The sequence below is a fragment of the Bufo gargarizans genome, chromosome 2 (genome assembly GCF_014858855.1).
Source record: "Bufo gargarizans isolate SCDJY-AF-19 chromosome 2, ASM1485885v1, whole genome shotgun sequence".
NCBI lineage: Eukaryota > Metazoa > Chordata > Amphibia > Anura > Bufonidae > Bufo > Bufo gargarizans.
In genome coordinates, this window is record NC_058081.1 from 613,531,191 (window position 1) to 613,603,279 (window position 72,089).

Sequence of the window (72,089 nt, forward strand, 5' to 3'; positions counted from 1 at the left end):
CATGGGGGCATAATGGCTGACATGGGGGCATGATGGCTTACATGGGGGGCTGATGTCTGACATGGGGGTCTGATCTGAGGTCTGATTAACATTGGGGGTCTGATCGCTGGTCTGACCTGAGGTGTAATGGAAAATATTTTTTTCTTATTATCCTCCTCTAAAACCTAGATGTGTCTTAGAGGGCGAAAAATACGGTCCTCAAACTAGCGTTTTTATGAAGCAGAGAGAAGATACCAGGACCACACAGAGGAGAAGCCAGCTGCTGCAGACGGGACCAGGGCCTGGTGAGCTGAGGGGGGGGGGGGGGGGCGCCAAAATGTAGCTTCGCTTGTGTTGTCAAAAATCCTTGCACCGGCCCTGCATATCTGCTATCGCTCTCTGTTATCACCTTGTCCCATGAAGCGTCCTCTGATTACTTGTTTCTTATAGTTTCCATAGCCGATAGGAATCCGCAGACTAGAAGGGATTTCTCACAGCACTGGAAACATTAGGTAGATGTTTAAATGAAAATAAAAAGATCTCCAGGGGGCGCCATAACCAGTATATAAGTACGCTATCAAGATTACACATGCGTCTAAAAGAGTAAATGAATATTTGTGAGACAACCCTTTGCTAATTATCAATCAGGTAAAAGTGCTGCAGTAACAGCGTTTCAGTTTCATCTGCTTTTATTAAACAAAGACCAGATGTGGGATCAAACCGTGTACCATGTTCTTGTCTGTAATTATTATTAGCGTGCGGGTTATTTTATATGATAATGATATGTACCTGTAGAAGATTCTGGGATGGGGTCCAATCTGCTCCTCCAAAAAGGAAAGGAACAAGAAGGGGCAGGAGACAAGACACATAGAAGAGCTCTGAAAGAAATACAAAGTGGTCACCGACTGTAAAACCTAGATAGATAGATAATAGATGGAGAATAAATAGATAGATAAATAGGTAGATATGAGATAGATAGAGATAGATAATAGATAGATAATGGGTAGATAAATAATAGATAGAAAATAGATATGAGATAGATCGATAAATAGATAGATGATAATAGATAGAAAATAGATAGATGATAGATATGAGATAGATAGATGGATCATATAATCAAAAAAAGATAGATACATCAGATAGATAATAGAATAGATAGATATTAGATAGTTAAGTTATTCTAGTGGTTCAGTCATCTTACCCTATGATAATATGGAGAGTCTTCATCCTTTCTACCTGGGAGTTATAGTCCAGATACTTCTTTGGCTCCGCACGGCCTGCAGATAAATACTCCCTGTGTCCCAGCATGAAGTGATAATTAGCGTCTTACATTGTGTCCTACCAGGTCTGTGTAAACGGCACCTGAATCTGTGTCCTGGAGGCCCTGCGTACATGAGCAAATACGAAACTTGCCACAGAGCTGCTGACAGATACTGGTCAGAGCTGTGCACACTGACAGCACTTACAGGCCCTGCACATCAAAGCCTGAATAAAGACCCCAGTGCCCCCCACACAGGAACCGGTCTCCTGTAGAGCTGATTAGGAACAAACATTCACTGTGTCACCTCTCATGCACAGAGCTGTTTCTAAAGCTGAATAAACTCTAGTAGACTTCTTTAACCAGTTCAAGACCGGGCCACTCATCCTTCTTTCTGACCAGGTACATGTTTGTTCATTTTTGAAAGCCATAACTTTTTTTTATCCCGTCCCGTTATGTAAATCAATTGTGCACCTTTTTTGGTGATACGTGGGGGTTTATTTTTACATCATTATTTTATCTTTTTTTTTTTTGCTTTTAGTTTTATGACCTCGAAAATGTAAAAAGGGAAAAAATTGTTATTCACTTTTTTTTCTCATTTTTAATAGCACAAAGTGCAACTCAAATACCTAATTTAATTATGTCTCCTATCCGTTAGTCTTTTTTATATAGGGGGACATATACAAGGGGGATATATAGTTTACAATCTCTAAAGGCAGGGCTTCCTTCCTGTCAAAAAGACAAACACCACATTAGGACCCATGATGGATGATTATTACTATTTAAATTACATTGTGCACTAGCAAACATACAGGAGAATACAGCACTACATACCTCTTACACAGGGGCTAGCTGGCAAATTTTAACCTGGGGGAAAGCATACAGCACTGGCCCATGTGTGGGATCATACACACATGTGCAATCCAAGATACAGGACATGAGTGAGTTCATAGCAACAGCATGGTCATTAAAGGGACAAAATACAGTGCTGCCCATAATTATTCATACCCCTGGCAAATTGTGACTTAAAGTTACTTTTTTTCAACCAGCAAGTAATTTTTTGATGGGAAATGACATAGGTGTCTCCCAAAAGATAATAAGACGATGTATAAGAGGCATTATTGTGGGGAAAAAAAACATTTCTCAGCTTTTATTTACATTTGAGCAAAAAATACAAGATGTTCCGCACTGTGGAAAATCTCAGAGGACGTGGTCGGAAGCCAAAAGTGACACCTGTGCTGGCCAGGAGGATAGTTAGAAAGGTGAATCCAAGGATCACCACCAAGGCCATCCTGGTGAATCTGGGCTCTGCTGGTGGCAATGTTTCAAGGCAGACAATCCAACGGACACTGCACACTGCTGGGTTCCACTTCTCCAGATAAGGCACACAAAAGCTCACTTAGCCTTTGCAAAAGCTCATCTGGACAAAGAAGAAGACTTCTGGTCTTCTGTGTTATGGTCAGATGAAACAAAAATTTAATTGTTTGGTCACAATTATGTTTCCTTCATTTGGCGTAAAAAAGGAGAAGCCTTCAACCCAAAAAACACCATCCCCACTGTCAAACATGGTGGTGGGAACCTAATGCTTTGGGGGTGTTTTTCAGCCAATGGACCAGGGAACCTAATCACAGTAAACGGCACCATGAAAAAAGAGCAATACATGAGGATTCTCAATGACAACATCAGGCAGTCTGCAGAGAAACTTGGCCTTGGGCACCAGTGGACATTTCAGCATGACAATGACCCAAAACACACAGCAAAAGTGGTGAAGAAATGGTTAGCAGACAACAACATTAACGTTTTGGAGTGGCCCAGCCAGAGTCCAGACTTGAATCCAATTGAGAATCTGTGGAGGGAGCTAAAGATCAGGGTGATGGCAAGAAGACCCTCCAACCTGAAAGATTTGGAGCTCATTGCTAAAGATGAATGGGCAAAAATACCTGTGGAGACATGCAAAAAGCAGGTCTGCAATTATAGGAAACATTTGATTGCTGTAATATCCAATAAAGGCTTTTCTATTGATTATTGAGAAGGGTATGAATAATTTTGGACTGGACACTTTTTGCTCAAATGTAAATAAAAGCTGAGAAATGTTTTTTACACAATAATGCCTTTTTTCCACAATAGTACATCGTCATTATCTTTTGGGAGACACCTATAACATTTCCCGTCAAAAAATTACTTGCTGGTTGAATAAAAGTAACTTTAAGTCAAAATTTGCCAGGGGTATGAATAATTATGGGCAGCACTGTATACCAACTCCTGAGCTGAATAGACTCTATTGACTATAATAGAATCTGATGAGGACGCAGCTCCTTTACTGGTCAAAAAAGTCTAGCATGCAGGACAGAATCTGTGACAGTGTCTTGGAAGCATATATGAATGGATAGTATTAGATCGAAGCATAACATCAGCTGCATGTTTAACACACAAATACAGCACAAGAACCAAGCCTATAAGTCAAACACAGCACCAGAACCAAGTGCACTGTATGAATACAGCACCAGTACCAAGTTCACTACATTAATACAGCACCAGTACCAAGTTCACTACATTAATACAGCACCAGAACCAAGTTCACTACATAAATATAGCACCAGAACCATGTCCAGTACATATATACATCACTAGATTTTAAAATTTCAGTACAGATACTATTTGAGTAGTCAGGTCAAACCTCGCCATATAACCTTGTACAATGATCCCTCAAGATACAATGGCCTCGGGATACAATATTTTCAGCATACAATGCTCTTTTCTGACCCATCGTATGTTAAAACCAGACTCAACATACAATGCCTGAGACTCAGCTCCAACCAATCAAGGTCACTTCTCTGGTAAAATAGCTGTATTATTGCTAGTTATCAGCTGCTCCTGACTTATATGTAAGGACCTGTTTTATTTGTCTTATTTATCTGCTTATTGTTCTTAAATCTTCATTTTCTCTTATCTTGGATGACATTTTTGGGGCTTTGGAACCAATTACTTTACCAATTACTTACAATGGTCATCCCTGAACCAATTAATATTGTATCTTGAGGGACCACTGTACAGTGTGAAACTACAGCTCCCAGTATGGCTTGAACAGTAGTAAAGTGATGCTGGGAGTTGTTTCATAAAACAGCATGCTACCACCCATCATCAGCTGTAGATCATCCAGGTGACTACAGCACTCATCATACAAGGTCAGTAGCAGAATAGCTATTTCTAGTTAGTGACTTACAGTTGACATCTTCTCCTGGTTCTTCTCCATCTGGTTCAGGCCACCATGATGACCTCTCCCGGCCACAATTCAGCTCTGCAGATTTTGCTGAGAAGATGTCTTCAGCTTCTCTCTTTACCAACAGATTGGCAACCTGTATGCTAAGACAAACTCCTCTTACTGCCACATGCTGTGCCCTGAATATAATAGCAGCATTAGTGCTACACACAGCAACCCCAATAGTAGTGCCACATGCTCTGTGCCCTCTGTGTATAGTGCCACACACAGTGCCCCTAATGCTAGTTCCACATGCTCTTGGAATGGAATTTTTCTTTTACATAGCCCAGTATCGATAAATTCTGTTAAACACCTGTGGGGTCAAAATGATCACTACACCCCTAGATAAGTTCCTTGAGGGGGTCACTTTTTGGGGCTTTTCACAGTACAGGTACTTCTGGGTTTCTGTAAATGCGACATGGTATCCCAAAAGCATTACAGTAAAATCTGTCCTCCAAAAGCCCAATAGCTCTCCTTCTCTCCTGAGCCCTGCTGTGTGCCCATACAGCAGTTTATGACCACATATGGGGTATTGCCGTATTCTGGAGAAAATGCGTAACAAAGTATGATGTGCATTTTGTCTTGTTACCCCTTGTGAAACAGCAAAATATGAGGCTAAAAGCAACATTTCATTGGAAAATTTTTTTTTTTCCTTTTTACGGCCCAGTGTTGATAAATTCTGTGAAACACCTGTGGAGTCAGAACAATTACTACACCCCTAGGTAAATTTCTTTGAGGGGTATAGTTTCCAAAATGAGATCACTTTTTGGTGGTTTTCATAGTACATGTGCCTCTGGGTGCAAATGTGACATGGGGTCCCAAAAGCATTCCAGCAAAATCTGCCCTTCAAAAACCATATGGTGCTCCTTCCTTTCAGAATCCTGGAATGTAGCTATAAGGCCTCATGCACACGACCGTATGTATTTTGTGGTGCGCAAAAAAAACTAATCCGCAAAAAATACGGATGACGTCCGTGTGCATTCCGTATTTTGCGGAACGGAAAAGCTGGCCCCTGATAGAACAGTCCTGTCTTTGTCCGTAATGCGGACAATAATAAGACATGCTCAATTTTTTGCGGAACGGAAATATGGACATAAGGAAACAGAATGCACAGGGAGTAACTTCAGTTTTTTTGCAGACCCATTGAAATGAATGGTTCCGTATACGGTCCGCAAAAAAAAACCCTAACGGACACGGAAAGAAAATACGTTCGTGTGCATGAGGCCTAAAGAAGATGATGACCACATATAAGGTTTTTGTGTAAACTGCAGAATCAGGGTAGTCAATCTTAAGGTTTGTTTTGCTGTTAACCCTTGCTATGTTACAGGAACAGATGGGCTACAATGGAAAATCTGGAAAAATTTTACATTTCACCTCCATTTTTCTTCAGTTCTTGTGGAATATCCAGGGGCGGACTGGGAACTTAAAGTGGCCCTGGGGAAAAAAAACTAAAAGTGGCCCCATTTTGTAGGCAGGTCCAAATGAACAGAAGGTGGGGAAATACAAGGAAGCAGGGTCAACAATACCATAGTGCAAAATACCATTCCAGCAGAACCAAATCACACAGTGTAGCACAATATATTGCCCCAAAAGCTGGCCCTCTCTAGTGGCCATTAAGGGGGCTTAGAAGTGAGGTGCGGGCCACAGCAGTTGAGTTCAGGAGGGCATGTGCGGTCGCTGGCCGGGTACATGAGTGCCTGATTCTCACAGCATTAATTATTGTTGAGAGCTCATTATGGGCATCGGCCCACTGGGAAATTTACCTGTAAGGTCTATGGCCAATCCGCCCGTGGGAACATCTAAAGGGTTAACAAAGTTTGTAAAATCATATTTGAATAACTTGACGGGTTTAGTTTCTAAAATGTGGTCATTTATAGGTGGTTTCTACTACAAAAGCCCCTTAAAGTAATTTCAGAACTGAATTGGTCCTTAAAAAAAGACGGTTTTGAAACTTTTCTTGAAAAATTCTAAGCATTCTAATGTCCTAACAAATTAAAATGACATTTACAAAATGATGGCAACATAAAGTTAACATATGGTAAATGTTACTTAACCCCTTCCTGACTGCCCACTTACTATATATGTCCTATCTGCACATGCTCCATGCAGATAGCACATATATAAAAAAAAATCTGTGTCTTCCAAAGGTCTTTTAATGACTTCCTGGGAGACATAATATGTGCCAAAAATAAATGAGCATATAAGTAAAAAAATATATATATATATAAAAAATACAAATAAAAAAAATTAAAAATGTCTTCGCTAAATGAAACTGTCACCATAGTCGCCCTGTTCACTCAAACCTATACATGTTATATATCAAAGTTTATCCAAGTGTTCTGTAAATTTGGGATTTTTTCATACATAAAAGTAAAACATATTGATTTCAAATTCACCACCAACATGAAGTACAATCTCAGAATCACTTGGATAAGTAAAAGTGTTCCAAAGTTATTACCACATAAAGTGACATAAGGCAGATTTGAAAAATAGGAGATCGGCATTTGGTCCAAACTGGCTTTTCTGGAAGGGGTTAAAAAGTATATGCTGTATATACTCTATATATACATATGCTGGATAATCTCTTTATTCCCTTGGCAACCTCCTCTGTACATGTACGGTGGAAGTTGTCACTTTTAAGATGGCGCCCACTTGCGCGTGCAGTGGGCGCCATAGCCACCAGATTTTTGCTGTTTCAAACAGCAGAGACCCGCAGCGGATGTATGCGATCAGTTCTATGGCTGATTGCATACATTTAACCCCTCAGATGCCATGGTCACTTATGACCACAGCATCTGGGCTGTCCTGAAGAAGGGAGTGAAAAAGAAAAACTAAAAAAAATTGAAAATCACAAGGTCTTCTAAGAATTGAATAAAAAAATTTGAATAATCATGATATTAGAAAAACGTGGCTGCTTTGTACTATAAAGAGCACCACTCTTATCTGTGGACAGCACTTGGTATTACAAGTCCACATTCATTAGAATACTTGATGCAGCCTGTGGAGGAGAGTGGTGCTATTCCTGGAAGAAAGTAGCCATGTTTTTCTGTGCGCACAGACAAAAACCCATAATGTGCTATTGCAATGAGCAGGACCGTGGTACGATTAGGCGGACGACAAAATAATGCAGTGGGTCCGGATATGGATATAGAAGTCTATTGTTTTTGTTTGTGACGCCAATTGCAGCGTGCGCAGGGTACAGTCTCAGGGCCCTTCAAGGTGTTGCAACTCACGTACCAGGTGAGGAATGCCAGAGTGGGGTAATGTCTCTGTGTGGTAGTAATGGTGTCAACGGTGTCTCCTACCTTGGTACGTGTGGGGTTCAGGGGTCTTTAGGACCAAAGCGTGGCTTGGTAGCACCTCTCTGACTGTATTATTTTTTTTATAAAACATACATTTTATTTATTCCATTTAAAAAAATCTCTGGGACTCTAACTGAAAGGATTAAAATTCCTCAGACTTAGAGAGTTGGGAATGTGTGATCCTTCATTTCAATTGTATCCCTTTACCGGATACACTTTATTCAGGTGAGGTGCCTGATACTTTCTCAGGTCAAACCCTCTTCCCTCTATCGATTATTCTTCTCTATACACCAGCTGTATATTTAGCTGTGTATCGTTTCCCCCTCTGGGGTCCCTGCCTCTCTAGGTCTGAACTAAAAGCTATGCCTGAATCCCTACATGTTTTGCCGTCAGCCGGCGTCTTCAGGGGATGACCTTGGTACGGCTGGACTCCTGGATCCTGGCTCACTTGCAATAAATGAGTGAGTTGCTAGTAGGAGTAATTGAGGGTTTTGGTAGCAATAATTGAGATCCAGACTTGGGATATAATTCAACTTGTCTTTACTGGTTGCAGCATTAATCCACATGAGATACAGCAATAGTCTGAAGGTCCTAGCAGGTATTGGCGATGTATGGCAGGGATCAATATCTCTTCTGCTTCTATCATGTGCCTGGAGAATATGGCAGGAATCGGTCTTCTGCTCTGTCTATCTTCTGCTTGGTATGGGACTGACTAGCTAAGGAGGAATTTGGCTTCTCCTGGTCTCTGGATGTTACTCACAGTTAGCTCCCAGGGAATGGCTATTCCTGGAGGTCTGAAGGTGGCTGCTTGCTTCCTACCAGCTGAGGCTGAAGGCTCAGACTGGGGATGAAGATCTTTGGTCGCAACTGACTCCGAGACACGATCCTGGCTTGGGATCCCTAGAACTGGGAGCTCCTACCAGCACAACCTTCCCCTAGCAGGGGTAGCTGGCACACTCACTTTAACTTCCTTTCCTCCCCATGAGGCAGGACATGGGCCAGCCCACTTCTGCTCAAAGAGGGGAGCTAAACTGGAATGAACTATTCCAGTCTAGATATACTAAACTGAACTAAGGTCCTGCTGACACATTGCTGCCACCTGCTGGTGTACATGAAAATTACAGCAAAGTACATTCAAACAAGGCTTTCAATGCACATTTGTGAGGAATATTAAATAAAATCACATTAGATGACAAGGCACATGTTACCAACAAATAGTAGCGGGGGAAAAGAGTTTAGTAACATAACTCTGGGATGTTACACTATGTATTCAGTACAATCATTAAAAAAAAATGTTACATGATGTTTACGTTCTTTTCATTCTTTTGTTTTTTTTATTTATTGGTGAAATGACTCCTTTAATTTAAAAGCGGTAGAGTATTAGATTATTGGTACTTCTCTTATTCAATCAGTAACATGGACTTATACTGACCTCTAGTGGTTGAACAATAGAATTTGAAATAAAGACATTTTGAAAAACTAAAGTACTATCAGGAAGCAATGACGGTGAAAGCTCAGGAGCTGTGACTGCGCAATACCTTGCAGGTGCCCATTCCAACAGTTGATATAAAAGATAACTCTGATCCTATTGTTTATCCCCATAGATGTTACCATCAATACAGATTGTGGCAGAGGGAAAGAAGATACTCTCTCTCTGGCCCCTCTGGCCCCATGCAACACGATTTTGTAGTACTGACGGGTTGCCATGGCAGCCTAGGGCATAACTATGTCTTCTAGACCTATCTTTCGGAGGGCCTAATAGGTGCAATATCAAATTTACTGTAACTGACATATTACACTGCAATACATTACATTGTAAGGATAAAATAAATATATGATAGGGTGGCACAACTAACCCAAGAGGTAATGGTAGATGCTCAAATCGAAATGACACTCCAATCATGTGTAGCAAAAATAGTAACAATAGACTATCAGCACTCCCTATCTTTCATTCACGCTGGAAGCACTTTTAATGAATTAAAATCATAAAACAATAATAACGATTAAAATCAATGTAAACAAATCACAGACGTTCGAATATAATCCGGAAAATCCAAGGTCACGGCCGTTGCTGTACTGAAACGATGTTGTTATAAAAGTAATACCGTTAAAATAACTTGTCCAAAAGTGCAAACAACCAAGTGTGGTCCCACATAGAATAAATTACTAGCGGTAATATAGATGATTGTATCTGCCCACTGTTAGAATGTTCATCCGTAAAGGATCAATTGACAATGTTCACAACAGTTTGTGATCATATGGATGGGAGTAATTGCAGAATATCCAAAGTAAATTTGATATCGTCTATTCTGATTTTAAAGATATAACCACAAAAATCTCCTTTCTTTAACCGCCACAAACTTTAAGCGGTACTCCCTTTTGATGGGGTTTCTCTGGGTGTCAGCACATGCTGCGTGGCGTCCCACATGTGTAGCAGCTAATATTTGTCTTCCTGCCTGCAAACGGAATAGCCGCCCTGATAAGGGCGATCCCGTGTCTCGTACCCCCTGGTGACCCCTGGAAGACCCTGACACGGGGATGATTGTGAACTGCTGGTTCTAAGATAAGACCTAGGCTAAATATCCAAAAAATAAACAATATATACTTATGGAACCCCCCGTGGAGTGACAAGAGAGCCACCCAATGACATATAATAGAGAGAAATATAAGTGACACAACAGTAGTCAAGTGTCAATCAGACGCTTGTTTTTGTCCCTACGCGTTTCGCCTAGTTGGTTACAGGCTCCTCAAGGGACTTAACACATATACACATACAAGAGGGTATCCACCACCAAAAGTATAACATCAGAGTGTGGGGGGGCCCGATTGTGGCTCCTCCCATAGATAAATTTGTAGCCACCACTATATAGATTATAGAGTAGCTTTTTAAGTGACTAGACTCAAAACCTAAATGGAAAAAGTCAAGATATTACTCGTCCCATTGGTTAGTGTTCATTAATATGACACAACATTGCTGTAGAAATTATTAGATAAAGATTCAAGTATAGGTATTCAACCCCGATAAATCGTCATGGCCAGGTCAAGATTATTATAATAAGCCCCCGCTATATCACTCAATGATGTTGGTGACAGAGTCGAGGACAAACAATTTCATCGCACAGGACAATCAACAAGTATAGAAATCAATAGTGAACCCCATCTATACCTATTTCTAGATACACGAGTGGAGGAAGGATCACTTTAAACACAAAATAAGTGTATAAATTGATGGTGACCGTTACGATTTATCGGGGTTAAATACCTATACTTGAACCTTTATCTAATAGTTTCTACAGCAATGTTGTGTCATATTAATGAACACTAACCAATGGGACGAGTAATATCTCGACTTTTTCCATTTAGGTTTTGAGTCTACCTTTGTATTGCGGTATAATAACTTTTGTGATTTTCAAGATGATTGTTTATGCCGGCATAACATGGCCAATCTTCTGCTGTATATTCAGGATACTTAATGGCGACCAGACGCGTTTCTGAGCTATATTATGTCGGCTCCTTCTTCAGTGGTATAATGTTATTGCCAAAAGTACCCCTTAAATATCCCATGACTCCGCTTTTGGGGTCTGAGATAATCACAGGATTGGATTTTAGTGAATAAAACTTCAAAGTCACTTCTAACACATTCGAGCATGTCAAAGAATCAATATACATCATTCACTAATTGCCCTTGATGATCCATATATTAGTGAATAATCAAAAACTAAAAAAATGCATATGCTTTTTAGATGCGATTTCCATGCGTTTGTTTGTGAACTCATGTGTTTTTTTTGTCCAAATCTAGATAAAGGCACCCCCTATCTGTATATAATACTCAAACATAATTTCACAACTGCATGTCATATATAGAGACCTTTTCATTGTTGACCCATGCTGGAACTAGACTGAACATGTGAGTGATTACAATACATTGCATTGTATTTTATGGGTGATCAGAGGTTCACAGGTTCAAGTGCTGTACTGGTAGGGTAAAAAAAGAAATAATAAAAAGGACTTTGAAAAAATTCTAAGCAAAAATACCTAAAATAATGAGTATGGTTTGAATGCAGCGATACAAAAACAATCGTTTTATTGTGCATAGAAAAGCATTAAAGGGAGTCTGTCACCTCCATATGGCCATATACAGTGCTTACATGGCTCCAGCACACCTATACAGGATTGTAACGGTACCTTTGTTCTTTTCTTTAGACTTGCACAAGCAGGAAAAATTGAGTTTAATTCATATGCAAATGAGCACTTGCAAGTGCCCAGGGGTGGCGTTCAGTGTGTAGGTGCCCAGGGGCGGCGTTCAGTGTGTAGGTGCCCAGGCTGCTCTGCCTTCTTTTCACTTTACTCCTCCCCAGCCTCTGCCTTTGCCCGCCCTCCAAGTCCACCTGTGCACTGCTGCGCCAGGCTGGGGCATGCGCACGGTAGACCTATCGATGAGGCAAGAGACTTGGAGGGCGGGCAAAGGAAGACTGGGGAGGAGTAAAGTGAAATGAAGGCAGAGCAGCCTGGGCACCTACACACTGAACGCCGCCCCTGAGCACCTACACACTGAACGCTGCCACTGGGCACTTGCGAGTGCTCATTTGCATATGATTTAAACTCAGTTTTTCCTGCTTGTGCAAGTCTAAAGTACAGAACAAAGGTACTGTTACAATCCTGTATAGGTGTGCTGGAGCCATGTAAGCGCTGTGTATGGCCATATGGAGGTGACAGACTCCCTTTAAACAATATAATTTTTGTATCACTACTGAGCCACAGAAACAAGTTATCATGTCATGTATAACACATTCTAACCGGCATAAACACATTATCTAAAGAACAATGGTGGAATTGTGGTGTCTTTACATGCTGTCAGGACCAAATCTTAAAGGGATTATCCAGTTCTAAAAAAAGCCCCCCCCCATACACCAGGCCCCCCCCCCCACACTGAATATACTTACCTGGATCAAGTGTCAGACTGGGGTACCTAGGGCCCACCAGTGTAACTCCTGCACACAAACTTATTTTTTTCCGCATCCGTACCTTTTTTTTTTTTTTTTGTGTGGCCTGTATGTGAAACCATTCACTTCAATGGGGCCGCAAAAAACGAAAATTACTCAATGTGCATTCCGTGTCTGTATGTCCGCATGGCCGTTCTGCAAAATGATAGAACATGTCCTATTATTGTCGGCATTACAGACAAGGATAGGACTGTTCTATTAGAGGCCGGCTGTTCTGTTCCGCATAATGTGGAATGCACACACCTGGTATCCATGTTCTGTGGATCCGCAATTTGCAGACTGCAAAACATCCAACGGTCGTGTTCATGAGCACTTACAATGATAACAGAAATATTAAAGATGAAGTATGATGGTAGACACGCACAGCAAAATGCACAAACATACATGTGGCAGAATTTAGGCTACTTTCACACTTGCAGTAGCAGGGTCCATCAGGATGTTCCGGTGTAGTGTCCCACTAGGTAAATGTGGGCACTACACAAGGGTCAATTGGGCCACGTTGTCCCCCTACTCCTAAGGGACAGTGGCAGTGTGTTTAACAGTCCATTTTAATGTATTTTCATATGCTTTTATGTGTATTCTCCCCAGTTAGCTGTGCAGCAGGCCTATTAGGGTGCAGTTATTCATCCTAGACACTAGAGGGAGATAGGGAGCCCCTAGTATATATATTCAGGCCCAGACAGGGAGGAGAGGGTCTGTAGTCAGGAGTCTGTGAAGACAGAGGTGAGAGGGCACCAGCCAGAGACAAGCTGAGGGCTTCCTCCTGACATGCAGCTAGACAGCCCAGGCTTCTAGTTGCCACCAGGAGGCTAGTGCAGAAGTCTAGCCTGCATGAAGTTTTCCGGAGCCTATGTTTAGCTCAGAAGAGTCACCCCAAGAGAAGAGTTTGCCTCCTGGGAGAAACCTGCAGTTCCCACAAGCCAAGCAGAGCCAGTGTACTAGCTAATCATGTAAGCTGAAGAGCAGAAGGATTATAAGTGTAAAGCAAGGATAAATATGGGAGGAAGATTTCTACCAAGGATAAAGCCAGTATTAGGGCATCCGGGCCTTGGAATAATAGCAGACAGAAGTTAAAATGAACAGTGTACACTATTTCTGAGGAGAAGGTACAGCCTGATCTGAGTGTGTTGTTGTTGCCCTCCTGAGTATCTTGCAAGGAACAGTATACCTGCCATTATTGTGAAAGCCTGCTTGTGAAGTGAAACTGATATATGGAACTGTATTGACATCCAACTGTACAAAGTTGAACTGTTTCACCAGTAAAGCAAAGTTTGGTTCACCATACCATCGTGTTTCTCATTTACTACAACTATAAATCGGTGTGCCACCGTTACAGGCACTGGCGTCACGTTTCTAAAAGGGACCTTTCCCCAGGCACCATAAACACCTACAACACCCAGGGCACCTCATCCACCATCAGGCCTGGTCCCAAAACATAGAGTGTGCCCCAGAGGTCTCCTGTGCCAGCCTCTCCTTCACTGCCATATGTCTGCCCAGGGTTTTCCTACAAAACTGTGAGTAACCCTCGCTTGCCCGTTAACCGTGACCTCACAATCGCAATACCCTGCGGGTCTGGCTACTGCATAAATTGGCGTCACAAACAGGATGTGATCATTTCTGCGCCATTGTGGAATATAAAAACTGTGTGCCGTTAATTGCCCATAAAGTGACTAAGCCCTACTTGTTTATTCAAAAATCGCTAGGCCAAAGGACTGTAATAATCGCGGTGTGAAGATTTTATTGTATGGACTGTTTTCCGTTTGTTTAAGTCACCGCTTGCTGTCAGTGAATAGACAGCGATTTTTGCTCAAAGATGGCCGCTTAACCTGACTGGATTTATTTGCTGCGTCATCTTTGTACTTTGCTGGCAGGAAAAATTGTCGCCTTCTGCTAAAAGTGTGGGAAAGACTGTATGTCCGCGCCACCGCCCTCTGCAAATTAGCATGTCTGCTATAATGGACTCCGCCTCCCCTATGCTGGAGTACCTGGGGGGCGGCCTCCCGGAGCAAAGGGAGGTCTTGTCTACAATTATTGGTGCCGCCCTGTCGCTCTCCAGAGAAGGATCGAGCATGTTGACCAGTGAAGACTGCTCTGAAGGGATGTCAGCACCTGTTTGATTACAAATGAACCCCACGAATATGGAGCGAGAGGATGCTCCACCGGCCTACTCTCCGGGACCGGAGAGACCCACCTGCCTGTCGCCAGGGGCACAGCCTGAGCCCTACTTCGGCTCGTGGAAGGACTTTGTCAGGCCCTCTATGCAATGGTCGACACTGATGGCAGAAGTGCGAGAAGGCCGCGATTAAAAGGACTACTCGAACCAAAATTAACTTCGAGGAATTGGCGAAGAATGTATATGAACGCCACACCGACAACTAACCCCGCCTGGAAAGGAGAATGGGGTTGGTAGTGGCCTTCGACAAGAACCGAGGCTTCGGTTTCATCAAAGACTATGCGACCGGCAGGGATCTATATGTGAATCGCAGATCTGTCAAACGGAGCTACCTCCCCGAACATTTACATAACCTCCGCGAGGGAGAGGAGGTAGAGTTCACCCCTGCCGAGGGCCTGCGAGGCCCCTACGCTACAGCTGTGACCCGTCCCAAGCTGAAATCGGAGGATTGGGAAGAGGACGAGGAATTTTCCAGCCCGGGATGCGAACCGGAGCGTTCCCCAGAACCGGCCCACAACACCTTCCAAGAGAGGGGCTCTTATTGGCCCGAATGTATTCTGGGAGCCCACAGTCTTGGAGAAGTGGGTAAGCCCCTACCCATCGCCTGAGCTGCCCCGCCGGGAGAAAACTATCAGGGAACTTGAAAATTTGAAGCCGTTCCATACAGCCCTGGACAATATTCGCAAAGGAAAGAGTGCGGATGCGGCACCAGAACCTGCAGCGGCCGCGCAAGACAAGCCGGATCACTTACCTGCACCTGCGGTGATGACAGAGGATCCCAGCAACGACGCAGAGCCTGAAAGTTTGGACGACCAGATCATCCGACTTGAACTCCAATTGCGAGGCCTGCGCCGGCTTGCCACCTCAAGGATACCGTCTCCGCCGCTGGAAAGAAAGGGTGCACAGAACGACTCAGACGTCTCTGAGCCGGAGGTAAAGGTGCCTATCCCTACCAGCCGGCCCTCTATTGTAGCTGCAGCCACTATTGCGGCCCCAAGAAAACTCACGTATGCCAGGAGCTGCCGCGTACCGTCAGTAACACTTGAGCCCATGGAGCCTCCTGCTGCGGTCGCACCCAGAGACGGCGATCCTTTCATTGCATTAAGGCCTCCTGTGGCATATACCCCTAGGCCTATGGGGCCCATACCTATAAGGGGACCGTTCATGTTGCAATTGCCGCCAAATACAATTTTGTGGACCCAGCCATATGTGGATCCTCGATTCAGGCCCAATTTACAAGCAGAGCCAGGATGTGCCACTGATGCTCAAAGTGGAACTGATATACACCTGTGAGTAGGCCTGCCATGCCATTGTTATGATCTGTTTTGCTGAGGGACCCTAATTGCTGAAGATTTAACCCTTTCAGGACAGGAGTCCTCTGTTTTGGCACCATTGAGCTGCTGCCAGTTCCCCACGGCCCAGTGACAGTTGCAAGGCCATTGAGAATAATACTTGCTCTGCTGCCATACTGTTTACAGGACCTCCTGCCTGCTTCAATTATTCTGAAAGCCAAGTTGTGCCTATTTTTATTTGCACTTTAACCTTTTTAACCCCCTTTTCAGGTTGATTAAGGGACATTACAGCACTTCTTTTACATGCCATTTTAAATTATTTGGACTTTGTGTGCTGTGACTTTTTTATGTGCAACCTAGAACTTAAAGTGATGTGCCCAGAGATTACCCTAATTCATGTGGGCCTCTGAGATGCTGTTTTATGGGACTATTGTATTTTATTATGGACTATCCTGGTATCCTTGACACGCTGCACCAGGTCAGCGCCCCCTATTCCCTTATACTATCCTGAGAGAAGAGAACGACTCCCCTTTTCACCGGACTAGTTCCTTAGCCAGCGGAACTGCCTGATATATTTATGTGTATTTGCAAATGTAGATGTGTGTTCCTGCTTTGCATTATTTTTGTCTTTCAGGTGCAGTCTCCAGCTGGGCAGGGCCCCTTTATGTTGCGCCGAGGACGGGCAACGTCACAGCAACGGGGTAGGTAGTGTCCCACTAGGTAAATGTGGGCACTACACAAGGGTCAATTGGGCCATGTTGTCCCCCTACTCCTAAGGGACAGTGGCAGTGTGTTTAACAGTCCATTTTAATGTATTTTCATATGCTTTTATGTGTATTCTCCCCTGTTAGCTGTGCAACAGGCCTATTAGGGTGCAGTTATTCATCCTAGACACTAGAGGGAGATAGGGAGCCCCTAGTAATATCTATTCAAGCCCAGACAGGGAGGAGAGGGTCTGTAGTCAGGAGTCTGTGAAGACAGAGGTGAGAGGGTACCAGCCAGAGACATGCTGAGGGCCCCCTCCTGACATGCAGCTAGACAGCCCAGGCTTCTAGTTGCCACCAGGAGGCTAGTGCAGAAGTCTAGCCTGCCTGAAGTTTTCCTGAGCCTATGTTTAGCTCAGAAGAGTCACCCCAAGAGAAGAGTTTGCCTCCTGGGAGAAACCTGCAGTTCCCACAAGCCAAGCAGAGCCAGTGTACCAGCTAACCAAGTAAGCTGAAGGGCAGAAGGATTATAAGTGTAAAGCAAGGATAAATATGGGAGGAAGATTTCTACCAAGGATAAAGCCAGTATTAGGGCATCCGGGCCTTGGGATAAGAGCAGACAGGAGTTCAAATGAACAGTGTACACTATTTCTGAGGAGAAGGTACAGCCTGATCTGAGTGTGTTGTTGTTGCCCTCTGAGTATCTTGCAAGCAACATTATACCTGCCATTATTGTAAAAAGCCTGCTTGTGGAGTGAACCTGATATATGGAACTGTATTGACATCCAACTGTACAAAGTTGAACTGTTTCACCAGTAAAGCAAAGTTTGGTTCACCATACCATCGTGTTCCTCATTTAATACAACTATAAATCGGTGTGCCACCGTTAGACACTGGCGTCACGTTTCTAAAAGGGACCTTGCCCCAGGTACCATAAACACCTGCAACACCTAGGGCACCTCATCCACCATCAGGCCTGGTCCCAAAACATAGAGTGTGCCCCAGAGGTCTCCTGTGCCAGCCTCTCCTTCACTGCCGTATGCCTGCCCAGGGTTTTCCTACAAAACTGTGAGTAACCCTCGCTTGCCCATTAACCGTGACCTCACAATCGCAATACCCTGCGGGTCTGGCTACTGCACCGCAACAGCCTGCCGCATCTGTGCTAACGCTAGCCCACCGTGACGCAGGGAGTCCTGTCATTTTTGTCCGGCCGCCTCTCGGCATGTTTGCCATGCTGCGGCGGACCTCCGGCCCGCCCCCATTATAGTGAATGGGGCTGGAGCGGACCTCCGGCGGCATAGTGGGCTAGCGTAAGCAAGGATCTGCTACTGCAAGTGTGAAAGTAGCCTTACACATATATGGATATCCTGCTCTTTAGGCCTCATGCACACGACCGTTGTGTGCATCCGTGTCCGTTGTTCCGTGATTTTCTGCGGACCCATTGACTTTCAATGGGTCCGTTGAAAACTCGAAAAATGCACCGTTGTTCATCCGCGTCAGTGTTTCCTGTCCGTCCAAAAAATAAGACTTGTCCTATTTTTGGGACGGACAACGGTTCGCGGACCCATTCAAGTCAATGGGTCCGTGAAAAAACACGGATGCACACAAGATTGTCATCCGCGTCCGTAGGCTACTTTCACACAGACGGATCGCAGATCCGTCTGCATAAAAGCTTTTTCAGAGCATTCAGAAGATTCAACATTAGAGGTGCTTTTAGAATGGGGCATGGGGGGCATCTGGAGCTGGGGCACTTATGGGGGTGCACCTAAAGCAGAGGCATTGGGGGGACCTAGGACAGAGTCCCCCCAATGCCACTCTGAACTCTGCAGAGAGCAGCACACATTCATAGATCTGTGTCTGCTATAAACAAATCCCCTATTTCCCCCTTACAGTCTCCTACAGCTCACTACTGTCACACACCTGAGAAATCAGCCCAGCACCGCAGAGGAGTCCTTCTCTCCAGCAACCAGTTTTCTGACAGCAGGGAGGGCAGGAGGAGGCAGACACCTTCTCTCCTCCTTCACAGCCAGCAGCACCAGAAGTCTAGATGATACTGCGGCCTCCTGCACAATGTACACCAGTAGGAAGCTGCATCACTGTGCGATACTGCCACCTAGTGGTTACAATAATTATCTCTCTTGAGAAAGGAGTAATAATTACTCCTCCATCTTATCTCGGGCGCAGGAGACTGGGGGCCCACGGAGTAATCCCCCGCCTCACCGGTGGGCCAGTCCGAGCCTGCCTGGGTCCCCGCACCGCCGCTGGCTGCTGCTTCTCCCTGTGCTGTGATGAAAACATTTGGTGTCAGGAGGAAGGAGCCAATGGCAGGCAGGGGTTAAAAACCATGATTTCCTTTGGTTAGAGTCAGTGGCGTACTAAGAGGGGGGGGGGGGGGGGCTTCCTCCCAGGGTGCCGGCTCTCAGGTGGGTGCCAGAAGCAATGAGCGCTTCCATCAATACAGATGGAAGCGCTCATTGCTGTAGCGCAGGGACCTGTCACTCACCACTCAGCTCCCAGCCCTTCTCTCCTCCTTCAGGCCGGCGGCGCACAGAATGATGAGGCTGGGAAAACTTCTCCCAGCTTCACTATTCAGCCTGCAGGCACAGATCGCGCTGCCGGCCTGTATGGGCGGAGCCTGCAGCCTGGTAATCTGCATAAGCTCTGCCCACACAGTGCTGCAGAGAGATCTGTGCCTGCAGGGAAGAGAGGTATGTGAGCTTCAGGAGCGGGACAAGGTGGGTAGTTACTGTGTTTTATTTTTTTATACAGAGGGGCAGAGGGCTTTATTACTATGGAGGGGGCACAGAGGACTTTATTACTATAGAGGAGGCACACAGAGCATTACTACTATGGAGGGGGCACAGAGGGCATTACTAATGTGAAGGGGGCACAATGGGCATTTCTACTATGGAGGGGGCACAGAGCCAGAGGGCATTTCATTGTATTGTACATTGTATTGTACAGTGACAATAAATGCATCTTATCTTATCATTACTACAATGAAGTCATCCACCAGCGGTGAGGACAAACAGCTCCCCTATCTCAACTTTCATATATGATTTTTTTAGTTACAATTAGATCATGTCAGTTAAGCCAGAGACACCCATCTGCTGTTTGAAGAATAACTATACATACACACGGGGGTCTACGGCAGATCATCCAGCCAACCAGTACCCTGATCTGTACTGATGGGGGAGCAAGAACTCAAAGATTTACAGTCTAATGTATTGTACTTGGAGATGGCTATAATTTTTAGGGTGGCTAGCAGAAACCTGGGAGTGGCCAGAGAATGATCTCCTTGAGTATTTTGATATATTCAAACTGATCCATGTATTCCTTGGCAAATTTCAACTTATTCAGGATGTCTTATTTTCAACTATGGGAATTTGCAGGGAGTTCTTGGCTTCACCTAATTGTCTTCTGATTGTAGCAATACTCACTGGTAACTTTAGATCTTCTTCGATCTTTCTGGAGGTGATCATTGGCTGAACCTTTTGGGCAATTCTTCGATCCATTCGAACAGTAGTTTCCTTCTGCATCTTTCAAATTTTGGTTGCCACTTCAAGGCGTCTGAGATCAGTTTAGCTGAGAAGCCTAGAATTTACTGCACTTCCCTATATGTTTTTCCCTCACAGGAGCTCCAGTGCCTTCTCAAACAGCTGATCGGCAGGGATCCCGGGTGTCAGACCCCCAACGATCAGATACTGATGGATAGGTCATCAGATTTAAATCCCAGAAAACCTTCTAAGACATGCCCAGATTTATCCAGGTCCATCTCCAAGTTTACATGTGGCTCAATCTATGAGATCAGGTGTAACTCTCAATCACACACACAATAAATCACAGACAAAACAAGTCTTTTAATGTAAAAGTCCTAACAAACTGTACAAAACAGTAAAGGTTCTTGCAGAGACACTGTGGACGTGATGATTGTGACCAGAATATGGTTTACAGAAAGCAAAAGACCATTTAATCCTGAGATCCATCTGCTGCTTGCTACACAATATACAAATATCACAATCTCAGAAGCTCCGGGTCCCGAAAGCTCATACCCAGGAGCACAATAGTTGTTCGGTGGATCTCATGGTCACTGACCGGCTATACTGCGTAATGCAGAGCGAACATAGAGGAGACAAGTGCAACCATTTTCATTCTGATGTACAAGCTCCCTATTCTATGCTTTGTAGCCAATTCATTGTATCAGTAACGTTTTATATACTTTTACTATAATACAGATGATGCTGGCACACAGAGAACACCTGTAAGGGAAGGCAATAAATAAGCATCTCTCGCTGGTGATATAAAGACACTGCTAAAAAGCACAGAACAAAGTTGTTCAAAAACTAATTAACTCATGGTGGAAATCTCGCTTAAAGGGGTTTTCTGGGATTTACATATTTATGGCCTATCCTCAGGATAAGTCATCAATATGAGATCGTCGAGGGTCTCCCAGGAATCCTGCCAATCAGCTGTATAAAGGCCATGTGACGTCACGTTCATTGGTCGCATGGCCTAGGGGCAGCTCAGCCACATTCAAGTGAATGGGTCTGGGCTGCAATGCCAAGCAAAGCTGCTATATAATGGACGGCTTGGCAAGCTGCAAGGAGGCGTCCTCAGAAAGCTGATTGGGGATGCCTGAAGTTGGACCCCCACCAATCTCAGTATTGATGACCTACAGGACATCAATATGTAAAGTCCAGAGAACCCCTTTAACTAATGGCCTTTTTACAACTGCAGATGATCGGGCTAATTAGGAGAAACAAGGGTTCAAACGAATGCACATTTCCAATAACTGGCCCATGTACATGTGTTTGTCACGCATAAGGCACCATGAAACGGTATGTTCTGCTAACCATTTGCAAATTGAATGATAGCAATAATTATTGTTTGTTCCCCATTCACTTTGCTTTGGGCCATGTGAAAAGGCTCTTTAAACGAGAACCATATCGCCGATCCGTGCTTGTTTGGATCAGTATTGCCCCATGTAAAAAGGACCCTAATAAACGGACTCTCTGTTAGCAGCTGGTTATGCCTAGCTCGCATTACTAAATAAATGTGCACTATTATAGCACTTGTGTGAACAGTGACTACAGGCCCCGGGTAATGATGGATTTACTCTTGATTGTTCGTGGTTCCTGCTTCAGGCCATTGCTTGGAAACACCAAGGGGGTCATTTATCAACAGCTTTGCAGCAAGTTTTTGCACAAAAATTTATCTTGTGTTTGGCAAAATGAATATGGTTTACTGGGGTTGAGTTTTAAAACTTTTGGACAGATTTATTAATACTAAAGGAGGTAAATGGTGCAATTTTTGCTGCAAATCTATTCAATCTAACGCTAGAAAATTTCTTAAAAGATATGTGTCGTTTAATAAATTTGGCACAGTTCACTCCAATTATCAGTTTTTGGTCTGGCATATAAAATGTCAATCTTCAAAAGGGGCACTCCATCTCAGACTGTAGTCCGATAGATGGGGGCCCCACTTCTATCTCTCCATAGACTACAGCCACCAAACAGGACCCCATTCTTGAGATGGATACAGGTCCCAGAGGTGGAAGTTGGATCTGTTGGACTTTTATGCCATATCCTATGGATAGGCCATAAAAGTCTGAAGTAGGACCCCCCCCCTTTAATAAATCTCCCTCCAAGAGAAAGCATTGTATATCACCCAGCTTTACAGGCATATTGAATAGCATCAAGAATATGATGAACATTTGGTCATATAAAAATATCATTCAGGAATCAAACCGTGTGGAAGCTATAATGCTGGGCCACCTACCGTAGCTTGTAACCCACCATTCCTAAGAAATTGTATAGCCAAGAAATGGATGACTAGAACTTAAGAGGCATAAGAGGATGAAAAAAGGCTAAACATTTTTTTTTTTCAATGAAAAGGTACTTATTTACTCTTTTGGGGATGGAGGGGGATAGTTATTCAAGTTGACATATAAAATAGTTAAAACTAAATTTCCTTTATTATTAAAACAAAGCTGCTGCTACTATTCTGCCCCTTATTGTCACATTCTCAGGGTGCGCCCTTCCATAGTGAAATGTACAGGACTGACATTTTGTGAGATCCCCTATTTACCACAAAAACATGGTGTACACAGCACCACAAACTTTACATAAAACTCAACAGACATGGAATGATAACAAAAATTTATCTTAAATATACAGAAGGGAGATCTGGAACCTGAGGCTGATTTAAGACAAAGAGAGAGACAAATCATTCTTGTATTTGCCATTTGTTCGCTGCCAAGCCAGTGTGAGTCGCTCTGAACCGTTTCGAATTCACAGATTATAAAAGGTACTTATCCAAAAAGATAATGTTAATTGTGCCAACCGGTAATCTCTGTCCTGCTAATACAGCCTCAGCCTCCTAATACTTTATCAGTGTTACATTGTAACTTCTCCAAAGTTCTTGTAAGACAAGTACAGCTTAAGGATCCACAAAGGAGACTGCAATGTATCGGGTTCCTTTTGTGGTTGGGAGTCCCTCGTGGTAATGAGTCAGTCGTCCTGGGTGCATCAAGGCCCATCCTTTCCTCGGGGCTCTTATGGAACAGTTGTAGCGGATGAAATTGCAGCCACCTCCCTGCACAAGAACAGTGGTTAGAAACGACATATTCTTCCCATAGTGAGGTTATGTACCAAATTTAAAGGGGTCAGGACTACACTGCCCTTATTAAATGAGGACCTCGTTATTAGTATTTGCAGCCAGTGATGGCCAGTTCACATTGTTTGCCCACGAACATATGCGGGCTGCCATCTTTTTTCACAAGTCCGGCGAGGCACAGGTAAACCCTTACCTGTGCCTGTGCGGCGAGCCGGTCTGAAAACAAGTGCGGTCAGCGGGAGCAGGCAGTTCTGAGAACAGCCACCAGGGGCTTTCATCGGGCTGTTCTCGGAACTGCCTGCTCCCGGTGACCGCATTTGTTTTCAGACCGGCTCGCCGCACAGGTAAGGGCTTACCTGTACCTCGCCGGACTTGTGAAAAAAGATGGCAGCCCGCATATGTTTGCGGGCGATCAATGCGAACTGGCCATCACTGTTTGTAGCATTACTACGTAGATGGTGCAAAGGACAAACCGTACTACAACCCACACAAAATTATCAAAGCAACTTTGTAACTGACCTCATAATCCTGTCCCACGCTGTTCAGAGCTATATTAATAGTAAAGGTCGATGCATCGTGGTGCGGAACAAGGGATGGCTGTTCATCAGGTCTGTACCGTACGACAAAGGCCAATTCAAACTGAGCCTGCAGAAAGAAATACAGAGGTAAGGATGCAAAACCCTTGCAAATGGATTCTGAGTTAACAGGAGGGCTGAACCTCATCTATCAGCAAGAGAGTAGCTACCAAGAGTGTCTCTTACACAACCTATTCATTTCAGTGAGGATTGTGTAATACTTCATTCCCCCTGTTGAGGCGCTGCAGGAGAACTGAACCTTTGCATAGTTGCCTGGGTCCCGCATAGATTACAGCTGACTGCTGGGGGTGTCAACAGAGGGATATCCTGTGATCAGCTATCTCTGGGGAACAAAAACGAACTGTCCAAAGGGAACAATCCTTTTATCACAGAGGTGACCATGGCCTTATTGGTGAAATCTGAATCAACTGTAAAGACACTCCTCTACACCAGTGATACCTACCTGAGTATAATAACCTGGAAACATTTTCTCTGTAATGGGCGCAACAAAGTCCAGCAGCAATTTTTGCCATTCCTTCTCATAACTGATTTGGTTCATGTGAATATCAATTGTTGGAACATTTTCATATCCTCCTTGCAATCTCTCATCCTGTAATGATTCAAGAAGAAGGAACATGATGGTTTAGTATCAGATTCACATTATTTTATGCAGTACCCAGCAGCAGACTGTAGGTGGCGCTAAACTATGAAAACAGCACCTACTACTGACGAGTTATAAGGATAACATCACGAGTGGCGTGCATTCCACAGGCAATGACAGATGCTCTGGCCGCTTCGGACAGGTGAGACAGGTAATCAGGGGGGCGTACACCTACTGGGAGGTGGGGTAATATAAGGAGGTGCACAATAAGCACTAATTGCTCACCCAAATCACCACTGTTTGAGGTGAGACACACAGCTAACATGGGACACTTCCCATGATACGGCATGGATACGTTTTACCCACTATCCAGAGTGAAAGTACAAGGCTAAAATGATCTTCAACTTTTGAGTAAGTAATCTGAGTCCTTATTGAGCTTAAGACCTGGTACTCAGTAGTATATGTGACCTATACTCAGTGTATGTTTGTAACTTTATTTCTAGCTATCCCTGAATACTTTTGTGAAGTCCCCTGATGAGGTCTGAAAAGCAAGACTGAAACATGGCATGTAGGGCTTTGTAATTAGGGTCAAGTGCAGTACTAGGCCCATACTGAGGGAAAAGGTTCGGTATGGGGTCGCCCCTGTCTGGGCGGGTGCTCCATGTGTGCTAGGCAGGTGTTTAGAACAGCCCCTAGCCCTCTTATAGGTAGGAAAGCCATAATAGGGTGTAATAGGAGTGCCAACACTGCCACCAGACATCAGCACCTTGGTCACGCAGGTTCCGGTTACCACCCACTACCAGGACCGCCCTCCACAGGTTGTGGAATCCACAAGATGTGGTAAGATCCACCCATTTATTTACCTAATGTGATTTATAATAGTGGAGGTACATGTTATTTGTTGTCTCTCACCCAGTGGTACCTATTATATATTTTAAATGATCTAGTAAAGGTTATGTTTTAAGATACCCAGTTCACAAAATAATTCTGCTTTAATTTGGGTGTGAATATATACCGCCACGCATCTACCTTAGTGTGGTGGTATAACCAATATTATTGCACTGACAGTTCCCAAGAGCACAGTGGCCTCCATAATTCTTAAATGGAAGAAGTTTGGAACAACCAGGACTCTTCCTGGGGCTGGCTACCAAACTAAGTAATGGGTGGAAAAGGACCCTTGTAAATTAGGTGACCAAGAACCAATGGTCAATTTGACTAAGCAAAAAAGATCTTGTGTACAGATGGAAGAAACTTCCAGAAGGTGGAGTGCAAGGTGTCGGACCTGTGATATTGATGAATTATGATGAATTATCAATATCTAAGTACTGAAAACCCCACTTAAGTGGGTCTGTCAGCAACTTCAATAAGGTCTGTCAGCAGTTTTGCAGGGTTAAGCTTTTTTTTCCAGCAGGACTGGGATTACTGAACTTTTGCTCTACTATTCTAACATATTGTGCACCTATAAGGGGGCAGTTCCTCACTGTGAACAGAGCGGTTTGACAACCCCTCTGCTTTGAGTAACAATTATAGTGACAAACTTATCATAAATATACGCCAGTTTTTCTGGTGTGAAAAAGTTGCAAACTGCATGTTTGTGACTTTTCAACACCACTTGCACAATTTTTTTTTGCACAAATGGTATTTCTCGGCCGCCTTTGCCACTTTCTCCAAAAAGAGGGCGTGATGAGGGAGGGGAGGGGCCAACCATATTTATCATCTTTTACAACAGTTTTATGGTTTAAAAGAACACCGAAATCTATGCCACTGAAATATCAATATAGGTGCAGGGACCGCCAGTCTATGATAATCTGCCCCATTGAGTCTAACTAGGAGACCACTGCAGCACGCTACAGTGAGTGGCCATCTTAGGGGCACTTAAGGGAATGTGCCCAGTGGAATAAAATATTTGTTTCTTAGTCATGCAGATAATAAAAGCTCCAATAAAGATCTGATTATCCAGATCACTGTGGCCCCTACTTAACGCTGGGTCAAAACTGCTAACAGATTATCTTTAAAGGGAACCTGTCACCAGGATTTTGCGCATAGAGCTGGGGACATGGGCTGCTAGATGGCCACTAGCACATCTGCAATACCCAGTCCCCATAGCTCTGTGTGCTTTTATTGTGTTAAAAAACAGTTTTGATCCATATGCAAATGACCTGATATGAGTCCTCTGATATGATTCCTGTATCCGGAGATGAGTCAAGCGGAAAGGAGCCCAGCACCGCCCCGCGTCCTCCGAATCTCCTCCTTGCTGGCTGACGTCACAGAGCTGGAGTGACGAAATCTTGCGATGCGTGAGCTAGCGCATGCGCAGTGTCGGCATCATGTTCATTCCCTGTGCTGGCATCAGCACAGGGAACGAACTACGCATGCGCTAGCTCGCGCATCGCGAGATTTCGGCGCTCCAGCTCTGTGACGTCAGCCAGTAAGGAGGAGATTCGGAGGACGCGGGGCGGTGCTGGGCTCCTTTCCGCTTGACTCCTCTCCGGCTACAGGACTCATATCAGGTCATTTGCATATGGATCATAACTGTTTTTTAACACAATAAAAGCGCAGAGAGCTATGGGACCTGGGTACTGCAGATGTGCTAGTGGCCATCTAGCAGCCCATGTCCCCAGCTCTATGCGCAAAATCCTTGTGACAGGTTCCCTTTAAGGCAATTGACTACTCCTTACCTTGTTGTTTCCTTTTGACCACTGACCATTGTGTTCCATTTCTTCCACAATCTCATTACAAGCTGTTTCAGTAAATATTGGGAACCAGTACACGTCTGGACATGGCTGAGCAGTAGAGAAAACAATTTTTATGTTAAAATACACAAATCACAAAAAATAATGAATTTCCGAACTGTAATATTTAACCCCTTAAACACACTGCCTATTTCGGCCTTTAGCACACAGCCATTTTTTCATCTGCACCAAAATAATCTTTCTATTGACGTAGCTGTATGAGGGCTTGTTTTTGTAGGATGAGATCGAATTTGTAATGTCACTATTTTGGTGGGGGGGGGGGGGGGGACTTGAGAGAGAGAACATATTCATTTTTCTTAACTCTTTCAGGGAGAAATGGAACAAAATGCCATTGTAACACTGGTGGATATTTACTAATTAAAATACACCAGAAACAAAACCTAGCGAATATGATTTGCACCACATTTAGTAAATGTTTTAGACTTGTCAACTTGTCAGATAAGGGCCATGACTTAGAGGAACAGGGGCTTAAGAGGGAATGTCTTAAGATGTGACAATGTTCTCCAAAACTTTGGCACAAAATTCTGATGCAAACAAAGTAAGGCTACTTTCACACTTGCGGTAGCCTTTTCTGGCAGGCTGTTCTCGGCATGTTTGCCGTGCTGCAGTCGGAAACCCGGTCCGCCCCTATTATAGGGAATAGGGCTGGAGTGGACTTCCACCAGCACGTTGGACCTGCGGTAGCACGGATCCGGCAGGCTGTTCCCCCGCTAGAACAGCCTGCCGAAAAAAGGCTACCGCAAGTGTGGCGGTAGCCTTAGCCAACTAATGGTATTATATACCAAAGTAAAATGTTAAGCTGATACAAAATTTATTCTTTATGTTTTACTACTCATGCACAATTAAATAAAAAATGATTCTTTTATTTTGCCACATTCTGAGGACCATATCTTTTTTTTTTCCATTGATGGAGATGTTTTTTTAGACCTGTAATTTTCATTAATATGAGACTGCAATGCATTCAGAAAATCTTCGGACCCTTTCATCCCCCCCACATTTTCTTATGTTGCGACCTTGTGCTAAAAATAATAATAATAATCAAGTTTTCTCCCATCATTCTGCACTCAATACCAGATAATGAGAAAGTGAAAACAGAAAGTTTGGAATTAAAAATGTACTGAAAAGAAAAACTAAAATTTTGCATGGATATAACTATAAAGACCCTTTGCTATGACACTTGAAATTTAGCCCTGGAGGCCTCTCATTTCTCTTGATCATGTTTGAGATGTGTCTACACCTTGATTGTCCACCTGTGGTAAATTAAGTTGATTGCATATGATTTGGAAAGACACATCCCTGTCTATATAAGGTCTCACAGATGACAATGCATATCAGAGCAAAAACCAAACTATGTGGAGAAGAACTGCCTGTAGAGCTCAGAGACAGGATTGTGTGAAGGCACAGATCTGGAGAAGGATACAAAAATGTATCCTGCACTGAAAGTACCCAAGAGCATAGTGGCCTTGATATTTCTTAAATGGAAGAAGTTTGGAACAACCAGGACTCTTGCTTGAGCTGGCCTCCCAGCCAAACTAAGTAATCGGGGGAAATGGGTCTTGGTAAGAGAGGTGTCCAAGAACCCAATGGTCACTCTGACTGAGCTCCAAAGATCCTGTGTGCAGATTGGAGAAACTTCCACAAAGTCAACTATCACTACAGAATTCTACCAATCTGGTCAGAAAGAAGCCTCTTCTTAGTAAAAAAAAAAAAAAAAACACCTAGAGTTTTCAAAAATGCACCTAAAGGACTCTCAGACTGTGAGAAACAAGATTCTCCGATTCATCTGATGAAATCAAGACTGAACTTTTTTTGCCTCAATTCTAAGCGTCATGTTTGGAGGAAACCAGGTACTGCTTAATACCATACCTACAGTGTAGCATGGTGGTGGCAATATCATGTGGAGCTGTTTTCCAGCAGCTGGGACAGGGAGACTGGTCAGGGTTAAGGGAAAGATGAATGGTACAAAGTACAAAGATATTCCTAATGTAAACTTGATCCAGAGTGCTCTGGACCTCAAACTGGACTGAAGATTCATCCTGCAACAAGACAATGACCCTAAGCACACAGCCAAGACAACACAAGAGTGTCTTGGGGACAACTCTGTAAATGTCCTTGAGTGGCCAAGGCAGAGCCCTGACTTGAACCCAATCAGACATCTTTGGAGAGACCTGAAAATGGCTGTCTATCGACTGTCCCCATCCAACATGACAGAGGTTTAGAGAATCTGCAGAGAAGAATGGTAAAAAAAATCCCCAAATCCAGGTGTGCAAACCTTATGGCATCATACCCAAGAAGACTGGCGGCCATAATCACTGCCAAAGGTTCTTCAACTAAATCCTGAGTAAAGGGTGCGAATATTTATGTCAAAGCAAGATTTTAGTTTTTCCTTTTCAATAATTTCTAAAAAACATTGAACATTCTGTTTTCACTTTCTCAGTATGGGGTATTGAGTGCAGACTGATGGGTGAAAACTAGATTTTTTTTTATTTTAGCACAAAGTTGCAACATAAGAAGTGAAAGGGTCTGAAGACTTTCTGCATGCACTGTTAAATGTAGAAAATGAAAAAAAAAAAAACACCAAGAAAAACAATATATGATCACTTTTTATTCTGTGTTTTATTTTTTTGTTGGAGGAAGAGTATTTTTTTTTGTTTTTTTCATAATAAAGTGTATTTAATTTCTGAATTTGCGCAGCCGATACCCTCACCTACTGTGTTCTCACCTTACTTTATAGATTGTAAGCTCTTGCGGGCAGGGACCTCTCCCCCTCTGTACCAGTCTGTTTATAGTTTATTGTTTAGTGTATTTATATATTTGAGTAGCCCAGTCTGGATATACAGCGCTATAGAATTAAAGGGGTTGTCTCGTCACAGACAATGGGGGCATATCACTAGGATACACCTCTATTGTCATAGGTGCGGGTCCCACCGTTGGGACTCACACCTATATCGAGAACGGAGCCCTGAAAGTGTTGAAGGGCGCATTGCGCAGCCGCCCTCCATTCATTTTTTATGGGGCCACTGGAAAAACCCGAGTGCTGGCTCGGCTATTTCCGTCAGGCCCATAGAAGTGAATGGGAATGGTGGCCGGTCATGCGCGGTGTGCTCTTATCCACTTCTATGGGGAGCGCACTTGAGAGAAGGGAGACGGCATACACACACTGCGCGTGCTGTGTCCTCATACAGCTGATCGGCGGGGGTGGTGGGAATCAGACCCCTGCCGGTCTGATATTTATGACATATTCTGAGGATAGATCATCAATATTAAAAGCCTGGAGAACCCCATTAAGTCATAGGCTACCAGTAGAAGTTCCTACATTCTCATGTTTCATGGATAACTTTAATATTTTTGTAATTTATCATTGTTTCTAATAAACACTCACCGATTCTATCTGCTTGCCTTTCAGGGCCAACGTGTGATTGGGGTGAATGTATTTTTCTTTCCAATCCTATCAAAATCAGAAAAAATGTGTTTTAGAATGACAAGCATAACATGTCCATTGTGATTCCCACTGGATAATGTGTTCTGTGCTGAAGACCATACCTGGATGTTCTCAAATATCTGCCACAGGTCATTGTGAAGATTAGTCGTCTTGTAGTTTTCCAAGGAGAGGATGTGGCCAAATACTTGTCTGTTCGTCACAAACATGAAGACTCCCTACAGGTGAAACATTACAATTGTAATAGACCAGCACAAACCATCATATTCAAGGAAATGAGTCATCAGCGTGAAAAGTCTTCACTGCTATTAACAAAGCTTAAAGGGGTACTCCAGATTTTAAAGGGAATCTCTCACCAGTGACCTCCCTATAAAACGGGTTGTATAGCTTTGGTTCTCCTAATTCAGGGTTTCTCAACTCCGGTCCTCGGGACCCACCTACCAGTCATGTTTTCAGGATTTCCTTAGTATTGAGCAGGTGATATAATTATTGTCAATGCATCAGGACTTACCACAGGTATTCATTCTGTGGGATATTCTCAAATCCAGACTGGTAGGTGGGTCCCAAAGACCGGAGTTGAGAAACCCTGTCCTAATTAAACACAGATTTTTAGGCTGATCTGAGGCACCGGTTCCCGAGTTATGATACTTTTGTGGCATCACCATTGCTCTTATTGCACCTAAGCTCCACTCTGTGGTCAGCGCCTCCCTGACTGCTTTGGTGGATTGGGCCAGGCAATAGCAGATCAAAGTGATTCTGACACGCTGCACCCCTGCCGATCAGCTGTCACAGCTGGACGCTGGCACTGGAAATACACAGCTCTGTCCATTGTGTAGTGGGTGGACCTGATTCACTTCAGCGGGAGCACAGTTATCAGCTCCGTCCACTACACAATGGATGGAATAGTGTCAGTCAAGTGTCAGGGTGTCAGATGCTCGCCGATCTGATAATGAGGACTATCCTGATGTCAGGCGATCAATATCAAAATCCTGGACAAGGTGCTTTCTGGTTTTATGTAAATAAATATTAAAGAGGACCTTCCCTGGCTGTGCCGCGATCTAATTACAGCGGGGAGCGTCACAGCTAGGGAGAAAAAAAAAGCTCCCCTCCTCCCTGGCTGTGATGCTCTCCGCTGTGATTGGATCGCGGCACAGCCAGGTGTCATGGTCTTACCTTCTCACTGTTCTCCTTCGTTTGACATGTGCTGGCGGCCATCTTGGTTTCTGGGTTTCTTGTAGCCTCCCACCCTGCGGCTCCTCCTTCCCACTGGGAGGAGCTGGATGCCTAGCTCATATATATAGAAGGTCTGTGGCTTCAGTTCCTTGCTTGGTCCTCCTGTGTGCACATGCTTCAAAGACTGCTGCTGCTTCTGGTTCCTGATCCTGGCTACGTCTGACTACCCTCCTGGTTCCTGACCTCCGTCTACGCAAGACCCTGCTTCAGTTTAGCCATCCGTTTGGACTTTAGCTACGGCTTGATTTTCAATAAAGCCTTCTTATTCCACCTATCTCTGTTGTACGTCTGGTTCATGGTTCCATGACATTAGGACCAAGCCATGAATTCTGACGGTACAGGGCCATCCTCGCTACCTACGCTGGTTGCCAGACTTGATCAGCAGGATCACCTGTTGGGTCGGTTCGCTGTGGCGTTACAAACCCTGCTTGAACGCACGGCTCATTTAGCTTCCGTTGCCGATGGGTCGGTTGTCGCTCCTGGGCCCGCTCCTACTGCCGCTCCGGTTGTTGCGCCAGAGTCTACCCCGACACCTGTTGCTGCACCTGCGGTGTTTCGGGGTATGACCGGTTCTGCCCCCCTTCCACAGCGCTTTGGGGGAGAGCCAACTCAGTGCCGAGGTTTCCTTAACCAGGTGGCCATTTATTTCGAGTTGCTGCCACATGCCTTTCCTACTGAGAGATCAAAGGTGGGCTTCTTGATCTCGCTGCTCTCGGACAAGGCCTTGGCCTGGGCCAGCCCTTTATGGGAGAACAACAATCCGGTGGTTGCCGAGTTTTCCGGTTTTGTTGCTTCTCTTCGGAAGGTATTCGATGTGCCGGCTCGTGCTGCCTCTGCTGCGAAGCTCCTTATGTCCATCAGACAGGGTTCACGATCCGTAGCTGAATACGCCATTGAGTTTCGTACCCTGGCAGCAGAGGTGGGCTGGAATAATGAGGCTCTGGTCGCTGCTTTCTCTCATGGTCTCTCGGATGCCTTGAAGGATGAGATTGCAGCCAAGGACCTACCAGTGGAGCTTGAGTCCCTTATTTCTTTCCTGATTTTGATTGACACCAGACTCAGGGAGAGACCTTCCTTTAAGGAGAGCCTGCGGAGGCCTTCTAACAGATTGGCGCCTACGTTTGCTGTCCCACCCGTGCCTCCCTCTCCTCCCACGCCTCCTGGGGATGACTGGTCTGGGGGTCAACCCATGCAGCTGGGGGTTGCTCGCCTGTCCGAGGGGGAGAGGGTACTCCGGAGACGCGAGGGCCGATGCATGTACTGTGGTCTCGGTGGGCATTTTCGGTTGGCATGCCCGAACCGTCCGGGAAACGCTCGCACCTGAGATCCTGTCGGGGGCAGATCTTGGGTGGAGTCTCCTCGTCCCCGGTTTCCCGTGTTGACAAACCACTGATTACTGTTGTCCTCTCCTGGGTCGGGGGCTCGGTGACGACCCAGGCGTTGGTGGACTCTGGTGCTGGTGGCTTGTTCATTGATAGTGTGTTCGCCGCCGCCAATTCCATTCCTCTGCAGCCTCGAGGTTCCCCACTGGCTCTTGAGGCGATAGACGGCAGACCCCTTCTGCCGCCACACGTGACTCAGGAGACCCTTCCAGTGGGGATGGCCATTGGTGCCGTTCACAGAGAGTCGGTCTGTCTCCAGGTTATTTCGTCTCCACACTACTCGGTGGTCTTGGGGTACCCCTGGCTCCAGAAGCATAATCCGACTTTCGATTGGAGATCGGCCGAGATCCTCTCGTGGTCACCGCAGTGTGGGGCTAGTTGCATCCATGGGCCTGTCAAGTTGCTGTGTACTTCCTCGGACTCTCTGTTGCCTCCTGAATACGAGGAGTACCGGGATGTATTCGATAAGGTGCGTGCGGTTGCCCTACCTCCGCACCGCCCATACGATTGTGCCATAGAGTTACAATCTGGTGCCGTTCCTCCTCGTGGCAAAGTCTATCCACTGTCGGTAGCGGAGAATGAGGCCATGGAGGAGTACGTGAGGGAGGCGCTTTCACGCGGACACATTCGCAAATCCTCGTCCCCGGCAGGGGCTGGATTTTTCTTTGTGAAAAAGAAGGGCGGTGAGTTGAGGCCTTGCATCGACTACAGGGGTCTCAATCGCATCACGATCAAGAACGCTTACCCGATACCCTTGATTTCCGAGCTGTTCGATCGCCTCAAAGGGGCCACGGTCTTTACCAAACTCGACCTGAGGGCGGCATATAACCTGGTAAGGATCAAGGCGGGCGATGAGTGGAAGACCGCGTTTAACACCAGGACCGGTCATTATGAATCCTTGGTTATGCCCTTTGGGTTGTGCAATGCGCCCGCAGTCTTCCAGGAATTCATCAACGATGTTTTCCGTGACCTGTTGCAGCAGTGTGTGGTGGTCTATTTGGATGACATCTTGGTATATTCTGCATCCATGGAGGCCCACATTCTGGATGTCAGACGAGTGTTGCAACGCTTACGAGAGAACAAGCTGTTCGGTAAGCTTGAGAAATGCGAATTTCACCGATCCCAGGTAACCTTCTTAGGTTACATCATTTCCGCTGAGGGGTTCTCCATGGATCCTGAGAAGGTTTCGGCTGTCTTACAGTGGCCCCAGCCCAGTGGGCTTCGTGCCCTGCAGCGCTTTTTGGGCTTCGCCAATTATTATCGGAAGTTCATCAGGGACTTTTCCATGCTAGCCAAGCCTCTCACGGATCTGACCAGGAAGGGCAGTAATCCTCAGGTCTGGCCGCTCGAGGCCATCCGAGCTTTTGAGGCTCTAAAGTCCGCCTTTGTGTCGGCTCCGATTCTGTCGCATCCCAACCCTGGGTTGCCTTTTGTTCTCGAGGTGGACGCGTCTGAGACGGGAGTAGGCGCCCTCCTGTCTCAGCGTAGAACACCAGAGGGTCCTCTGCTTCCTTGTGGGTTTTACTCCCGGAAACTGTCTTCCGCGGAGTGCAACTATCAGATTGGTGACAGGGAGTTATTGGCCATCGTGCAGGCCCTTAAAGAATGGAGGCACTTGCTCGAGGGCTCGGTGGTTCCGGTTCTCATCCTGACGGACCACAAGAATCTGACCTACCTCTCTGAGGCCAAGAGATTGACACCACGTCAGGCCAGATGGGCTCTGTTCTTGTCACGTTTTAATTACGTGGTCTCCTACCTACCCGGCTCCAAGAACATCAGAGCGGATGCCTTATCACGGCAGTACTCCGAGCTGTCCGGGGAGGAGTCGATTCCGACTACGGTCATACCCCCGAATCAGATTCTGGCTGCTATTCGCACCAGCCTGACCTCTCCTCTGGGTGAGCAGATTTTGGCGGCTCAATCTGGTGCTCCCTCTGGGAGACCCAACGGCAGATGTTTTGTGCCTGAGGAGTTGCGCACTCGGTTGTTGCGAACCTACCATAACTCCAAGGCCGCGGGGCACCCTGGAAAGAATCAGCTGTCCTGGGCGGTTTCACGTCTGTTCTGGTGGCCTTCTCTACGTTCCGACATCGCCGCGTATGTAGCGGCATGCTCCGTTTGTGCCCAGAGTAAGTCCCCTCGGCACCTTCCGTTGGGCCTTTTGCAACCCATAGCCACCGGGGAGCGTCCATGGTCACACCTGGGGATGGATTTCATTGTGGACCTTCCTGCATCCCGAGGCCATACGGTCATTCTCATGATTGTGGATCGGTTTTCCAAAATGTGCCACTGTGTTCCTCTCAAGAAGTTACCCTCTGCACAAGAGTTGGCCTCGATTTTTGCCAGGGAGGTCTTCCGGTTGCACGGTTTGCCCAAGGAGATTGTGTCGGATCGGGGGAGTCAGTTTGTGTCCAGGTTCTGGCGCGCCTTTTGCTCCCAGTTGGGGATTCATCTCTCTTTCTCCTCGGCCTACCACCCTCAGTCCAATGGGGCCGCAGAACGATCCAATCAGGCCTTGGAGCAATTCCTTCGTTGCTATGTCTCCGATCACCAAGACAATTGGGTTGACCTCCTGCCTTGGGCTGAGTTTGCCAGGAACACGGCGGTGAACTCTTCCTCTGGGACGTCTCCCTTCATGGCCAATTATGGGTTCCAACCTGCCGTGTTACCGGAGGTATTCTCTCCCCAGGATACTCCGGCTGTGGAGGATCACCTTTCCGTCCTACGTACTTCTTGGGTACAGATCCAGAGGTCCCTTGAGGTCTCTGCGCAACGCCAGAGACTCCAGGCTAATCGCAGACGAGCGCCCGCTCCTTCCTACCAGGTCGGAGACCGTGTATGGTTGTCCACCCGCAACCTCAACCTTCGAGTGCCCACTCCCAAGCTGGCGCCTCGCTTTGTTGGTCCCTTCCGAGTGCTTCACAGGGTAAACCCGGTAGCCTATGCCCTTGCGCTTCCTCCTGGCATGCGGATCTCCAACGTGTTTCATGTCTCCCTGTTGAAGCCATTGGTGTGTAATCGTTTCACTTCCTCGGTTCCTCGGCCCCGTCCGGTCCAAGTGGGCAATCGTGAGGAATATGAGGTGAGCAATATCCTGGACTCACGCCTGGTCCGCGGTCGGTTGCAGTTTTTGGTCCATTGGCGTGGTTATGGTCCAGAGGAGCGTTCCTGGGTTCCCTCCACAGATGTCCATGCTCCTGCGTTGCTCCGAGCCTTCCACGCACGCTTCCCTCTGAAACCGTTCCTTACTCCGCGGAGGAGGGGCCCTTGAGGGGGAGGTACTGTCATGGTCTTACCTTCTCACTGTTCTCCTTCGTTTGACATGTGCTGGCGGCCATCTTGGTTTCTGGGTTTCTTGTAGCCTCCCACCCTGCGGCTCCTCCTTCCCACTGGGAGGAGCTGGATGCCTAGCTCATATATATAGAAGGTCTGTGGCTTCAGTTCCTTGCTTGGTCCTCCTGTGTGCACATGCTTCAAAGACTGCTGCTGCTTCTGGTTCCTGATCCTGGCTACGTCTGACTACCCTCCTGGTTCCTGACCTCCGTCTACGCAAGACCCTGCTTCAGTTTAGCCATCCGTTTGGACTTTAGCTACGGCTTGATTTTCAATAAAGCCTTCTTATTCCACCTATCTCTGTTGTACGTCTGGTTCATGGTTCCATGACACCAGGGAGAAGGAGACGCCCATAGAGAAACCCTGGCGTTTCCTCCTCCCTGTACCGATGCTCAGTATTAACATACTGAGCGGGAACATTTCTGGGGTGCACAGAGGGGCATACGAGTGGTATTTAAAAAACAACAACCAGGGTCTCAGCATCAGCGAAGGGTACCCCACAAGGAAAGGTATTTAATTAAACTAGAAAATTCCCATGAAAGGTCCTCTTTAATCAATATGTAAATTAAAAGTTCCACAATTTTCTTATAGACTTTTTGTTTCATTTTCTCCTTGTGTTCAAGATATGTTTGCAGTCAGTGAATAAAAGCTATTTTATTTATATTTAGAGGCTGTAAACCCCATATATACCTAGTCCCACTCTCGGGTGGATACAACTCTATTCAGTCCTGGACCCCAGCCTGATACACTGCAGCGAAGTACCAGAAAGCTCAGCACAGCTGCTGCGGGGGCATTGTCTAGACTGCATACAGCTGTATCATTGACTCTCCATGTATGGGTTTGTTCCTCTAAATCTAAGCATGAGGGTCTTTGTTCATTGACAGCAAGCAAATGTCTTGAAAATTCTGAAGAACTGAACAGTGGCGTACACAAATCTCATAGGGCACCCTTGCAATACTCAGTATAGGCCTCCCCACCCCACCCAGTTTCCCAGTCAAAAACACCCAGGCTACATGCAAATGTAAAACAAGACTCCCCAGATCTTCCTTTTTCTTTTTTAAAACGACACACTCTGCCTTACCCACTTTTCCGAATTGTATGTCATAAATAATGGAGCAGTTGCTTTATAACTACGATGCTCGTTCTGACCGCCGTACTTCTCAATGTATTTATATCAGAGAACTGGCATAATACACTACCACTAGGGGGAGCTCACTGCAGAATCTCTATGCACTGAGCTCCCCCTAGTGGCGGTTGAAAATGCAGTAAATCTACAGTATGTCTTGAGTGGGAGATACAGTTCAGGGCTGTGCATACCCCCTCCCCCAGGCTCCATAACAGTTGTGTGGTCAGCCTGGAACTAAAACAACACATATGAACTAAGTTTAATTTGCACATGCATTAAAAGTTATTTACATAAAACCAGAAACTTCCTTTAATCTTTGCACAAATTAACAATTCCAAAACTTTCTAACAGACCTCGTTTCAATCCCTTATTAGCTTCAAACTCCCGGCTTTCTGTCAGTGAATGGAAACTTGCTTGTATTAAGAGGATGAACTAGTACTCCTCACATTTCAAGTTCGTCACTGTGTATCAGTGTAAATTAGGGATGCCCAACCTGCGGCCCTCCAGCTGTTACAAAACTACAACTCCCAGCATGCCCATCCTACAGCTATCAGCCTACAGTAGGGCATGGTGGGAGTTGTAGTTTTACAACAGCTGTAGGGCTTCAGGTTGGGCATCCCTGGTGTAGATGATCCTCTATGAGCTAAACACAGCAGCACTGAAATTTCTCCTGGCCAACCTCTAGGCCGAGAGCTCTGGCCAGTTGTAACTACCCCTTCAGGGCTTTCTAACCACTGAATGGTCTATCCTTCGTGGCTTTCAATACCAATTTTCATAGATTCTCCAATGGATAAGTCAGCAATGTCCAATAATACAAGTGCTGGCAGATTTATCATTCAGGAGTATGGAAAAGCTAGGTGACAATCTGTGGTGGCTTTTCAATAGAAGACTCAAATTTGTAATACCCATCTCAGTTTGATTGTCTTACTGACCTTTCTGCGCACATTGTCACAGAATGCCATGTCTGGATCCAGACTTCCGCTGTGGAACAGATCATACTGGCTCAGTGGTTTCCTCAGGACACTGCCTTTCACCAAGTAGACGTTAGTGATGTAAGGGACATTCCAGATTCCACTGTAAAACACAGGATTTGTCAGTCAAACTGTACGAGCAAAAAATGTCTAAAGTATATAACGCTATTGGCACATGCCCTGTACCCCCCAATGTGCAGCAGATTATTGGCACATTTTGTTTAGTACCCATACCCCATAATGCATGCTTATCTACTGCTCGTGTCCTGACTTATTCCTCTAAAAAAATGTATCTACTGACGTACAGTTTTGCTCTTTTACTTACATTCTTTGTCTTTGAACAATGTCTATATAATCCTCTGACCGAGCATAAAACCCATCTGAACTCAAAGCACCCCAAAAGTTGGACCACAGATCCTGAAGGCGGCTGACCATGGGAACAATGAGTGACCTGAAGAAAGACCAGAGAAACATGTACAGTTACATCTCCTACCATCATTCAGCCACATTGTATTCATGACACCCACATGGTTCCTTACTTGTTCTGTTCAATGAGAGTCCGCAGCACACTGGCATTTTTTAGAACCACCTGGACATCAATGGAAAAGTAATATTCACACTCTGGGTTCTGGCGGCAGATGTCCCTAGAGAAAATCAGCTAAATATTAGTTTTGGAAATGAGGGATTTCAGTGGTTTATTAATACTATGTAGTTCACATGGTCACCACAATGAAGCTGGACTAAGACTTTTCTTAAAAGGGTTCTTCACTGATGATCTATCCTTTGGAGAGGTCATCAGTATCTGATTGGCGGGGGATCCAACACCCGGGACCCCCACCAATCAGCTGTTTGAGAACACAGCGGCACTTGCAGTAGTGTCACTGCCTTCTCGCAGGCCAGTGACGTCATGACTATGTCTAATGGTCTAGGTGCAGCTCAGCCCCATTGATCGGTGGGGGTCCAGGGGGGTTGGAACCCAACCAATCAGATACTGATAGATCATCAGTAAGAAAAAGATTTAAAAAAAACTTTAAGGAGCCTAAACATGACAGCCCTACCACTACTACCACGGAAAAAAAACAAAATGGCCATATTTACTGTACACTCACATTCCAGCATTACGAGCTTCAGCAAAGTTAGACGTTTCCTCAGGTCCTACATTTTTGATGTTGTTGTATCCTGAGCTGTGTTCCTGCAGAAATTTCTCCACATGTTTCTGGTGATGAAGTTCCTGGTGGCAAAGGACAGAGGTTGAAGGTTGAAAAAAAGCCAATACACTGGAGAACTTTTACCAGTTACCATTTGCCAATATCCATTTAACCAGTTAGCATTTACTAATCTCAACCCAACCACTTACCAAGCACAAACAAGTTTACCTCAAGCTGTTACAATTCACCAAGATGAACCCAGTCACTCACCGCTCACCAAGCACAGCCCAACGAGTTACCGTTCACGAAGATGAACCCAGTCTGTTACTGATCACCAAGCACAACCCAACTAGTTATTGATCACCAAAGCACAACCCAACCGGTTACCATTCATCAAGCATAACACAACTAGTTACCAAGGACAAGTTACACTCAACAATCGTAACTCAACAATTACCATTCCCCAAGCTTAACCCAACCAAGTACCGTTCACCCAGCAAAACCCAAATAGTTACCATTCACCAAGATGAACCCTGCCAGTTACTATTCACCCAGCGTAACCCAACCAGTTACCATTCCAACCAGTTACCAGGCGCCAAACTCAGCTCAATCGTCTGCCACTCCACGAGCACAACCTAACAGTTTAACATTCACCAATCTCAACTCATCAATTACCATTTGGCAATATAATTCCAACCATTCAATCACCATCGTCAACTCACTTACCATTCACAAAAATCCACCCAACCATGTGTGCCCTGTGAATTGTATCCAAACACTGCAGTGTGCTGGTAAAACAGCTCTGACTTACATGGTTGGCAATATAAAGCTGAATTCTTTTTTTTGGATACTGCAAGTTAGTCAATCTTTTGAAAAACTCAGAAACAAATGGCGTTGGCTGCTCGATGAAGATGCCAACTACGACCAATGGGAAGGAATCGTCAGTCTGTCAAAGAAAAATAGAAAATGCTTGTTACTGATCATAAAGACAATGTAAACTTGAGAAAACTGAAACATAAAGAAGTTAGGAAGCGGAGAAATCAGTGGAAAGGATCCACATTTTTTGTCACTTTATTAAAGGGTCTGTTAATATGCTTTGTGGTGTCTTATTCATAGAAATGACCTCTCTAGAATCTATAGGCGATGGCCAAGGGGAGATGAAGGGTTAAGGTGAACTGATAAGGACAAATCTAACAAAAAATTGAAAATTCTTGAAATGCTATGGTTATTTCAGGTTACTGGAAGTTCAGTTGCTTTACCTTAAATTCTTGCAGGCTTCTCAAGCCTTCTTCACAGATGACACAGCCAGTCTCGAAGGTCCATACACGAGGAATGTAATTTCCCATGTAGTTCATAAGAAGCTGAAACACAGACACAAATACAGTAGACCATTACAGTTCAGCGCAAGATCTAAGGTAGACAAAGTGTAACTTCTAATTACATTCCTTAGGCATAATGAGTATACTACAGCCTGCAAATCAGGACCAGTGCAAGATGACTAATGTATGTACACAGTGACCACTACTCTGGAGCATAATACAGGATGTAACTCTGGATCAGTACAGGTCTGAGTCATGTAATGTAGGTTGTGGGGTTTCGCTCTGGTAGATAGAGTAAGCGGGCGCAGTACAGAAGCAAAATACGTAATTGTTTATTCACACTTGAGGCAATTGCACAGAAACAGCACGTAACTTTGCAGTCTTGGTGTTTATTCACACGCAATGGAAAGTTCATATAACACAAGTCACCTTGCTGGCAGTTCTGCCTCCAGTAGTCCACAGCAGGCTTTAGGGGGCCGATTTCCCCAGCGTGCGGTTCTCAGCCCTCCAGCACGGCACAAAGCCTCAGATCCCAAACACAGAGACCCCCTCTGCTGAGCCCAGCTGCCTATTTAAGGACAGCCAGGTGCTGCCAAAACCCAGACAGGCACTTAAACTCCGGTCTGGTATTTGACCTGGAAACCAGCCCAGCCGCACATGCTGGGAGGAAAATACCTGCCTTGACAGACACAACCCCTCACGGTGTCACATACCCCTCCCCCCACTTTGTTCAACCCTAAGGGGGTGGACACATGCCAGACAATGCACCCGGGACAGGGCATCTGCGTTTCCATGCAACCGGCCTGCCCTGTGTTCTACCGAGAACTTAAAGGGCTTCTGTCACCCCACAAAAGTCTTTTTTTTTTTTTTGGGATAGTTACATTCCTTATAGCGCGATATAGAAGAATATAATCTTGTCACTTACTTTTATGCGGCCGTTTCTTTAGAAAACGAAGTTTTATAATATGTAAATCCGGTCTCTACCAGCAAGTAGGGCGTCTACTTGCTGGTAGCCGCAGCGGAAAACCGCCCCCTCGCCGTGTTGATTGACAGGGCCAGCCGTGATCTCCTCCTCCGGCCGGCCCTGTCAGTATTTCAAAAATCGCGCGCCTCTGTTCATTCGGCGCAGGCGCTCTGAGATGAGGAGGCTCGTCTCCTCAGAACTCCCTCAGTGCGCCTGCGCGGATGACGTCTTCTCTTTCGGTGATGTCATCGGCGCAGGCGCACTGAGGGAGTTCTGAGGAGACGAGCCTCCTCATCTCAGAGCGCCTGCGCCGAATGAACAGAGGCGCGCGATTTTTGAAATACTGACAGGGCTGGCCGGAGGAGGAGATCACGGCTGGCCCTGTCAATCAACACGGCGAGGGGGCGGTTTTCTGCTGCGGCTACCAGCAAGTAGACGCCCTACTTGCTGGTAGAGACCGGATTTACATATTATAAAACTTCGTTTTCTAAAGAAACGGCCGCATGAAAGTAAGTGACAAGATTATATTCTCCTATATCGCGCTATAAGGAATGTAACTATCCAAAAAAGAAAAAAAGACTTTTGTGGGGTGACAGAAGCCCTTTAAAGTTCTGCAGAGACAAAAACCATCTGGTGGTCTGTCATCAGGCGGAATTTTCTCCCCAACAAATAGTAGCGGAGAGACTCGAGTGCCCACTTGATAGCTAGGCACTCTCTCTCCACTATACTGTACATGGTTTCGGCTGGGGTGAGCTTGCAGCTTAGGAAGACAACAGGATGCGCCTCCCCGTTGACTTCCTGAGACAGTACAACACTGAGGCCTACTTCGGAGGCATCCGTTTCTACCACGAACTCCCTCTTGAAGTCGGGCATCACCAAAACTGGTGACCCGAACAGGGCTGACTTCAAAGTGGCAAAAGCCTCTTCCGCCTAATCATCCCAGCGAACCATCACTGATTTTCGTCCCATTAAGAGCCCTGTCAAGGGCACGGCTAGAGTAGCAAAGTAGGGAACAAACCTCATGTAATAGCCCACCATTCCCAGGTATGACTTTATTTGCCTAGTGGCGACAGGTCAGGGCAAATTCCATATCGCCTCTATTTTGTTCACTTGGGGTTTGACAACTCCGCGCCCAATGACCTACCCCAGGTACTTAGTCTCTTCTAACCCTATCGCACATTTTTTGGGGTTAGCGGTTAGGCCAGCTTTCCGAAGGGAGTCCACTACAGCCTGTACTTTGGGTAGGTGACTCTTCCAGTCGGTACTGTGTATGACAATATCGTCCAGGTAAGCCGAAGCGTACCGACGATGTGGACGAAGCACAATGTCCATTAGTCGCTGAAAAGTGGAGGGGGCGTCATGCAGACTAAAGGGTAAGACCTTATATTGATACAGCCCCTCAGGCTTGATGAAGGCAGTTTTCTCTTTGGCAGCCTCCGTTAAGGGCACCTGCCAGTACCCTTTTGTTAGGTCTAAAACAGAAAAATACCGGGCTTGTCCTAAACTCTTGATGAGCTCATCCACTCGGGGCATGAAATACGCATCTTATTTGGAAACCTCGTTAAGTTTTCGAAAGTCGTTACAAAACCGCAACGTCCCATCCGGCTTGGGTATCAATACTATAGGACTGGCCCACTCACTTTTTGACTCCTCAATGACTTATAGCTGCAACATTAGCTGCACCTCCTCCGATATGGCTTGTTGCCGAGCCTCGGGTACCCGGTATGGTTTTAATCAGACTTTTGCCTGAGGCTCAGTGACAATGTCATGCTGGATTATGAAAGTGCGTGCAGGGAGGTCCGAAAACACATCCATGTTCCGACTAACGAACTCCCTGGCCTTCTGAGTCTGTTTAAAGGAGAGGCTGTCAGCAATTTTTACTGTGGCAGCCGCCTCTCTTGCATTAGACAGAGGGGTCGGTACCTCTTCTCCTAGAAAACCCGTCCGCGGGCTGTCTTCTGTACAGGTTTCCCTATCTTTCCACGGTTTGAGTAAATTCACATGGTAAACCTGCTCTGGCTTTTACCGCCCTGGCTGGTGTACCTTTGTACTTTACATCTCCAATTTTTCGAGTACATCGTAGGGCCCCTGGCACCTAGCCAGGAACTTACTGTCCATGGTCGGCACCAGAACCAAAACCCGATCACCCAGGTTAAAGATTCGGATCCGAGTCTGCCAATTATAGACCCGACTCTGGGCTCGCTAAGCTGCCTCCATATGCTCCCTAACAAGATCCCCAAAACAGAGACCCCTCTGCTGAGCCCAGCTGCCTATTTAAGAAAATAGTATTTGACCTCACTTGGCTGGACACCAGCCCAGCCGCACATGCTGGGAGGAAAATACCTGCCTTGCCAGACACAACCCCTCGGTGTGTCATAATGAACACAGTGACTTTCCCAGCAGAATAGTGAGTGCAGCTCTGGAGTATAATACAGGATGTAACTGAACAAGATTACAAGATATGTAATGTATGTACACAGTGAATCCACCAGCAAAATAGTGAGTGCAACTCTGGAGTATAATACAGGATGTAACTGAACACGATTACAAGATATGTAATGTATGTACACAGTGAATCCACCAGCAGAATAGTGAGTGCAGCTCTAGAGTATAATACAGGATGTAACTCAGGATCAGTGTAGGATAAATAATATAATGTATTTTCAAAGTGACTCAAATGTAGATTAATTCCAGAAACAGTGCCACATTTGTCTGGTATTGCAGCTATGCTCCACAGAAGTAGATCAGGCTGAGGTCAAAATAGATCAAAATATGAAAACCTGCAATGATCAATATAAAACCTTACCTTGGATGGTCCATTCCCATTTATTAGCACAGGAAGAGTGTCATAAACCATATTCCGGGCTCTCACTCTCCCATTCTCAAACTTTAACACAACATCCCCTGAAAGAGAAAACACAGATCACATCATTACATTACGTAATGTAATTTTATATTATTTTTATGTATTTTATATAGAAATCTAAGGTTGATTTCTAATAACCATCTATATTTATGAACCGTTGAGTAAACAAGAAACAGAATATCAGTAGAGACATCAAATTAAACGGCATGTAGGATTCCCAAGTTGCTGTTTGTTAAGGGAAAGAAAGGGGTAGTAACGTATTAAAACCTAACTTTTATTAGGATTATTAAAAGTCCCAGTAATGGGAGGAGAACCCCTACCAGACAAACAAAACACACAACAACAGGGGACCTGGTGTAGCAGGTCGCCTGATGGTCAGATACACGTTCCCGTCTCCGAGTAAAGCCGGAGGTAGACTGTGCGACCTATAGACATAAACAAAAAAAATGGAGACCGTGGCAGGTGTGCCGTGGTCTAAAGACATGCCATGAGGCGAATATAAGGGTTGGTCTTAACGGTGGTGGACGAGAGGACCTACAAGTCCGGAACCCCTGAGAAGGTGTTCTCACGTGTGGATACGTCCTCCAGTTGGCGGTCACTTTATACAAGAGGGCCACAGGGAGAAGTCTGTCCCTGATAATGCCCTACTTGGCCTATTAAGCCCTAAAGTGCCTCCTAACACGGGGTCCTATCCCCGCAAGGGGTGGCCCCATCCGGAACCTAGCCCTAAAATAGAGGACCCTAGGTGACCCTGTGGGGACAGGGAAATGGCCCTATGGGGCTTTCAGACCCGGGTATGGCAATTCATATGGGGGTAGCAGCTAGTATGGAGATAAGCTCTAAGTCCCAAACTAGTGTGGAGATATGCTCTGAGTCCCTACGCGTTTCGTTTGAGAGTATATCCTACTAAATATATCCTGCAGTAAGGGAATAAGGACAACTACCTATAGAAAACCCCTTAACTCATCAGGGGACAGGGGTGTAAGGTAGAGTATAAACCCCCACTCTCAGCCCATCTGTATGGTTATAACAGATGCAGGGAGGGGGTATGTATTGGAGTGGCCTAGACTTAACAGGACTTGGTAGTCCAGGATGACCCAGATTCCTATAAAGTAAAAAACATTGATGGGGGTACAGTCAGGTTGGTGCGTTCGCTACACTCAATACAATGGCATGCTAAGTCAGGTTACTTACTGTTTGGCCTGAGGGTCGTATGGCTTTTATGGGGTGCGGCAGGGTAGATACACGTGCCAACCGTCTGCCGGCGTCTGACAGCGCTTGTGAGCGCGCTGTGTAGTTTAAATGAAGGGGCAGGGTGGCTGGGCGCATGCGCAGTAGGCATGCCCACCGCTCACGAGATTTGGTAAGTGTCACGTGATGCGGCCGGCTGCGTCCTCACTTGCGCATGCGCAATTGCCAGTGAGGGCAGCCGCATCACAGCGCAGCCTCAGCCACGTCACTGCGCCCCATGCGCCCTAGAAGTTTGTTAAGGGCAATTAAACTTCTAGAAGGAATAACAGAGGAATGGACGTAGAGATATAGGAGATGATTTTCCACAATTGTTATTTCACGGAGAATGCATGTAGATACTAAAATTGACATGTCACGAGAAGTTACATGCCCTCTTAAAAGGCAGAAGTGAAGGACACTCTTGGCGGACTGAGAATAGCAGGCACTATGATGTGGAACATATAGGGGCAAATGACTGACTGGTGTTAGGTATGACAGGCCTTAGATATTGTGAGGTTGGCTTCTGTTTATGTGTTTTTAAAAGGATTGTCCAACTTTTTTTTATACTGTTGACCTATGCTCAGGATAGACCATCAGTATCTGCTTGGTGGGGATCTGAGACCCGGTACCCCCACCGATCAGCTGTTTGAGAAAGCCGCTCCATTGGGAGCTCCTGCGAGTGCAGTGGACTCTTCGCAGCTCATCAAGCACAGCGCCATACATTGTATTGTGGCAGTGCTTGGTATTGCAGCCTAGCCCCATTCACTTCTATGGGACTGAGCTGCTCCTAGGCCACGTGATCAATAAACGTGACGTCACTGACCTCCTTAAACAGCTAGTTGACAGGGGTCCCGGATGTTGGTCATCAGTATAAAAAGGTCAGAAACCCCCATTAAGTTCACTTGTTATCTGATATATGTAACTGCGGTGAACTTTACTACCATACCATCTCTAGCATATTGTTTGGGGCTTGTTTCTGCCATTTTCTCTCATTTTATATGTAAAACTAACTAAAATGTAAAATGGAGTCAATGCACTGTATGTTGGTTCCACTGAATTACTAATGTTAAAAAAAAATGTACTCACCCTCCGAACCATGAAGATTCTGGAAGATTCGACACCTGTGATCTAAGGTGATGTTAATCTTCTCCTTAATGGGAAAAAACAATTAGGAGTCGGTTTTGCAGCTGTCATCTGATTTTACACATAGGTACACAGGTACATTTAATCCTGCTATATGAGCAGCAGTCCAGGCAGAAAGAGGCCTCTCCCTGTGCCGCTGAGCTGTAAGTTATACTAACATGTCCTAACCTGCCGGAAATCAGCACAGTCATGAGGAGTATTAAAATCTTACATGAGGTGATTTACTTTGCACTGAAAAATACTGACAATGTCCAGTGAAGATATTCTTGTACATAGGGGGCAGTATTATAGCAGTTATATTCTTGTACATAGGAGGCAGTATAACAGTAGTTATATTCTTGTACATAGGGAGCAGTATTATAGTAGTTATATTATTGTACATAAGAGGCAGTATTATAGTAGTTATATTCTTGTACATAGGAGGCAGTATTACAGTAGTTATATTCTTGTACATAGGAGGCAGTATTACAGTAGTTATATTCTTGTACATAGGGAGCAGTATTATAGTAGTTATATTCTTGTACATAGGAGGCAGTATTATAGTAGTTATATTCTTGTACATAGGAGGCAGTATAACAGTAGTTATATTCTTGTACATAGGGAGCAGTATTATAGTAGTTATATTATTGTACATAAGAGGCAGTATTATAGTAGTTATATTCTTGTACATAGGAGGCAGTATTACAGTAGTTATATTCTTGTACATAGGAGGCAGTATTACAGTAGTTATATTCTTGTACATAGGGAGCAGTATTATAGTAGTTATATTATTGTACATAAGAGGCAGTATTATAGTAGTTATATTCTTGTACATAAGAGGCAGTATTATAGTAGTTATATTCTTGTACATAGGAGGCAGTATAACAGTAGTTATATTCTTGTACATAGGGAGCAGTATTATAGTAGTTATATTATTGTACATAAGAGGCAGTATTATAGTAGTTATATTCTTGTACATAGGAGGCAGTATTACAGTAGTTATATTCTTGTACATAGGAGGCAGTATTGTAGTAGTGATAGTCTTGTACATAAGGGGATAATATTACAGTAGCTATATTCTTGTACATAGGGGGCAGTATAATAGTAGTTCTATTCTTGGAGACAGGGGGCACTATTATATTAGTTACAGTATGATCCTGTACATGGGGGCACTATTATAGAAGTTATATTCTTGTACATAGGGGTTGTATTATATCAGATATCGTCTTGTACATAGGGGTATTAAAGTAAGTATATGCTTGTACATATGGGCATCATTATACTAGTCATATTATTTTACATGGAGTAGGATTACAGTATATTCTTGTACATAGGAGCAGTGTTATAGTGGTTGTATATTTGCACATAGGGGGCTATATAGTAGTTATATTGGTAGTATTATAGCAGTCTTGTACAAAAGGGGTCAGTATTATAGTACGTATATTCTTGTACATAGGGACAGCATTATAGATGGGGGCCTCTATATTAGAGCTGGTGTATAAGGTAATGTACATGGTTAATCAAGCTAATATCTACTGGTTTGAAAAGTGAGAAATAGTTAAAAAAAATAAAGTGACACATACGGTATCTAAACCAAAAATAAACACACAGCAGGTTACACTTCCCTACTGACATTGCTCTTTGCAACTCATACAAAATGCATAAGTCATCAGGAATCAACAATGAGCACAGAGAGACGAGCTAACAGATTAGTGGCTGGAGTAGTCCTTCAGCCATGACTGCTTCAACCTATTCACTTACTCTTTTCACTGGGTCTAAGAAGATCTTGGTGTAAAATAGTTGGTCACTATCTTCATCAGCTCCATCCCAGTCTGATACCAGTTTATGCAGATGTGAAGCGTAGCCTATAAAAGCTGCAAACAGGAAAGAGGATCGACAGAAGAGTGAGAAAAATTCTATATAGTCACCCCTGAACAAAAAAAAGTCATAATGAGATATCAGTGGCGATCTATCATGAACAATAAGTAAAGGAAATTAAGGACCAGCACCCAAGGAGGTTAGGCCGGTGCAACACTGCATCTCATGATTGTCAATGGTTCTGCAGTATGATATGACATGTGCCATGACTGTGACGTGACAATAGCAGGAAGTCCATCACGATTGAATTTATGGTCGCATTTTGCAAGTTGCACATGACTTCACGCTCACAGGCCACAATGCAAGTCGTGTGCGAATGCAACTTACCTGTGACAGCCAAATCATGGTCACACAACAGCAAGTTGCACAATTTTTTTTTGTCATGCAACTTTTCTGAGATTTGCAACACGTCGCCATGTAGGCCTACAGAGGTCAATGGGTCCTTAGTTCCTGGGAATAGTAGAAGTCACAGTCCAAGGGCAATCAAGACCATTAATGAGTGTATACCTGCAGAGCCCAGAAAGCGCTTGCCCTCTATGACAGATGGATACTTGGGCTCCAGCCGCCGCTCAGGATAAGCCACTGCTTCTGCTAAGAAAACCACTTTGCTTTTAGCTTGCTTGAACTTCTTGAGGAGTTCTCCTGGACCTGAGGCGAACACCGTGTCATAGCTGCAAAATAATTAAAATATAACAGAACGATATAACAGTCCATCAAGACACCATTATCAATACCCAATGAGCATGTAGCCTTGCTTCTGAGAATGTGACTTCACTGAGGCACAAAATGCCTCATACCTCATGTTATATATCAACATGGAGTTGATGATCCATTTTTACTTATTACCTTTCAGCGAAGAGGATGACGAGTTCTTCATTATCTGCATATTGCTCCAAAGCGGTCTTCAGGAGTCTGACTTTCTGTCCATCCCCGTGCCATTCTTCTCCACTTCCCATCACCTGCAGTAACATTCCAAACAGTGAGATTTGAAGGACCCTCAACCGGGAACAGATACATCCCTGACAGGGAAGGCACTTCCATATCAGTGCATTACCTCCACAGGACTTGTACCTCAATATGCCATAATTGTAGAATTTCCTGCAGCCAGTCAGGAATGTTTCCATTTGGAGGTTGAAAACCTTTCTGGATTATGTCCTTCTCAGACAGTATTTGTTACAGTGTATCAGAGCTCTCTCTACTATCAAGTCCTGCAGAAGTGTCAGCTAGACAATAATAATATTCATAATAATTCCTATAGCACCAACATATTCTGCAGGGCTTTACAATCAGAGGGCTCATGTAAAAACATTATCAGACATTAACAGATTACCAATAGGAGGGCCCTGCTCACAAGAGCTTACAGTCTATGAGGAAATGGGGTGACACAAGAGGTAGCAGTACTTCAACTTCAACAATCATCAACCCATCTTAAAGGGAACCCCATGGGCTTTTAATATTGATGACCTATCCTCAGGATAGGTCATCAATATCAGATCCAATGCCCGGCAACCCTGCCGATCAGCCGCATGAAGGGAAGGCGCGCAGTGCGCACGTGACTTCTCCCTTCTCTCTTCCTGCTTGCTATAAACATAGCAGCTGCGAGCAGCAAGACATTAGGGAGACGGCATAAGCGCACTGCGCGCCTACCCTTTATACGGCTGATCATCGGGGTTGCCAGGTGTCGGACCCCGACGATCTGAAATGAATGACCTATCCTGAGGATAGGTCAATATTAAAAGCCCAGAGAACCCCTTTAACAAAATAGAGGAGGACATATAGACCTGAATGATTTAGTCACCAGCCAGTATACATAGTGCATGAGGTGTGGTGGATGCAGTTTGATGAAAGGATCATATTCTGAAGAATAATGTTGAAGGGGGTTAACACAGAAGAGTTAGATTAGGGGGTGTCATAGGCCGCTCTCAAAATATAGATGTGCTTTTAACAAGCACCTAAAACTGTGGTTATTGGAACGTAACCTAATTGCCTGGGGTAGCGCAGTCCAGAGAACTGGTGCAGCATGAAAGAAGTCTTGGAGAGGACAGGTGGGAGGTTTAGATTATGGTGGGTGTTAGTGGTAAATCATTGGCTGAACAGATATCACAAGTAGGGGGGAAGAGATAGTGCAGGATAGCACCATGGAGGGCATGGATGAGACTAAGAAATGTAAAGTGAATTCTATACTGTATGAGTAACCATTGCATTGATTGGCACAGAATGTCGGCATCGGAGTAGCGATTAGACAGATAGATGAGCCTGGCTGCTGCATTCAGGATTTATTGGAGAGTTGAGAGTTCAGTGCGAGAAAACAATTAGTAATAAGTTAGAGTTATCAAGACGACAATGGATCAGGACAACAATGAGAGTTTTTGCTTAGCGTTGTTTCAGAGATGTAGGTGACGTGACCGGGCAAGTGTTTGAGTATTGGTGGTAAAGGAAAGATCAGCATCAAACTTGACCTGAAGACAGGGGCGTGCTGCCTCGGTGTTAGGGTAGTGCCACACACTGAGAGGAAGATATCCGTTTTAAGTAGGTGAGTGATGGAGAAAGCACGAGTAGTTCAGTTTTAAGAGATTCAGGACATGATGTGATCAATCAATATTTCAAGTCACTTAAAACTAAATCACTCAAATTAGAGATCATACAAACTATGAGGACACAGAATACAAAGTTGGAGAATTTTTCATTATACAAATGAATAAACTATTTATATAAAACTGGAAAACCCCTTTAAATTCATGCCCTGAGATCATCAGCAGAAGATCTGAGATCAGTGCAATTCTTTTTGCCTTGTCTTTATACACCACTAATCTGGAGTAAGGATGTTTAGTCAGTCCTCAGGTATTTCCTCTCTCTCAGTCCTGAAATTCCTCATCAAAATGGCCTGAGGGTCAGAAGCCGTTTATCACACACCTTGACTTTGTAGTTGAAGCACTGCGCTGATCTCTGGAACCTTCTGAAGCCGTCTGTCTCTTCCGTGGCCACAGTTAAGACTAGGAGGTTGTCTGGAAAAAGGAGAAGGACAAATGAGGTAAGTAGTCATCATCCGTGCTGTCAATACAGAAGGTTAGGTAATGTGGAAGCGGCCATACTGTGGACTGGGAGAACAAGGAAATCCAGCCACATTCTTACTGGGAACCACGAAAGCCTACCACAGACACTTGAAGGGATTTTAATATCAATAAACTTTAAACATTTTATAAAGTTCTGTGACTTTGAGGGGCATTTATCAATGTGTATATGGCACTATTGTGAGAATACAAAGTTTCATATTATGGCGCAAAGCAGATTTGCACCATAATTAGCGACTTTTTAAATGGAGAGAAAGGGGAGGGGCTTGGTGAGGAGGCGGAGCTTATCATGGCCCACTGGATTTACTGTAACTTGCGCTAGAAATTGGTGTAAGTCATAGCTGAAGTCTAAGCCAAATTTAAATTACGCGCGTCTAACTCCAACGCACAGAGGATCAGGGGGTGTTCTCACCATTTTCAAGACCTCTGCTTATTGTCAGGTAAATGGAAAGATTTTGCTTTACATCCAGAGGTTGTAACCCACCCTGATCATGTTTAAAGGGGTTTGGAGCTGACAACCCCTGGGGTCCTCCTCTGTCCATAAAAAAGCACTCCTATGTCTGTGGTCCTCCCACTGCTCCAATCTCACCTACTTCTAGTTCCCTCAGGGCCAGGAAGCGGGTTGGGATCCCGGGACTGCTGTGACCCATCTCAGGACTAAGTGGTCACAGTGGCTTGAATGCTATGTCACAGAGGTGATGACCCATTTAATCTGCTGAGGCCTGTGACTGGCTGCAGCAGTCATGGGACCAAGTCGCTTCCTGTCTTGTGGGGACTGGAGGCAGCAGGGAATGGAGCAGTGGTGGGACTACGGACGGGTCAGTGGGAATACTAGGTCCAAGGCCGGACAACCTCTTTAACTGACACAGGCTTGATTAGCACATGTCCATAATAATATTCAATAATGAATGTTCCTGTCCACTGACAGCAAGCAGAGATTTTGGAATGTAAATGCATTTATTATTGGAGGTATTGCTTCTTGCTTATGTTGCTGGTGATATTGAATCTACTCATGCGCCATAACATATGGGGAAATATTATACCGCTGTACAAATAAGTGGCCCTCGAGTAGCATTAAAGTTGATGATGTCCCTGTATGTGTGACCTCAATGGGGGACATTTATCAAACTAGTGTAAAGTAGAACTGGCTTAGTTGCCCATAGCAACCAATCTGATTCCACCTTTCATTTTTCACAGCTCCTTTAGAAAATGAAAGGAGAAATCTGCTATGGACAACTAAGGGTGTGTTCACATTGGCGTTACAGAGTTATAATGGGAACATAACAGAATTTTAGGACGGAATGCAAAACGTAAGCCTTTAAGATGCATTCTGTTTTGCTCCATCCTAATACATGTCTATTATTTTTTCCGTAACGTATAACGGAACCAAACAGAACCGTTATGTGCCCTCACTGACATGTATTAGGACGGAGCAAAACTAAATTTCTTTTGACGGCTTCCGTTTTGCATTCCATTATAACCCTGTTATAACGGAACCAATAACGGAATTCCGTAATGCCAATATGAACCCGACCTAAACCAGTTTTCCTTTAGGCTACTTTCACACTAGCGTTGTTTGAATCCGGCGTTCAATTCCGACACCGGAACTGCCTGCCGGATCCGGAAAAACGTGTGAAAACTGATTACATTTGAATCCTGATCAGGCTTTCGATCACAATGGAAAAATGCATTGGAAAAAACGGATCCGCCATTTATGGACTTTAACTTATTTTTCCTATTTTTCGGGTTTAACATGCAAAAGCCGGATCCGTTTTGACTGAACACACAGTACCGGATCCGGCGTTAATGCAAGTCAATGGGAAAAAAGCCTAATCAGGCGTTCAGTCAAAGTGTTCAGGATTTTTGGCCGGAGGTAAAAATACAGCATGCTACGTTTTTCTGAAAAGCCTGATCAGTCAAAAAGACTGAACAGAAGACATCCTGATGCATCCTTAAGGGAACGGACTCTCCATTCAGAATGCATTAGGATAAAACTGATCAGTTCTATTTCGCCATGCCCACGGACCGCCGCTCCGTCCCCATTGACTATAATGGGGACAGGGGCGGAGCTCCGGCGCAGCACGGAGGAGCACGGAGAAAGCCGCCGGACTAAAAAGCCTGACATGCAGTAATTTTAGTCTGGCGGCCTTTCTCCGTGCACCGCCGTAGCTCCGCCCCCGTCCCCATTATAGTCAATGGGGACGGAGCGGCGGCACGGCGAAATAGCCGCAGGACGGATCCGACATGGTGAACAGCCTGTCGGATCCGTCCTGCCGCAAGTGTGAAAGTACCCTTAAGTCAATTGCGACAATTCCAAAATCATCGGCATTCTTGTGACTAAAGCAAGTCACGTGCAACTTTTCTTTCACGTAAGGCAGCACTGAGGTCACACATGGGCGGTGTTATAAATCTGCAGTTTTAAAGGGAGTCTGTCACCTCCATATGGCCATACACAGTGCTTACATGGCTCTGTAGCACACCTGTACAGGATTGTAATGGTACCTTTGTTCTTTTCTTTAGACTTGCACAAGCAGGAAAAACTGAGTTTAATGCATATGCAAATGAGCACTCGCAAGTGCGCAGGGGCGGCGTTCAGTGTGTAGGTGCCCAGGGCGGCGTTCAGTGTGTAGGTGCCCAGGGGCGGCGTTCAGTGTGTAGGTGCCCAGGCTGCCCTGCCTTCTTTTCACTTTACTCCTGCCCAGTCTTCCTTTGCCCGCCCTCCAAGTCTCTTGCCTCATCGATAGAAGAGGCTGGGGAGGAGTAAAGTGAAAAGAAGGCAGAGCAGCCTGGGCACCTACACACTGAACGCTGCCCCTGGGCACCTACACACTGAACGCCGCTCCTGGGCACTTATACACTGAACGCCGCCCCTGGGCACTTGCGAGTGCTCATTTGCATATGAATTAAGCTTCGTTTTTCCTGCTGGTGCAAGTCTAAAGACAAAGACAAAAGGTACCATTACAATCCTGTATAGGTGTGCTACAGAGCCATGTAAGCACTGTATGTGGCCATATGGAGGTGACAGACTCCCTTTAAGGCAGTTTGCGGTTGACCAAATGTCCCGTGGAGCCTGAGCCTAAAGACTATTCAGATTTGTTCCTCCAACATCCATTATGTTAAAATTGAACTAGAGAAAGAGCCGAGTCTTCCATCATTAGATGAGCACAAATCAGGAGGCGGTAGATACTAATGGCAGCAATATGTGATACAGAAACCTTATTAAAATCAGGAAATGTCATCAGTCATCTAGATCAGCTCTTCCCATTAGACTAACATGGAGAAACAATGTCAAAAAGACATCACGTGGCCCCCAGAGTCTCTTCCTCTTTACTGACAGAACGTGAACCCTTAAAGGGACACTTAACCTAGACTGTATCTTACCTCCTATGGCTGCTACAAGACGAAAATCCTTTTGTTCCCTGTTATAGCCATTTCAAGCTGGGAAGAAGATTGCTGTAGAATTTTTTAATTTAATAAAAAAAAGAAATAGTTTATACCTACATCTGTGATTTAAAGCACTCCCCTTGTAACGTTACTATTACTGCTGTAAGGTTTAGTGGCCATTTAAATACGCCACAATGCTTATAGGATTTAAAACCTAAACATTCCTTTTTTTACGTTTTGGGAACAAACAAAAGTCTTTTGTAAAGACAAGGCAGGTATTTAGTGCTGGCCGCACTATTTGTTAAAGTGTAGGATTACAACCGGGAGCTGAATGTGCATTGGAGTGCTATCGGTGGGCTGCCCCATGCTGGTGCTTCCTGTGGATGAATAGGTCTATTTGTTCTCGTCATCTCCTGTCACATTCTACACACAGTCTACAAATCCATCCTCCAAAAAAAGATTCTGTCCATATGCCCCAAAAGGAATTTATGGGACAAGCCCAGTAGCACAATAAGGGCCCATGCAAATTGCGGTCCCGGAGTTCATTATATCTGGCACACATACCGCCTTTTGGTCGGACAAAAAAATACTACACACAGCATTTTCAGTCCAGCCGAAAGCCGGCATATATGACGGAAAGTGGTCAGATCCCCTCCCGGATCCCATTACAGTGAATGGGGATTCCGGCGGTGCAAGGTGGTATCCGGCTATGCGGATGCGATGAACTCTGGCGCGCTGTTCCTACGATGGAACAAACTGACGGAGTTCAAAGTGTATATGTGAAGCAAACAGTGCATATGTGAACCCATTCATCTGTGTTCTCCATGGACCAATAAAACGGATACGGCTGTGTGCATATATCCGTATGGGGGAAAGCGAGCAATTCACGTTATCTGTGCACCGGTGGCACCAATATTCTGTCAATGGAGGACGCACATACCATCCCAATCTACTGACAGCATTCTCCTGTATTCTCTATTAATACAAGGACTGCAACTCTGGAATATAGATGCTGTGACCCAACACATGCCTGCCCATAGAAATCAATGTACAGTATGCCACTGTGCATATGGACTGCTCTATGGACCTGTGTGACCTAAGCTCATATTATGGGTATCATAAAGTTGCCACGGTTTAATGTGCAATTTATTAAAGTTGGAGAACCCTTTAAGTATGTGATAGGTACTGGTCTGCAGCCTCTGTACTAGGGCACGGGACAGCAACCTTCAGCACTCCCACTGTTGTGAAACTACAATTCCCAGCATTCTCTGTTCATTTCTATAAGAGTTCTGAGAAGAGCAGTTCTGAAACTACAACTCCCAGAATCTTCCTTTCACTTCTATGGGAGTTACAATAACAGCCAAAAAAGCGTGCATGCTGGGAGTTGTAGTTTCACAGCAGCTGGAGTGCTGAAGGTTGCTGATCCCTGCCCTAGACTAATCTTTGAGGTCTTGTCCTGGTGACAGGTCTGGAGCCATTTTTAGCTGGCTGTATCCAGGATGCTTCTGCTCTAGATACTTCCAGACACAGAGGAGCCCCTCCAAAATACTCCAGTACTCAAAGTACCGCTAGTGCCCCCTACACAGCATGCATGTACCATGGCAGAACTACAGAAGTACAGCACTGCGGCACCATGCAGGTACAAGCAGTGTCTGTAATATACAGAATTCTACAAGTGCCAAACATAGTAACTCACCCGCCGGGCTGGAGCCATGGGCCCCCAGGGGCCCACAGCTGAGGAGCAGGGAGATCAGGAGCCCCAGGAACATGTCGCAACTTCCACAGAAGCTTCCACAGGAATCCCAGTGACCCCAGCCTCCTCAGGACCCTGCCACGCAATGACCACACCCCCTCCCGGAGCCTCTCACGTCACTCAGGTCCACACTCGCAGCTGATTGGCTCACAAAGTTGAGAAGCTCCACCCACACCATGACAGGAAACTTTGGAAACTCTTTCACTGCCGCAGCCTGAGGCTGGGAAATATAGGGTTAATGGGAGTTCTAGTGGAAAACTGTCACCTGGAGCCATTTATCGCGCAGGATCAGACTATGCGGCTCACACAAGGGATGGAGCTGCGTTTTTATCATACTTGAATTTTCCAGGTACCGGGCCAGTGCAGGAGCTGCTGCAGAGCCAATACTGTAATCTGTGCGGGGGCCCCAGCATTGGGGGAGGGGAGCTGGCTGACAACTCGCACTGTACACTGCTCCTGGCCAGATGTTACCGGGACTACGTGCAACACGTGAGGAGTGTGCAGAGCCCAATAACCACTGCTCACCCCTGCCTGCACCACTGTATAGACAGGGTTCTGATTCATTCATGTCTTTCTAGCTATACAGATAATAATTCTATTATATGTTATTTGTAATATTAGTATTTGTAGATATATTATTATTTCTAATATTAGTATTATAATATTATTTTTAACACATATATCAGATTATTTTTAATACTATTATTATATTTGTATTACTATTATTTATTTTTTATATATTATTTGTAATATTATTTATTATTATATATTATTTAAATAATACAATTATTATTTTTAGATATTATATTGCCTTTAATATTCTTTTTTCTTTTTTAGATATTAGATCATTTTTAAAACGATTATAATATATTGTTATTTTTTAATACTATAATTATATTATTTGTATTATTATTATTTATTTTTGATATATTATTTTTAGTACTATTATTTATTATAATATATTTAATACTATTATTAGCTAGTTTTTGATATTATGTAATATTTAATGCTATTATTAGTTTTATATATATTATTATATATTATATTATAGCTATATATTTTGTTTTTCATTCTGAATTTATATTCTTTTCTATTTTATTTCAATAGGTGATATGTTTTTATTATACACATGGATATATAAAACCCTATTATTTTACATGTACAAATATAAATCATTATTTATATTTGTACATGTAAAATAATAGGGTTTTATATATCCATGTGTATAATAAAAACATATCACCTATTGAAATAAAATAGATTTATATATAAATTGCATTATTTATTTATATATTTATTATTTGCCACAAATTGTAACCTGACACTTAAAGGGATTCTCCGGGCTTTTAATATTGATGACCTATCCTCAGGTCATCTATATCAAAATCGACAGGGGCCCAACACCTGGTACCCACGCCGATAAGCTGTTTGAAGAGAAGGCAGCACTTGTACAAGCTCTGCCTTCTCTTCTCTGTTTACCTGTTCACTGTTGCAACTGCAGCGGCAAGCAGAGGTAATTACAACTATGGCGTCCCAATTCACTTCAATGGGATGGCTCTGTCCTGTTCAAATAAATAGCACAGTACTGAATGAAAGCCACGTTTCTCCTGGGAAAAAAAAAACTATACCAAACTTATGGGGATTCATACAATTCTCACAAAGATAGAACGGCACATCTTGGTTTTGGTTATTACGGCCCAGAATATATACCGGGGATGGGGTTAATAATAACGCCCTCTATCATGCCCCCAGTAGTAACAATATTGCCCACTGTTGTATGTTCCTGCTAGAGACTAGGGGAAAAAAACGTATATCCATTTCAAGCTTCACCGTGTGGTGTGACCCATTTCTCTTCTGGCGTGTGTAACACCCCAGAATTGTGTTACTACACGCCTCTACCCCGCTACTATCTTCTAAGAACCTGTATATTGCCATCTGATGTAATTTACATTATGTCTTCACAAATGTACATCTAGAACCATGTTAAATGCAATTGTTCCTGTAATTTTCCAGGTTCACCAGCAGGTGGCAGCAACTCATTGGTCAGTACAAGTCCTAGTTTAGTGAATCTAGGCAGGAATGGATTATTCTAGCTTAGCGCCCCCTCTGTGAGTGAAGTGGGCTGTCCCCACATCCTGCAGCATGAGTGGAGAAGGAAGTTACTAAGTTAGAGTCAGTGTAGCCTTCCCCCTGCTAGGGGAAGGCTGTGTGATAGCGTTCAGGGTTACCCCCTGTATAGGGAAGACAGCAAGGACCAAGTCTCTGTCTGAGACTTGATCATATTCCCAGTCTGAGCCCTGCAGCTCAGCTGGATGAGCAAAGCAGAAAACTACAGACAACCTCCAGAATTCCAGGAAGAAATCATCCCCTGAGAACCCTTCTGTGAGATAAGTCCAGAGACCTAGGAGAAGCCATCCCTCCTCAGCTAGTCTGTCCCCACAAAGCAGAAGGTACAGAAAAGTGCAGAAGATTAATTCCTGCCTCAATTACAGAGCTACCAAGCAGACGTCCTATCCTGCAAGCTCACATTTAAAGCAGAAGTATTTATTCCTGCCAATGATTGCCAAAACCTGCTGGGACCATAGACCAAAGCTGTATACTGCTTGGATACAAGTTATCTTCAGTAAAGAAACGTTTGAACTTAACCTAAAGGTCTGGACATAATTTCTGCTGCAAAATTCCTCTATTACTCCTACTATCACTACACTCAGATTTATTGCAAGTGAGCCCGGAGCCAGGAGTCCAGCCGTACCCAGGTAGGAGACACCATTGACACAATTATCACCACCCTATAGAGATATTATAGGCCATTACACCACTCTGGCATTCCTAATCCGGGACGTGCGTTATAACACATTGGAAGGGCCCTGGGGTAGTACCCTGCGCACGCTGCAATTGGAGTCACGACAAATACAGAACATTAACAACACGTATCCTGGCCCATTGCACGTGCAACCTCAGATACCTACGTCCTGGCACAAGGCGTTGCGATGATGTAAACACTTCACAACTGCCTGCGCCCTTCATACCTTATCACATAGTTATCAGGCCTAGTAGCCAGTGGCCTGTGAGGATGAACAGCAGGGAGTCCTTGGCTCCTGTGCCCACCGCAGTATTCAACTGCATCATCGTGACCGGACTGAAAAACTAGTGTGTGAAAGTATAGAATCAGATATAGTTTGTGCAAGAAGAAAATCTTACTACACCTTTACAAGTAGATTCATGACGGATAGTCCATCACACTGGTCTCCTCTCCTGGCCTCTGCTCTTTATTACAGTCATCTTTATATGATACCTTAAAGAAAGATTTTTTTATGGCTACACACAGTGGCGTACTTAGAGAAGTAAGAGCCCCATAGCAAGGATCAAACCAGGCCCCCCACACAGGACAGAAGGGTTTCTGCCTAAACCCCTTTCAATGACCCTTGGGCCATTTTCCACTGCCTCATTTGCTAAAAGTTGTTCCTTTAGCGGGTAGAGTCCTGACCCCAGTTTTTACCCCCAGTAGAACAGGGGATGATCCCAACTGGGCCCCCTCTTGCTCTGGGCCCCATAGAAGTCTCATGGTCTGCCACTATGGTAGTTACGCCCCTGGCTACACAACAATATGTGGGACTTATACTATTAAATGGAAATAAAACAGTGGACCCCAAATGACAAGGTGTCCCCAGGATGTTTTACCAATGAAACAAGTGTTGAGGGGGTAATAGAGAGGCAGATAGTCTGCTAGATCTCCCCGTAGTAACGCTCATTAGCAATGATCTGGCAGTGTAATACTGCCGCCTATTACCCAATGAACGAGCATCAGCAATTAAAAAATCATTGTTTGCGGACGGCAGATTATCCTGTCTAATCACGATCTGCTGCCGGCAAACAGTGATCAGCATGGGGGTGAGCCATGGTATAATATCGCTCCTCCCTATACTGTGGAGGAAATTGTTGCATGTAATAGCAGTGGTCTCCTCCGCTAACGAGCAGGTGATTGCCGGGAAGAAACGCTTCCCTCCCTGACAATCGCCTGCTAAGGCTACTTTCACACTGCCGCTTTGGCTTTCCGTTTGTGAGATCTGGTCAGGGCTCCCACAAGCTGTCCAAAACAGGTCAGTTTTGCCCTAATGCATTCAGAATGGATACGGATCCGGTCAGAATTCATCAGTTTGCCTCCGTTCAGTCTCCATTCCGCTTTGGAGGCCTGCAGCGTTTTGGTGTCCGTCTGACAGAACTGAGCCAAACGGATCCGTCCTGACGGATCCGTTTTCACTGACACAATCTGGCACAATAGAAAACGGATCCGTCCTCCATTGACTTTCAATGGTGTTCAAGACGGATCCGTCATGGCTATGTTAAAGATAACACAAACGGATCCGTTCTGAACAGATGCATGTCTGTGCAGATCTATGACGGATCCGCACCAAACGGCAGTGTGAAAGTAGCGTGATCTGCACGTCTAATACCTGCCCCCTTGTATACACAACTCACTATGTACACCCTCAGCTGTACAAACAATACTGACCCCAGTAAATGTTTCACATGACACTGACGTTTGCTGCCGTGTTTATAGGGAAATAACATTATCACCACACAAGGAAACGAGTTATAAAGCCATTATTTGAACAGGACCAGAAGTAAGTAAGTGTATATTCACAAAAAAATGCCATTAAAAACATGGATCTGGATTGATTGGAGGCTTGGGCAGAGAAGTGGCTGATGAGGTTTAACACTGACAAAAGTAAGGTTATGCACATGGGGAGGAAAAATGCAAGTCACCAGTACATACTAAATGGTAAAACACTCGGTAACACTGACATGGAAAGGGACCAAGGAATTTTAGTGAACAGTACTTAGGCATCTGTCAGCAGATTTGTCCCTATGACACTGGCTGACCTGTTACATGTGCACTTGGCAGCTGAAGACATCTGTGTAGGTCCCATGTTCATATGTGTCAGCATTGCTGAGAAAAATGATGTTTTAATATATGCAAATGAGCCTCTAGGAGCAACGGGGGCGTTGTCATTACACCTAGAGGTTCTTCTTTCTCTGCAATTACTGCTCCTTCTGCACTTTGACAGGCCCTGGCGGAGAAGACATCATCACTCCTGGCCCTGTCAATCATAATGGAGAGGGTGCGGCAGTTGCATAGAAAGCGAAGTCTCTAGGTGTAACGGCAACTCCCCCGTTGTGAACGGATCCGGTTGTATTATCTTTAAAATAGCAATGGTGGATCCGGAATGAACACCATTGAAAGTCAATGGGGGACGGATCCGTTTTCTATTGTGTCCAAGAAATTGAATCCAGCACCATTGACTTGCATTGTGTGTCATGCCGTTTTGCTCTGGATCCCATGACGAAAAGAAAACCGCAGCATGCTACGGTATGGGAACGCAACCAAATGGAACCGAATGCATTTTGGAGCACTCCGTTCTGTTCAGTTTTGTCCCCATTGACAATGAATGGGGACCAAATGGAAGCGTTTTTCTCCTATGACAGATCTCAATACTGGAAAACAAACGCTAGTGTGAAAGTCGCCATACAGAGACATACACAGTGTTGTGGACCTTCTCAATCTCCAGCAAGGATTTGACAGAGTCAGCTTCTTTCTAAGGGCTTGTGCACACGACTGTCGTTTTACGGTCTGCAAATTGCGGATCCACAAAACACGGATACTGGCTGTGTGCATTCCGCATTTTGCGGAATGGAACAGCCGGCCCCTAATAGAACAGTCCTATCCTTGTCTGTAATGTGGACAATAATAGGACATGTTTTTTTTTTTTTCCGGAACGGACATATGGACACGGAACACACACTGAGTCATTTCCATTTTTTGCGGTCCTATTGAATTGAATGGTTCCGCATACAGGTGCAAAAAAACGGACACAAACAAAAAATATGTTTGTGTGCATGAGCCCTAAATGAAAGAAGTTTATTATTAGTTCTACAATGTTCTGGTCAAAGCAGAACAGAACACAACGTACAAAGAGAATAGTCATCATTTTATAGCAAAATTATACATGACAAAAATCAGCTTCATCCAATCATTATCTAACAGATCATGTCCTCTCGTACGTCTTCCCCTTTAGGCCCCTTGCAGACGAGCGTGTCCGGATTGCGAATGCGTTCAGTGAAAAATGCGCGATTTCGCAGGCAAAGTCAGTCAGTTTTGCCTGCGATCGCGTTCAGTTCAGTTTTTATTGTGCGGGTGCAATGCGATTTAATGTGTTTTGCATGCACGTGATAAAAAAAAATTATGTATACAAACAACATCTCGTAGCAACCATCCGTGAAAAACGCTTCGCATCCGCACTTGCTTGCGGATAGAATGCGATCACGCAGCTACATTGACTTCTATGGGGCCAGCGTTGCGTGAAAATCGCAGAATATAGAACATGCTGAGATTTTCACGCAAAGCACAAGTGAAGCGTGAAAACCAACGCACATGAAGACAGCCCCATTGAAATGAATGGGTCCGGATTCCATACAGGCACAATGCCTTCGCATCACGCATTGCACCTGCGCGGAATACTCACTCGTGTGAAAGGAGCCTTAGGCCCCTTGCAGACAAACGTGCCGGATTCAGTCCGGATGCTTTACGGGCGGGTTCAGGGAAACCCGGGTGAGTTTGCATGCAATCTGCGATTGCGTTGCGTTATTCAGTTTTTTCCGCGCGAGTGCAAAGCGTCTTAATGCTTTTTGCACGCGCATGATAAAAAACTGAAGGTTGGTACCCAGACCCGAACCCAGACTTCTCCATGAAGTTCGGGTTTGGGTTCTGTAGATTTTATTTTCCATTATAACATGGTTATAATGGAAAATAATAGCATTCTTTAATACATAATGCTTAGTATAATGTCAATTGAGGGTTAAAAAATTATAAAAAAATTACTCACCTCATCCACTTAATTGCGCAGCAGTTATCATCTTCATTCTTCTTCTTGCAGGACCTGCGCTGACGTCATCGCGCTCACCACGTCAGCGCAGGTCCTGCTGAATGAAGATAGAAGAACCTTTTATCTTCTACCTTCTATATATAGAAGAACCATTGCACTTTGCATTCTGTATTAAAGAATACTATTATTTTCCATTATATAATGTAAAATTATAAAGTAAATTGACTTTAATGGGGTCCCGGGGCTCATCCCTATTTATTAACATCATCTCCTTAGCAACCATCCGTGAAAATGCATTGCATCCGCACTTGCTTGCGGATGCAATGCGATTTTCACGCAGTCCCATTCACTTCTATGGGGCCTGCGTTGCATGAAAAACGTAGAATATAGAACATGCTGCGATTTTGACGCAACGCACAAGTGATGCGTGAAAAACATCGCTCATGTGAACAGCCCCATTTAAATAAATGGGTCATGATTCAGTGCGGGTGCTGTGCGTTCACGTCATGCATTGCACCCGCGCGGAAAACTCGCTCGTGTGAAAGGAGCCTTAGAGTATATCTTTTATCCAATAATATTCTCACACCGCAATTTGCTAATCATTAGGAAAGGATGATCGATAATGTTCTGAAAGACTTTTAGAGGTTAAGCTGACCACAACCTTATTTGAACTACTATATTTACCATTTTTTCTAGCGTCTATGTACTTAGGGCTCTTTCACACAAGTGAGTTTTCTGCGCGGGTCCAATGCGCGACGTGAACCCGCACTGAATCCTGACCCTTTTATTTCGAGGTGTCTGTGTACATGAATTTTTTTTTCATGCATCATTTCTGCGTTGTGTGAAAATCGCAGCATGTTCTATATCCTGTGTTTTTCACACAGCCCTGGACCCATAGAAGTGAATGGGGCTTCAGTGAAGAACGCATTGCATCAGGAAGCAAGTGCGGGTGAGACCTGCGTTTTTCACTGATGGTTGCTAAGAGATGTTGTTTGTAAACCTTCAGTTTTTTATCACGGACATGAAAGAAATCATCAAAACGCATTGCACCGGCCGGAAAAAAAAATTAACAACTGAACGCAATCGCAGACAAAACTGACTGAACTTGCTTGCAAAATCGTGCGAGTTTCACTGAACGCATCCAGACCTAATCCATCACGCTCGTGTGAAAAAGGCCTTAAAGGGGTTCTGCAGTTTTTTTAAGCTGATGATCTGTCCTCTGGATAGATCATCAGCATCTGACCGGCGGGGGTCCGACACCCAGGACCCCTGCCGATCAGCTGTTTGAGAAGGCATCAGTGCTCCAGCAGCGCCGCGGCCATCTCACTGTTTACCGCAGGCCGAGTGATGTCACGACTAGTATCAACTGGCTTGGGCGGGGCTAAGCTCTGTTCAATTGAATGGAGCTTAGCCCTGCACAGGCCAGTGGTACTAGTTGTGACGTCACTGCGCCAGCGGTAAACTGTGAGAAGGCTGCGGCACTCATGCAAGCGCCCCTGCCTTCTCAAACAGCTGATTGGCAGGGGTCCCGGGTGTGGGACCCCCGCTGGTCAGATGCTGATGATCTATCCAGAGGACAGATCATCAGCTTAAAAAAACTGCAGAACCCCTTTAAGGTTAATTCTTAACACACCTTATTGTAAAAACAGACTAGGAATCAATCATACTTTCCACATTCTCTACTTTGCATGTCAGCTATATCTAAGTGTAATATCAAATGACAGTTTTTCTAATTAAGTTTATTCTACTTTATTAATTTCCTTATCACACAGATCTCATAGGGCCCCATAAAACTTAGTATGGGTCTCTGTGCGCCACTAATTTACCAGTAGGCATGTGTCAGACACTCCCAAGCAATTTGAAAAGCAAAGCGCAACACCCTGGATTTCTGACAAATGAATGATTTTTTTTATTAAGCAGAAGCAATTTTAATTAAAAAAAAAGTAGGAACTGGTGCTTCAAAAATAGGGCGCTCATTCTCAGTATATTTACACCAGACAACTGGTATAATGCATAGACAATCTCCTGCGTCACTTCACATATTACAGAACCACCACTAGGGGGAGCTCAGAGCATAGCAGTTTATACAGTTACCATTTTTTGCAGAGTAAGCTGTAATTATCTGTTTGTAATAAGCTCTCCTAGTAATGACTGCATAAGAATGCAGTGTTTAACCCCTTTAGGACACAGCCTTATTGCACCTTAAGGACCAGGCCATTTTTTGCAAATCTGACCAGTGTCACTTTAAGTAGTGATAACTTTAAAACGCTTTGACTTATCCAGGCCATTCTGAGATAGTTTTTTCGTCACATATTGTACTTCATAACACTGGTAAAATGGAGTAAAAAAAAAAAATCTTTTTTATTTATAAAAAATTACCAAATTTACCAAAAGTTTCATTTTCTCTACTTCTATAATACATAGTAATACCTCCAAAAATAGTTAATACTTTACATTCCCCATATATCTTTTTCATGTTTGGATCATTTTGGGAATTATATTTTATTTTTTGGGGACGTTAGAAGGCTTAGAAGTTTAGAAGCAAATCTTGAAATTTTTCAGAAATTTTCAAAAACCCAATTTTTAGGGACCAGTTCAGCGCTGAAGTCACTTTGTGAGGCTTACATGATAGAAACCACCCAAAAATGACCCCATTCTAGAAACCACAACCCTCAAGGTATTCAAAACTGATTTTACAAACTACGTTAACCCTTTAGGTGTTCCACAAGAGTTAATGGCAAATGGAGATAACATTTCAGATTTTTTGTCAAATTTTCCATTTTAATCCATTTTTTCCAGTAACAAAGCAAGGGTTAACAGCCAAACAAATGCTATATTTATTGCCCCGATTCTGTAGTTTGCAGAAACACCCCATATGTGGCCGTAAACTACTGTACGGCCACACAGCGGGGCGTAGAGGGAAAGGTGCGCCGTTTGGTTTTTGGAAGGCAGATTTTGCTGGACTGGTTTATTTACACTTTGTCCTTTTTGAAGCCTCCCTGATGCACCCCTAGAGTAGAAACTCCATAAAAGTGACCCCATTTTGGAAACTACGGGATAAAGTGGCAGTTCTGTTGGGACTATTTTTAGGGTACATATGATTTTGGTTTATCTATATTACATTTATGTGAGGCAAGGTTACCAGAAATAGAAATTCAGAAAGAGTTTGCCAATAACTCTTGAGGAACACCTAAAGGGTTAACGACGTTTGTAAAATCAGTTTTGAATACCTTGAGGGGTGTAGTTTCTTAGATGGGGTCGCTTTTAAGGAGTTTTTACTCTAGGGGTACATCAGGGGGACATGGTGCCCCAAAAAAAAAAGCCATCAAAATCTGCCTTCCAGAAACCATACGGCGTTCCTTTCCTTCTGCGCCCTGCCGTTTGGTCATACAGCAATTTACGACCACATATGAGGTGTTTCTGTAAACTGCATATTTATTTATGTTTTATTTATCTTTTTATAAACAAAAAAATTTTTTTTTTATCTTCATAGTCTAAGAATATTTATTTTTTTTGTTTTTAGCCGATTATCTTATGTAGGGGCTCATTTTTTGCGGGATGAGAGGACGGTTTTATTGGCACTATTTTGGGGGGCATATGACTTTTTGATTGCTTGCTATCAGGGGCGTCGCTAGGTTAAAACATTCGAGGCCTTGTCCCATGCCCCAAATGTCCTGCCTGCCTGCTAGATACAACTGTATTGTCGTACAAAGAACGGCAATACAATTGAATCTAATACACTGGGAAGAGGTGAAGGACCTTTGGTGACATCACAGGTCATGTGATCAGCAAAACAGGCTGTGATAGGATGACCTGGATGATGTGACCATCATGTGACCAGTGCAGGATTGGACCGGAGTGAAGAGGAGAAGGAGGAGAAGGAGCCCAATGGTGATGTCTGTACAGGAGAGGTAAGTGAAGGTAGAGGCAGAGCAATGCTGGGAGTTGTAGTTATTTAACTGGGATGTATTTTAGGGCTGATGGGAGGGATGTTATTGACATGGAACTGTGTGCTTGAGGTGGCTGGGGGAGGGAGTGATGTTATTTACATGGGACTGTATGTTGAAAGTGGATGGTGGGGGGGAATGATGTTTATGTACATGGGACTTAATGTTTAGGCCAGTGTTTCCCAACCAGTGTGCCTCCAGCTGTTGTAAAAGTACAACTCCCAGCATGCCTGGACAGCCTTTGGCTGTGCGGGCATGCTGGGAGTTGTAGTTTTGCAACAGCTGGAGGCACACTGGTTGGGAAACACTGGTTTAGGCTACCTTCACACTTGCGTTTGGGGAACCGCTTGTGAGATCCGTTTCAGGTCTCGCACAAGCAGCCCCTAATGCATCAGTTTAACCCCAATGCATTCTGAATGGATGCGGATCCATTCAGAATGCATTTGTTCGGCTCCGTACGGTCCCCCGTTCCATTTTGGAGGCGGACCCCAAAATGCTGCAAGCAGCGTTTTTGTGTCCGCATGGCCTTGCGGAGCCAAACGGATCCATCCTGACTTACAATGTAAGTCAATAGGGACGGATCTCTTTGCATTGACACAAAATGGTGCAATTGTAAACGGTTCCGTCCCCCATTGACTTTTAATGTAAGTCAGGACGGATTCGTATTAGAAATTCAAATCTAATACAAACGAATCGGTCCTGAACGGATGCATTAGTTTGTATTATATCGGTGAGGATCCGTCCTGTACAAGTACAGGACAGATCTGCACAAACGCAAGTGTGAAAGTAGCCTTAGGGTGTGATGTTTACATGGGATTGTGCGTTGGAGGCGGCTGGGAAGGAGGTGATGTTATTTACATGGGACTGTATGGTGGAGGGAGGAGTATAACTGCAGGGGGCACTGCAGATCCAGGAGACATTATAGGCGGTCTTATTACTACTGGGGGCTCTATAGGAGGGTCTTATAGATCAGCCTATTTCTACTAAGCGCACTATGGGGGCCTTATTACTACTGATGGGTCTGTAGGGAGCTTTATTACCACTGGGGGAACAATGGGGGGCCTTATTTCTACTGGGGACTCTGTGAGGGTATTATTAATATGGGAGGGCTCTTCTAATAATGGGGGCATTGTTGAGGAGCATTATCACGGTTGGGGCAGTGTTACTAATGAGGGCATTCTAGAAGGGGATTACTATTGGTGGGACTATGAGAAGCACTATTACTATGGGGGGCAGTAATGTTTCTTTAGGATAGTATTTGGGGGTATGGGGGGGGGGGGGCACAGCAAGCAGCAGGAACACTGTGGGGACTCCAGTTGGGGGATAATAATAGAATGTGAGGAAGCTAAGATGTCTGTGTGTCACACTCTGCAGAGACGAGGCGGCTGAGAGAAGTTGTCCAGACCGAGTGGAGAAGATGATGACAGAGAGGATATGTCACCTGGAGGCCCTGGATGTGACAGGTAAGTGCTGCTGTATAGCAAGTACAGCATAGGGGCGGGGGGGGGGGGGGACATATTTATTGGGGCCTGTGCCCCGGATCTTTTGAGACCCTAGCAACGCCCCTGCTTGCTATTGCAATTTTTGTGATGTAAGGTGACAAAATTATTATTATTTTTTACCATGTTCATCTGAGGGGTTGGGGGGTATTTTTATAGAGCAGATTCTTACGGACGCGGCGATACCTAATATGTCAACTTTTTTTATTTATTTTAGTTTTACTAAATAATATTTTGGAAACATTTTTTTTAGTTTTAGTGTCTCAAGTCTGAGAACCAGTTTTTTATCCGATTGTCAGTGGTTAAATTGGGATATAAATGTAGTACTCCATGGAAGTGTGGTACTCCCTGAAGCAACCAATAATGCAGAGGCCCGGATGATTGGGGCACGTGTCACACTGAGTGGTGGTGTCCTTCCGTATCCCCCTCCTGTGACACACGCTGCACCTTTTTTTGGTCCGTCCCTTCTTTCCAGTATGGGGGACCACACCTGGAAAGTGTTGGCCAGGGACAATCCGGGCGTCTCCAGTTCCCGAGGTACTCCGGCCTGCTCTTTCCCGGTCAGAAAAGATCAGGGCCTTGAGGACTGCCTCATAGAAGGAAGCTGCAGTGCTGTGGACCCCAGACACCCGATTTAGGGTGATACAATCAAAAATAGTTTTTTTTTTTCTCACTAACTTGTCCTAAAATATCCCTGCCTAATCTAACCTGTCCCTAGCCTTTCCCTAATTACCTGGGTACTGGGGCACAGATGGGGGTGCTGGCTGGAGATCCGTGCGGCGATCCACGTGCAGCACTCCTCTCTCCTCGGCTCCCCGGACACAAAAGGAGGAGAAGAGGAGCGCTGTGATGATTTGAACCTTCCGCCCCTGCAGCCGACCAATGAGAGCGATCCTGAGAGGTGATGTCACCATCACCTCTCAGGATCACAGAATGGTTATTGGTGGTGTATTATCACACCACCGATCACCATCCTGTTCTGGGTTATTGGGTCCCCAGAGACCCGAATAACCCGGAAACGCAGCAAACCGCAGGTCTGAATTGACCTGCGGTTTGCTGCGATCGCCGTCATGTGGGGGGGGGGGGGGGAATCACAGGACCCCCCGGCGCATTGAGCCAAGGTGCCTGCTCAATGATTTGAGCAGGCACCGGTTTCTGATCACCGCCTGCCGGGTTACGTTGATCGGAACTATACATGACGTACCGGTATGTCATGTGTCCTTAAGTACCAGGACAACATGCCGTACCTGTACATCATGTGTCCGGAAGAGGTTAAGAGAGAGTTTAAGCGCAGGCCCCTTTCTCTTCCTAGGCTCCATAGTAGTTGCGTGGTCTGCCTGTGTGGAGAGGAAAGGAGATGGCAAGTTACTGACCATGTGAGTCCACCACTGTAGGAAAGAGGTGAACCAGTCCAGAAGGATAAACAGTAAGGGGCACCACCAGGACCCCCCGGCGCATTGAGCCAAGGTGCCTGCTCAATGATTTGAGCAGGCACCGGTTTCTGATCACCGCCTGCCGGGTTACGTTGATCGGAACTATACATGACGTACCGGTATGTCATGTGTCCTTAAGTACCAGGACAACATGCCGTACCTGTACATCATGTGTCCGGAAGAGGTTAAGAGAGAGTTTAAGCGCAGGCCCCTTTCTCTTCCTAGGCTCCATAGTAGTTGCGTGGTCTGCCTGTGTGGAGAGGAAAGGAGATGGCAAGTTACTGACCATGTGAGTCCACCACTGTAGGAAAGAGGTGAACCAGTCCAGAAGGATAAACAGTAAGGGGCACCACCAGAGAAGAAAATGTAATGTACATTTAAAAAAAAGTACATAAAAAAAAAATATATATGTATATTTTTTTTTTTTTGCTGTGCATTGCAATAATACTGCTTTTGAAATGCTCCTTTCACTGCATGGTAATACTTATAGATGGGGGTGCAGAGTCCTGAAACACACTGCTTAATACTGTGATTGTGTTTCATGTAAGTTGTGCTTGTATATGAGTTCTAATAAAGTTGCATAGGGTTCTAAT

At 44.8% G+C, this 72,089-nt stretch overlaps 1 protein-coding gene across 1 annotated transcript; it reads right to left on the reverse strand.

Annotated features, from left to right (window-relative positions):
• Positions 1-20,810: 20,810 nt before the first annotated feature.
• On the reverse strand, positions 20,811-57,815 carry PLOD1 (procollagen-lysine,2-oxoglutarate 5-dioxygenase 1). Its single transcript, XM_044278319.1, has 19 exons — positions 57,677-57,815; positions 52,439-52,530; positions 50,372-50,484; positions 50,033-50,196; positions 49,409-49,521; positions 47,612-47,675; positions 45,236-45,333; positions 41,406-41,507; positions 40,958-41,092; positions 40,108-40,229; positions 39,538-39,642; positions 39,324-39,449; positions 38,960-39,101; positions 31,058-31,171; positions 30,897-30,962; positions 27,440-27,544; positions 24,624-24,770; positions 24,105-24,230; positions 20,811-23,564 (listed from the first exon to the last, which is right to left on the reverse strand). Exons 1-19 carry the CDS (start codon positions 57,747-57,749, stop codon positions 23,409-23,411), a joined length of 2,163 nt encoding a protein of 720 aa, XP_044134254.1. The 5' UTR covers positions 57,750-57,815; the 3' UTR covers positions 20,811-23,408.
• Between the last annotated feature and the right edge of the window lie 14,274 nt (positions 57,816-72,089).

Coding starts and splice junctions, on each gene's coding strand:
- PLOD1 (XM_044278319.1), bottom strand. CDS start 57,749: ATGTTCCTGGGGCTCCTGATCTCCCTGCTCCTCAGCTGTGGGCCCCTG. Junction 27,545..30,896: donor AAGGCAAGCAGATAGAATCG/GTGAGTGTTTAT, acceptor TCTACTGCTCAG/CCATGTCCAGACGTGTACTG. Junction 24,771..27,439: donor GGTCAAAAGGAAACAACAAG/GTAAGGAGTAGT, acceptor GAATCATTACAG/GATGAGAGATTGCAAGGAGG.